The sequence below is a fragment of the Camellia sinensis genome, chromosome 5 (assembly GCF_055761805.1).
Source record: "Camellia sinensis isolate YWXY chromosome 5, ASM5576180v1, whole genome shotgun sequence".
Taxonomy (NCBI): Eukaryota; Viridiplantae; Streptophyta; class Magnoliopsida; order Ericales; family Theaceae; genus Camellia; species Camellia sinensis.
Window position 1 is genome coordinate 217,123,783 of NC_138965.1, and position 72,089 is coordinate 217,195,871.

The following is a 72,089-nucleotide window of genomic DNA, read 5'->3' on the forward strand; positions in this document are numbered from 1 at the left end:
GTGTGATTGGTTTATATGTGCATTTTTATTTTATTTTATTTTGTTTTTGTTTTTTTCTGTGGGGATCATAGGGTAGAGTTTTTATGGGGGTTTCAATGGAGGTGTTTGGTAGGGTTTTTTTTAGTCAATTTATAATTTTAGGTTTTTAAAAAATTATTTTGGACCGTTTGGTTAAATTTATTTCAAACAGTTTTTTATTCTAACAACTTATTTTAAGTCAAAAAAACTGATTCTAAGAAATTGTTCACCCCTTACTTCTGATTATCAGCTTCTGCTGTGGACATATTAATTCACGGTTATAATCTTAAATTTTTTTATTTTTTATTTTTTTAAAAATAGAAAAAGATACAAATGAACTATGAAATATTATTATTATTTTTATGAGAAATGTAGATAAATAGTGAATAATAAAAAATAAAAATTAATTGAAAAAAATAATTTCACAGCTTATTTAACAAACACTGCTTAACTTAAATCTATAATCCAACAGTTATACCAAACAAATTAACAGTTTCTGATTAAAATCATAATCTATAATCTGTTAAGCTATAATTTATAATCTGTCTTAACAGCTATACCAAACAGGACCAATCATTGTCCTTGAGTTAATAATTTAAATTGTTCATATTTAAAAATTAGATAAATTACAAATACACTCTTTAAGATTTGCTTATACGAATTGTTCCCTGTGATTTGAAAAATTACAAACATTTCCCTATCAAAAAAATTTATTTAATAGAATTAATTGAAAAAGTGAAATTTTTAACTGTTCACCTATACTATAATAAAATTATTTGAATTATTAATTGAAATAAAATTTTAACATTATTAAAAATTGTTAATTAACTTGATAATTTATTAATAAAATGACCTATTTGTTATGAAATTAAAAACCTTAGGGGGCATAATGTAATTTCTAAAATCACAAGAAATAATTTATAATTTAAATAAATTACAGAGAGTATGTGATTTACACTTAAAAATTCATTGATTATATTATTCTTGTAAAAGATTAAATCGGTTGGATAACGACAATTATGGCTTATATTAATTTTGTACTCATATACTCATATTAATTTTGTATGGACCATTTATTTTCTTATCAGTCTTGTTTTTTTATACAAAACTAATCTTAACATGTAATTTTAGTTATCAATCGATTTGATTTTTTACAAAAGTAATATACTTGATGAATTATACAATATGAATAAATCAAATTATTAAGGGAAACTTACCAATAAGTCTCATACACAAAGTTCAAAGCCCATCTAATCCCAAAATAAAATACTTGTACCAATTAGTTCTATATATATTTTAATTGTTACTAAAAAATCTTTTTAAAAAAAAAAAAAATTTACAGACGCTATTACATCCCACCACTCTCGAACTTCCGTCAGACGATCATCGAAGACTCGCCGGAATGTTCAACATCACTGGGAATTCATCGGAGTATCGCTGGAAAGTCGTTGGAGTATCGCCGGGAAGCCGTCGGAAGTTCACCGGACTATTATGAAGGCCAATAGAAGTCACCGAAATGTCCAGAACGTTCATTGGATGTTAAGAACATCATTGAAGACTCACCGGAATGTCCAAAATATTGTCTGAAAAAAAATAAATGGAGAAATTAGAGCAAAAAAATATAGCAAAATGTGCTAAATATTGATAAACTAAAAGAAAAAAAAATGTAACGATAAAAAAAGCAACAATGGGAAAAATATATGTTATTTTTCAATTTTTGTAGGGTTTAAGCAAATAATCTCCAATATTGATCAAACTGAAAAATAAGTTTTGAAACTGTAAAATATTACAATTTCAAAGCAAAAATCTATTAAGTATTTATCCTTATTAATCAAACTGAAAAACATGTTATTAAACTGTAAAATTTTACAGTTCTAAAGAATGTTATGAAACTGTAAAATTTTACAATTTTAAACCATGATTCATTTTAACACCAAAAAAAATTGAAACTGTAAAATTTTACAGTTTTCACCGTCCATAATTAATACTCGAAAACAATTTATTCAGAATTTGAAAATTTTCTCCATTAAAACAGAAAAATAGACTTGTGCAACAGAAAAAATGTAGAAAATTTGAGAAATCGAAGAAAAGAATAGATATAGAAAGAATATTGTACTCTGACAACTATTTTTAGTTTAGATCTAGTCAGATCTCACGTAGATCTATTCATCTTCTTCACCGTCGGTAAGGATGAAGTCACGAGTTGATGTCGATGGTTGGTGGTTGTTAATGAATCCCAATCAATGGTGGTCTTCGGCCATCGATGACTATATATTAGAAAGAGAAAGAGAAAGAGAATGAGAATATGAAAGGTGTGATAACCAATTGTCGTCTATGACAAAGAAAATGAGAGGAAAACGTAAAAAAAAAATAATAATAATAATAATAAAAAAAAAACCATAAAGAATGAAGCAAAAAGCAGAGAGAGAGAAAGGAAAAGTAAGACTTTTGGATCTATTCAAAAAATTGTTAGATTAAATACTATACACATATTTCAAACAGGACTTATAAGTAATTTTTTCAATTATTAAACTAAGACCAAAAAAACCAAACGAAGCCCAGTCCGCTAAGGACTATCTTCAGTGAGATTTGGTTCGGATGTCTATGCTCCTTTCTGATCCACTGTAATGAATTTTATTTTATTTTTAATTCAGGAAAAAAAATTATAATTATTGAATAGATAATGAAAATATTTCATTATAATTACATGATAGAAAAAAAATTATTATGTTAGAATTTACCATAAACCTACCACCACTACCACCTCACCTACTCCACTAAACCTAACCCACTACACCACTACCACCTCCACTTCACCTACTCCACCTCTCCACTAAACCTAACCCACTACACCACTACCACCTCCACTTCACCTACTCCACCTCTCCACCTACTCCCAAACACACTCCTATATAATAGGAATCCTTGTAATTGTAATATACACAATTCAATACAATCTATCAATAATACAATTCTCTCTATATTTTTATACATTAAATCTTGCATGGTATCAGAGCAAGGTTAAACAACTTAGTAATTCCGCTTCACCGGCGGGCGGCAATCTCGCCTTGGCCGCCCGCCGGACAAACCCAAATTTCCTTCATTTCTTCTTCACTAGTAGTTCTGTATTTGGTTCTTCGACAACTCCTAATGTGTTTGGCTCAAGCACTGTTTTTGGTCTCAGTTCTTCAGCTTCCTCTTCGGAGACGAACTCCATTAGCACCAGTGGTGCCACTTCAAGCTTATTTAATTCCACTTGGCAGCCCACCAAGCCTTCATTTAACTCAACATTTAGTTCTGCGTCTCTGTCAACTGGGTTCTCCTTTGGAGCATCCTCGATTTCTGTTGCTGCTACCAACAGTGCCCCTATGATGTTTGGTTCAACCGCTCCATCGCCAGGGCTCGCCTTTCAATTTGGTAGCCAACAACCAAATCAGAGCGCTCCGCAAAATCCATCTCTATTTCAGTCATCGGGTAGTCTAGAATTTGGTGCTGGAGACAGCTTTTCATTGGGTTCTGGTGCGACCACTGACTAGTCTGGTCGAAAAATTGTCAAAGTAAAACACAAGAACCGGAAGAAGTAAGACATTAATGTTGCAGGTAATTGGTTTCTTGGCCATCACCCACGGTTATATGGGTTAATGTGAAGATTATTGTTATTCTCAGTCTCAGGGTTCTCTTTTTGGCACCAGTGGTGGAACTGGGGTTGCAACTGTTACGCAGAGCATGCCAATTCACTTTGGGTCATCCACCACCCACTTTTGCCCCACCAGTGCATGATTCTCGGACAGGGTGCCAGGCACCAATACATGCCACTCTGCACCATATCATCCACCCACTTTTATTTTATTATATAATCCACATACCCATCATTCTTTTTCCCACTCAAATATATTATACTAGCCTTCATTGATTCCACTGGCTTCCAACACTTCATTTTATTTTTATTTTTATTTTTATTTTTTTATTATTATTATTTTCAAAAAAAAAAAAAAAAAAAGCGCAGAGGAAGATCTGCACACCAAACTCATTTTATTCATGTCGGGACTCATCCCAATCACCATGTTTCAACATACAAAAAAAAAAAAAAAAAAAAAAAAAAAAAAAAAAAAAAAAAATACAAAGAAACAACCACATTCACAGGTGGGATTTTTCTTCTCTACTCTGCCGCCGGTCTTTTCTTCTTGCCTCCGTCCTGGGCGGCCCTTGCCGGTGCTGCCTCCGTGTTTCCCACTCCACTGGGCACGATCACTACTCCCTGCTCCTCCACTGCAGTATATGGCGGCCCTCCAAATCGGAACATCACGGTGGCCTTCCGCTTCAGCTCCTTGTTTTCTGCCCTTAGCACGCTTATCTCTGCTCGCGCATCCTTATACATGCGTTGGAGCAGAGCCAGCTGGGAGTTTAAATGCTGCACCTCATTTGTCCTACTCTGCAGCCGGTTCGACAAATTTGTGACCGCCGTCATGCTTTCCACACATGCCTTCAGAGTATACTGATTTGCTTCCACATCCGACTGCACTGCCATTCTTTGCTCCACAGACCGCATCGGAAAGTTCAGCGGAGTAAACTCCGGGGCACTCGGTTGAGGTTCCAGTGCTACCGCTCCAGTTCTCTCTCTTGTTGACTCGTTGAGGTCGGGAAAGAGGGTGAGCAGACTCCGGGAAGACGAGGCCATTTTCTGGGCAACAAAGTGTTACAGACTATTTTCTGGGCAACAGAGTATTACAGACTATCTCTCTCCGCAAACGGAACTATCTTTCTCAGCAACACGAAGGATTTTTCAGAGGTTTCTCTCAGTTTTTTCTCAGCCTCAGCCTCTGCCTTCGTCTTGATTAAATAGCCGAGGCTGCCACGCGCATCGCGCGCCTCTTGACGCCCGACAAACTGGCACGCCTTTTCATGGCACATCTTTTGATAAAGTGGACATGCCTTTTGATGGCACGTCTTTTGATGGCACGCCTTTTGATGGCACGCCTTTTTATGAATTGGGCGCACCTTTTGAGGATGCGATTTTTTAAGGGGTCCGACAAGACTCTGTAAACTGTCCCGACATTGATTCCGGTTAGCTCCTTTATGGGTCCGACAAGACTCTGTAAACTGTCCCGACATTGATTCCGGTTAGCTCCTTTATGGGTCCGACAAGACTCTGTAAACTGTCCCGACATTGATTCCGGTTAGCTCCTTTGTGGGTCCGACAAGACTCTGTAAACTGTCCCGACATTGATTCCGGTTAGTTTCTACAAGGGTCCGACAAGACTCTGTAAACTGTCCCGACATAGATTCCGGTTAGTTTCTACAAGGGTCCGACAAGACTCTGTAAACTGTCCCGACATAGATTCCGGTTAGTTTCTACAAGGGTCCGACAAGACTCGGTAAACTGTCCCGACATTGATTCCGGTTAGTTTCTACAAGGGTCCAGCAAGACTCCGTAAACTGTCACAACAAATGTCACAACATTGTCTGCTACAACGGTCCGACATGACCCCATAAACTGTCTTCTACACCGGTCCGACATAACCCCATAAACTGTCTTCTACATCGGTCTGCCATAACCATACAGTCTTCACCAATGGTCTGACACGACCATACAGTGTCTCCTATTCTTTTTTTATTTTTATTTTTATGTATTTTCTTGTTTTGTTCCTCTCTTCAAACTCAAGTTGGTTAGTTTCTATCCTCCTTGAGTTTGCGGGGGGCTGTTAGAATTTACCATAAACCTACCACCACTACCACCTCACCTACTCCACTAAACCTAACCCACTACACCACTACCACCTCCACTTCACCTACTCCACCTCTCCACTAAACCTAACCCACTACACCACTACCACCTCCACTTCACCTACTCCACCTCTCCACCTACTCCCAAACACACTCCTATATAATAGGAATCCTTGTAATTGTAATATACACAATTCAATACAATCTATCAATAATACAATTCTCTCTATATTTTTATACATTAAATCTTGCAATTATTTTTTTGAATCTTCATATATCATTATAAATTTTATCAATATTTTAAAAAAAATAAATTTATGCAATGAAAAATTATTGGATAGTTGTAAAATATTAAATGGTAATAAAAAGTTGTTCTACGAACCAGATGATTTTCACCAAACGAAACATAAATGTCAATGAATGATGGGTCGTATACGTGCAGCTTGTCGTATACTAATGTTATAAAATTATAAAAAAAATATTATATGAATCAGATATGCTATTGATAAGGGTGCATAATATATTGAGTTCCATCTCTATCATATATCTGTTGGAAATAATAATTTTATGATGATTTTAATGTAAAATTAAAGTAATTCTCAACTATTAGTTGAGGTGAGATAAAATGAGTTTAGATTCTTTGAAAAATGCTATATATACTAATTAGTATACTAACTAATGTATCAATTGATGATGTGGCATAATTTAAGATATTTGGATATTTGTAATTTGTATAATGAGTGAGGTCAATAATAATGTCATAACTAATATTGATATACTAGTTAGTACACTAATTGGTATATGTAGCACTATCGAGATTCTTTATAAGAAGATATTTACACCATAAAAAGAAGAACAAAAAATCATTAAGAATTGAATGAGAAATTGTCTCATAAAATTAGCCTCGTGAATGAGATATTGAAAATTGTGTATAATTACTAATCCCACATTGATTATAGACGAAAGCATTGATGAGTATTTAAACCTCAAGATTTTAATAAGGGCATGAACCCTTTAGGGCATCCAAATTTTTTCAAAGAATGGAGTTATAGATACTTCAAGAATGGGCTTAGATCAAAACTATGGTCCAAGTTAATTATGCAAAACTTGCCACACACTCGTCGGCTTAGATCAAAACTATGGTCCAAGTTAATTATGCAAAACTTGCCACACACTCGTCGCCTGCCCACCCATACCGGGTACCCATACCGGGTCCGTATATCTTGAGACTTAAGGTTTGCTGGAATGGGTTAAGTTTGGGCTGGACCGAATTGGTGGTTCATCAACCTAATCTTTTTGGGCCAAGTTTATTTAGTGGCTGCAGATATACACACATGTCTATATTGTGTGTAACATCTATAATTAAGATGGTAATTTACACCATCAGTTTTTTTTGCATTACTGCTTCACACATGTCTATATTGTGTGTAACCTCTATACTTAAGATGGTGATTTACATCATCAATTTTCCTGCATTACTTCTTCAGTTTTGCATAAATTAAATTCTACATTTGTGGCAGAAAAGCTCCTCTCTCTCCCATTGTATATAAAAGGAGACATCCTCTTTGGTTTTAGACATAGAATTTTTTGCCTCTATATTATATAGTCAGTCTGCCTATATATTTTCCTCCTATGTGAGAGAGTAATTCCGTTATCAGTTTGCCGAAGCTAATAGAAGGTGCTCCTGCGTTAGCGAGTTCCATATCGTCGTATTTTGAGAGACAGATGCCGACAGACTTTCAGTACCCACGATGAGGTGGCGAATCTGTTTTAAAGAGACTATGGCACTACACAGGTTTCGATTGGCTATATTTTCTATGCTTTATCTTGTTATGTATTTCTGTTGAGTCTAGTTGTAATTTCCAACATATTTTCTTGTTCTGTATTGTAATTTATTAAATATAAATTTATTTATTTGTTTATTTTATTTAATTACACAATTTAGGCAAGAATATATACTTTAATAAATTTATGAATACCTAAGTGTATATCCTTTTATCTTTCATACGCGAAACGTATCTTTTGTCTCATATTATGTGAAAATTAATCAGCACTATTGTATTGATGCTGTGTAGCATGATGGACCAGTGCGGAATTCAATGATACAGCCAGCCCATTTGAGTTTTTGGCAGGCCAAGGATTGAGCCCTTATTCATGAAGAGACTAGTGTTGTTATAAAATATTTTAAAATTATTGCTAAAAATATTTACCAAACTTTCTTTCTTCGTTGTCAATTGTTAAAATTTTTGAACAAAAATGTTGCCATTATTAGTTGGAAAATGATGATAAAACCAAAAGAAAAGAAAAATAAATTAGGTTTCAGGACTAAAATAAACTCTAATAATAGGACTTAAACTCGACTTATATTTTTCTTATTTTTTTATTCTGATTTTATTTCTCTTTTTTTATTACTACCTTAAATATGAGAGAAACTTTTGGGTCAAATTCTAGTAGGCTAATGCTAACGACGTTCTAAGGGGGCAAACAGGTAAGTTTTTGAAAGGCTCCAAAAGATAGCAAATAAAAATTCATTGCTAGTTTCAAACCACACCAACCACCCTCCCCCTCTCTAAATTATTATTAGCAATGAATCTAAATTATTATTAATCTTAAAATTCACTATTTAACGTTGAACTGTCTGTTCGAGTTATTACTATGCTAACTTGAAAAGGGGGATTTAGTCTTAGCTAGAAAGAAAGAAAGAAGGAAAAAACGGAGGGGATTCTCGTTAGTCATGCCTTCTTCTTGGTCCCAAGAAAAATCATCAAACAGGACTCTACTCTCCCCCTCCAAGGAAAAACAAGAGGAAAACATTGTATAGAAAGCTTAAATAAACACCAAATTAGCCATTAATCTAAGGCGGGAAAATGTTTACAAACAGAAAGTTCATACAGAAAACACATCCAGAATGATGTGTTAATGGCATTTTGAAAACTATGAGAACAACAATAGATGTTTTGATTAGAAATGAAGGAACCAAAAAAATCACATCATTCTGCATGAAAATTCTGTACAAAGTTTTGTCTGTATATCATTGCTCATCTAAGGTGAAGGTGCCATGGTGTCGAATGATCTCCTCCTGACTAATAGGCAGGTAATCTTCGATGGCTGATTATGGGTGTTATCGACTGTGCACGCAACAAAGTCAGGCCGGTGGAGTGCTAGAGTCAACCGGTCCTTCTCAGCATCCAATCTGGTAGCATCCAAAAGAACGTGCCACAAGTTCCTATGCGCCTCCGATATCCAATGCATAGAGTACCGCGTACCTTTCACATCAGCTGGGTAAGAGAAAAGGCCTTTTGGGCTATGTTTACACTTCCTTCGAAAGTATTGACTCAGTTGTGACCCTTTGATCCTCAAATCAAGCCATGTTTCTGGTGCTGCCACAACTTTTGAATCCTTATTGTTAGTTTATTATTGTAGTGTTAGTTAGTTTATTATTGTATAAAGGTTAGTGTATATCAGTACTATTAGAATATGATAGTTAGTGTTAGTCATAATGAATGTTCCCATTACCTTTCTTCTTTCGGTGCAAATTGGTGGCACCCTATGTAGCTTTTTGTAGCTTTTCCTCTCTATAAAAGAGAGTGTAAATCTCCTAATAATACACACAATAACTGAATAATTCAGTGGATATTTCTCTCTCTCTCAATCCTCTATCACTCTCTCAAATTATTGTTTCATGGTATCAGAGCCCAGTATTACATTTCTGGCAATTTTCGATTTTGGTGTTTAGTCCCGTACACAGTGGCATACATCAAATCGCTCGGAATTTTCTCACGATTCCAACGGCACCTAGCCCGTTCTCAGAACACCCTCCACGCGCCCACACGCGCCGCCTTTACCTTCAGCGCGTCACCAGCTCCGCCACCACTCTCACACGCGCCCGCACGCGCCATCTGTTGCTACTCACCTCCGCCACGCGCCTCCACGCGCCCACACAACCGCGGCTGACGTCAGCCCTGCCACTCCCGTACGCCGCGCCTGCTATTGTGCGTCTTTCGTGCGCCGCTTCACTACATTGCACCCGTGTGCGCCAAAACGACTATTGTGCGCCGCGCCTGCGCCTGTTTGCTACCGTGCGCCGCCGCCTTCCTGCTAACGTGCTCCTCCCTGCACTCTGCTAACGTGCGCCGCTGACATCATCGCTGACATCATCTCTGTCCAGCAGCCTTTTCTGGCTATTTTCGACCTTCCGGACTCACTGGTACACTCTGTTTTACCAAATTTTGCTCCTACAGGTCTCTTCCTGTTGCTTTAATCCTACTTAACTAGTATTATGGATCGTCTTGACACCTCCCATCCCATTTCCGTTATTCTGAATGGTTCAAACTATGTTCTGTGGGCCCAAGCCATGTCTTCCTTTCTTAAAGGCAAAAAGCTCTGGCGAATTGTCACCGGGGATGTGACTAAACCAGTCAAAGAAAGTGCCACTACTGAAACTACTGTTCATACTGCTACTTATGAAGACCGACTTGAGGAATGGGACAGTAAGAATTACCAAATCATTACCTGGTTTCGTAATACCTCTGTTACCTCTATCAGTCTTCAATTTGGCCGCTTTCAGCTTGACTCTGTAACTACTCCTGCGAAAGACATCTGGGATTTTTTGAAAGACCGATACCAGACTACTGGTCTTGCCCATCAATATCAACTTCAGAACCAACTTCACCGCATGCGCCAAGAATCCACTCAGTCTATTAATGACTTCCTTTCTCAAATATACTCTGTTTGGGATCAGCTTGCTCTTTCAGAACCAACCTGGCATGACCCCGAAGATGCAGTTTTATTTACTAACCATCGCAACCAGCAAAGGTTGGTGCAATTTCTCATGGCTCTTACCCTCTCTTTTGAGCCCGTACGTGCCTCTCTGCTTCATCGCCATCCCTTGCCCACTCTTGAACAAGCCATTTCCGAGTTGCTATCAGAGGAGACTCGTCTAGGTACTCTTCAAACTCATCATGTGGACTCTGTTCTTGCCACTCCTCCGTCCCGGCCATCATTTACCCAGCGGACAACTGCTTGCCTCTATTGTCAGAATCGGGGCCTTCCTTCAACCCATCTCCTGGTCAATTGCCCCGTCAGATCCTGCCGCTACTGCAACAAACTTGGTCCTGGTCATCTGCAACAGGATTGTTTTCGCAATCCATCCCGCTCATCCTCCAATAGCCACTCCTCTCGCGGTGGCTCTTCCCGGGGAAGTTTTCATCGTTCCGGCAACCAGTCTCATCACACTGCTACTTCTGCTTCCGGGAATCAGTCTTATCACACTGCTGCTGCTGCTTCCGGGAATCAGTCTCATCACACTGACACTGCCCCCTCTGCAGGGTTCTCTGAGTCACCTGCTCCATCTACCCCTCACTTTTCTCCAACGGATGTAGAGGCCATGCTCAAACAACTTCTCTCCTCATCTGGTACACCTCCTCCTACTGCTTTGTCTGTAATCCCAGGTAACTCCTCTTGGTATTTTGACTCTGCCTGTTGTAATCATATGACCTCCAGTTCTACTATCTTTTCTTCCTTATCTTCATCTCCTCATATTCCCTCAATACATACTGCTGATGGTTCCCTCATGTCTGTTCGTCATGTTGGTACTGTTTCCACCTCTTCTTTATCTCTACCTCACGTTTATCATATCCCTGCTCTTACCTTAAACCTTATTTCCATTGGTCAATTATGTGAACTTGGTCTAACTGTCACCTTTTCTGCTACTGATTGTTTGGTACAGGACCCTCAGACGGGGCAGACTATTGGGATCGGCCGTAAGCGTGGACGTCTCTATGAACTCATTCACCTTCATGTTCCTGCCTCTCCTCAGATTGCTGCTCCTGCATCTACTTCCTTATTATCTCCCTTTCATCTTTGGCATTGTCGCTTAGGGCATATTTCTGTTACTCGTTTAAGGTATTTGGTTTCTAGTGGACAGTTGGGTCATGTAATTCCCGATAATTTCGATTGTATACCCTGTCAACTTGCTAAACAACCTGCTTTATCATTTAATAAGAGTACTTCTGTTTCTCTTGCCCCTTTTGATCTTATACATTCGGATATTTGGGGGCCCTCCTCTACTACTACTATGGGGGGATCCCGCTATTTTGTTGTTTTTATTGATGATTTTTCCCGGTTTACTTGGCTTTTTCTCATGAAAAATAGGTCTGAACTAAAACACATTTATTATCGATTTGCACAAATGGTTCACACCCAATTCTCCAAAACCATCAAAATTTTTCGCTCTGACAATGCTATGGAATATCGGGATTCAGATTTCCTTTCTTTTCTTCAGCATCATGGTACACTGCCTCATCGTTCCTGTGCTGGCACGTCCCAGCAAAATGGCCGCGCTGAACGGAAACATAGACATATTCTTGACACTACTCGCGCTCTCCTTCTCTCTTCTTCCTGTCCTGAAAACTTTTGGGGAGAAGCTGCCCTCACTGCTGTTTACACTATCAACTGTGCTCCTACCCCTGTCATCCATAATCAAACTCCCTTTGAACGTCTGCATGGCACTCCCCCTCCTTACGCCAATCTCCGGGTTTTTGGCTCTGCTTGTTTTGTTCTACTTCAATCCCATGAACACACCAAGCTTGAACCTCGCTCTCGTCTTTGTTGCTTTCTTGGGTATGGCATTGAACATAAAGGCTTTCGCTGTTGGGATCCTCTCTCTAAACGTCTTCGTATCTCCCGCCATGTCGTTTTCTGGGAACACCAAATGTTTTCCTCGCTATCCTCCTTTCACTTACCCGGACTTTCCACTACTGCATTGTTTACTAATCCTTCCATCGATCTTTTCTCTGCTGATTTTGATACAGGTTCCTCCTCCATCGAGACGCCCTTGCTCACCCCTGATCCTGTCCAGCCTGCTCTATCTGAAGGTCTACCTCTTGTTGCCACACCTCCTTCTCCACTGGCTCTTCCTCCCACCGATCCTCCTACGGGTCGACCACGCCGGGTAACTCAACCTCCTATCCATCTCCGTGATTATATTGTTGGATCTGCTGCCTTCTCTACTTATGAACCTACCTCCTATCGTGAGGCTTGTACTAATCCTCTTTGGCAGCAAGCTATGACTGATGAACTCCATGCCTTGGACAAAGCTCATACTTGGGATCTTGTTGATCTTCCTCCTGGCAAGACTGCGATTGGCTGCAAATGGGTTTACAAAATCAAAACACATTCTGATGGCTCTATTGAACGCTACAAAGCTCGTCTTGTTGCCAAGGGTTTCAACCAAGAATATGGCATTGATTATGAGGAGACATTCTCTCCTGTTGCTCGGCTTACCTCTGTTCGCAGTTTACTTGCTGTTGCTACTGCTCGCCACTGGGGGCTCTTTCAGATGGATGTCAAAAATGCTTTCCTCAATGGTCATCTTCTTGAAGAGGTCTACATGCAACCTCCACCTGGGTCTACTTTTCAACCTCATCAGGTTTGCAAACTACAGCGTGCTCTTTATGGTCTCAAGCAAGCGCCTCGTGCTTGGTTTGCTAAGTTCAGTTCTACCATTCATGACTTTGGATTCACCTCTAGCTCCTATGACTCTGCTCTTTTTATACGGACTACTTCTCATGGTACTACTCTTCTTCTTCTGTATGTGGATGATATGATTATCACTGGTGATGATCAAGCTGGTATTCTCCACCTCAAACAATTTCTCCACCAACAGTTTGAGATGAAGGACCTTGGTACTCTTAACTACTTCTTAGGCCTTGAAGTCTCTCATGATTCTACTGGTTCCTATTTGTCCCAGGCCAAATATGTATCCGATCTTCTGGCTCGAGCTGGTCTTACTGATTGCAAAACTGCCTCTACTCCGGTTGATCCTCAGATTCGTCTCACTCCTCTCGATGGGACTCTTCTCTCTGATGCTACTCTTTATCGCCAGCTCGTCGGCAGTCTTGTCTATCTCACAGTCACTCGTCCTGACATTGCCTATGCTGTTCACATTGTCAGTCAGTACATGTCGGCTCCTCGCACTCCCCACTATACTGCTCTACTCCGTATCCTTCGCTACCTCAAAGGCACTATGTTCCATGGTCTTCACTTCTCGGCTTCTTCCTCTCTTGACCTACGTGCCTTTTCCGATGCTGATTGGGCTGGGGATCCTACGGATCGACGCTCCACCACGGGATTCTGTTTCTTCTTAGGGGATTCTCTTCTTGCTTGGCGTAGCAAAAAACAATCCCTCACTGCCCGCTCTAGCACCGAAGCTGAATACCGAGCTCTTGCTGATACTACTCAGGAACTTCTCTGGCTTCGCTGGCTCCTTGCTGATATGGGTGTTTCTTCATCTGCTCCTACCCCTCTCTACTGTGACAATCAGAGTGCCATTCAGATTGCTCACAATGATGTTTTTCATGATCGCACCAAACATATTGAGATTGATTGTCATTTTATTCGCCAGCATGTCACCTGTGGAACTGTTCATCTTCTTTCTATTGCCTCAGTCGATCAACCCGCTGATATCTTCACTAAAGCTCATCCTCCTGGCCGCTTTCATGATCTTGTTTCCAAACTCAACTTGGTTGATGCTTTCCCTCCTTGAGTTTGCGGGGGGATGTTAGTTTATTATTGTAGTGTTAGTTAGTTTATTATTGTATAAAGGTTAGTGTATATCAGTACTATTAGAATATGATAGTTAGTGTTAGTCATAATGAATGTTCCCATTACCTTTCTTCTTTCGGTGCAAATTGGTGGCACCCTATGTAGCTTTTTGTAGCTTTTCCTCTCTATAAAAGAGAGTGTAAATCTCCTAATAATACACACAATAACTGAATAATTCAGTGGATATTTCTCTCTCTCTCAATCCTCTATCACTCTCTCAAATTATTGTTTCACTTATAACCTACAAACTCCCTTATGAAATCGTGTTCTTCGCCTATAACGGTCATATAGTAGTTTCCCCTGAAAAAAGGGTATGATTCACCAATCATCATCATGGCCTCTTTCAAAGTTGGTGTGAAAATGACCAAGTACTCATCTTCATTCAGCCCACATTGCTGCAAAGCTCTGTTCCTGACTTGTATCTCTGGGATTGACATAAAATTGCCTTGAAACGACGATTTCTTCGTGAGGATGTCGAGCAATCTTGAAGGCTCCAATGGGGTTCTGTCAAGGTCGGAGAGGCTGGCGTTGAAGGACGGTGAAGATGAGTCTCTTGGACCTGTGTTTTTGGGCTTTTCGTCGGGCTGAGTAGTCTCGGAGGACTCTTCATTGACACACAGAGTGTAGAGATCAATGTTATCAGCTTCTTCAACTAGGCCATTGCTGTATTCTGGGTACTTGGCAAAGACATATTGTTGTACATATTGCATCTCACTTAGGGTGATTGGGCCAGACCATCTTAGGTCTAGGCCATGGAGGGTTGAGATTGCTTCAGCTATCAAGTGGGCTGGAATTACTGTATGTGCTTTCTGTTTTTAGAAATCAATTTTAGTACAACAAATGGTTGATCAACGCAAATGCAACATTAGAGATGAAAAATCAAGGGGGAAACTGCAAATTAGTGGAAAAGTGAAAATAATTACAGAAGTGCTGGTGGTGTCATGCCCTGTTGCAAGCAAAAATTGTACTCCTACTTCTACCCAGGGACAGAATTAAGAGAAGACATAGCTCTCTGTTATGTGAAAAATACTGTTTATTATAGAATTTTAAAAATATATATATTATTTTATACATAAAATGACCTCCAATATAAAAAATATATAGCTCATTCTTCTCTCATCTTGCATTTCTTTCTATTTTGCACAAAAAACTTCTTCACCGTATTAGAAAATACTTTTATGGTATTTAACTTGTTTTCTATGTACATATAATTATATATCATATTGTATATACAGGTATATTTGCGTATATGGTGAAAAAAAATAAATTTTCTTTTGGCTCCTTAGATAATGAAATCCTAGTTTGGCTTGTACCGGAGTACAAATTTCAAGCATGAGATCATTTATCTTATTCTTTGTCCCATCGTTGATAAGGTACATGGGAGAGAGTGAGACAAATGATCAGGTGCTCCAAATTTCATTTGCACTTTCATATTTTTGTGATTGTTTTCACCTCTCTTTTCATTGTGTTGAAATTCTTTAAAAAATCAAAGCAAAAAAAATGTAAGCATAAAGCTATGTTTGGATTTTGAGTTTATTAAAGAAAAATAGAATTAATTTCCTCTCATTTACACAAATTATATACAAACGCAAACTGAAGTAAATTACTGGAGAATATACCTTGAAAACCATGCTACTTGGTCTGCTAGTTTGAGCTGGTGATTTGGGTGCAGAAGCCAATAGCTGTTCTCCCATTTCACCTTCTTCAACATCCTGATCATATTATAAAAAAGTTAAAACTATTATAAATCTTGTATCCAAAAAAATAGATTAACCATTAACAGAAGGTATAAGGAAGTTGAAAACAAAAACATGTTTGCTTATTATTTTCGCTTTCAAAAATTTCTATAAACAGAAAATATATATATATATATATATATAAATTCACTACCTCTAAAGGGAGTGATGGATGCTTCAAAACAAAATTAAAAACTTATTTTTGGAAGAAAAGGGAAAAAAAAAAAAAAAAAAAAAAAAAAATTCAGAAGAGGGAAAAGCAGACCTTAGATTCTTCATTGAGAGCAATCTGTTCTTCAAAGTTTCTTCCCATGATTATGAATCTACTTACAGTGAAACTGATGTTATGGGTCTTTGAACTAAAAGCAGAGTTTGAGATAATTGAACTTGACATTTATAAGTACTTTTTATTGATTGAAGCACAAATGGATGTCAAGATTGTAATATATAAAAAGCTCAAGACAAAGAGAGAAACGACGACGCATTGACGACAGCAATGACTTGCAACATACAGCTATATGTATGAAATAGCGGTTCAATTTATTTATTTATTCTCATGCCTTACCAACTATCAACAGTGAATGCATGAGACTACAGAAATTTTTGGTCCAACTTTTAGAATTATTTATTGCTTCTTTTTTTTAAAAAAAAAAAATTTGTTAAATGTTTGTTGTAACTTGTGATTAAAGTTTTTTAAGGTAAAAATAGTTAAATAAGTTTAAAAAATAAAAAGCTAAAAAATTAGAAGATGAGTTTCTTTTAAAATCATGGATCATTTGTCCTCAAAATTCATGTTCTGAATTGTATGATGTCGGAAAAATCTTGAAACTCCAAAAAAACTCAAGGCACCATTGTGTGCCTAAAAACACATTGAAAGTACAAGAGAAATTTTGAAGAATTGATAATATACACATTGAATTATATGCACGGTAAAATTAAGAGTTCCTCGCCTTTATTGGATCGTGTTTAAATTCTTTAATTATACATTAAAAAAATTATACAAATGCCTCTTTTTAAAAAGGTGAAAGTGATATAAATTTATAACTGAAGTATTCTTAACATACAATTCTAAAATTAAGAAAGATAGAATGAGAAAATTAGTAATAAATTCAATTTAGAGCGTGTCTAAGGAATTAGGTTTAATGTATTTTTTTTATTAATGAGAGATCTACCATTTGTGAAATAGTTTGGTGAGAGATGCTTTTACTTGTTTTGAATAACATTTTATTTCTAATTTTATCCCTTAATTTATTTGTTGATTTTTTTATTGGTAACAGATCTGTCGTCGACAGAGGATGACGATCTAACGACGGAGACGAGATAGAGATAGAGAGAGAGAGAGAGAGCTGAGCTATGGAGCTTCTTCATTCTGTTGATCGCTGAGTGGAATCGCCGATTTGAGGCAAAATCTAGAGAGAGAGACAGTGAGGGGGGAGGAGAGAGAGGGGAAGCCTTTTTTGTGTTTACATAGTGCAAACCATGTATATACATATATCGAGGATATTTTGGTTATTTAGCATAAACTTGTTCTTATGAACAAGTTAATTAAGCGATTGGACTTCTTACTAAACAAAATTTAAAATTGGACTTTTGGCCCAACACTCCGATAGAATAACATTTGATACTAATTGAAGAAGTTCATGTGTAATTAATCCAATAATAATCTAACTGAATAAGACACCCATATGACAATTAGCTAGGTTGGACATATATGCTCTAAGCCACCCAACAAATTTAAAATTTTGAAGAGATGGTGACCTTTTGAGCATTTTAGAACCGTTGGCTTCAGACACGAGGATGTGTGGGCCTCACTTGGGTGATATCAGATTTTCAAGAAAAGGGATTAATTTCGGTGATGAGGACTTGTCTTGTTTAATAGTTGGGGATTTGAAGATGGAGTTTTTACTGTCTAATTTGTTTTTTAAAATGACAAGAATTATATAGATTTTTTCAAATTTTTTTAATATTTTAAAATTTACTTTTTTTTACTATACTACCATCATATATATATATATATATATATATATCAATTCTCCTGTAAAGTCATCCTCACAGTATATTTCAGAGTAAAATTTATTATACTTCAAAATAAAATTTTACATCGATAAACACATATATTGCCTTAGAGGTAAAATTTTCCTTTCATTTTATCAAACAAAAACAGAGCACATACCAGAGTAAAAATTTACTCTCATTCTATCAAACAAAAACAGAGCACATACCAGAGTAAAATTTTACTCTCATTCTGTCAAACAAAAACAAATAACATACTAGAGAAAAACATAGAGAGATAGAGAGAGCATATATTGCCTTAGATCTGGTTCAAACCAGACACTGTCTGAAAAACAGAGCATGATGAGGAGACAAAAAAAAAAAAGATGGAGATAATATAGATCTGAGATGATAGATCTCAAATTTAAGTTCATCAATCTTAGATCTGAAGTCTTGAATGCTAAGGATGACGATGGTGGCATCGAATTGCGTTGATGGTTGAGATGCTAGTGGTGAAACGGTAGTGGCGGTGGCGGTGGCAGTGGCGGTAGCGAACATCATCAATGGTTGAGACGGTGTTGGTGGAGACAACGGAGGTAGTAGAAACGATGGTAGTCATGGTAGTCGTAGTAGTAGAGATGGTGATGGTGGTGGTGGTGGTGTAGATGGTGGTGGTGGTAGAGGTAGAGAGCTCTTAGAAAGAGATAGAGAAAGAAAAAGAAAAAGCTGAGAAAGAGATGACAAACTGATGGAGAGAAAGAGAAGAAAGATAGAGAGTGTGTAAAGGGGTAAATTTGTCACACAAAATATAAATTTGAAATTTTTTGTCCTTTATACAAGACTTTATAATTATGAGGGGGTTTTGAAAATATGATTTTTTTTTTTTTGGTGAATTACACTAATAGTCCCTATAGTTTAGGCCTTGTGTTACTTTGGTCCCTGATTTTTCAATTGTAACACATTTGACCCTGAATTTTGAATCTTGTTCCAAATAAGGACAATTGAAAATATTATTAAATTTTTCAAGGGTAAAATCGTCAATTTGATAAAATATAAATTAATTTGACAAAAATAAATGTCAAACAAATATTTTTGAATTTTTAAAAATTATTCTACACACTAAAAATAAAATTATGCAAAATTGATAAATCTTTTAGACATTTATTTATTTTTTTTACCAAATTAATTTTTATTATGTGTTTGAATGATGATCATGTAAAATTAATTTTTTAAAATTAATCATGTAATTTTTATTAATTTTTATTAATTTTATATAATTTTATCATTTGTGGATAAAAATAATTTTTTAAAAAAAAAAAAAAAAATTGACATTTATTTTTGTCAAATTAGCTTATATTTTATTAAATTGACAATTTTGCCATTGAAATTAAACAATGGTATCTTCAATTGTCCTTATTTTGAACAAGATTCAAAATTCAGGGTCAAATGTGTCACAATTGAAAAGTCAGGTACCAAAATAACACGAGTCCCAAACTATAAGGACTGTTAGTATAATTTGCCTTTTTTTTTTTTGGGTCCTTTTAACAAAAAAATGAACGTAAGATTGATTTATGGTCAAATTTCCCATAATAATAATTTTAGGTCATGTTTGTTTGGCCGGATTAGATTAGGTTGGATTAATATTCCCATGACTAATAGTCCTAGTACTACAAATTCCTTTAGATTGTATATCATATCCTATGTTTGGATTGAGTTAAGATTATAAGGATGGATTAACAAAATATCATCCAATCCGATGTTTGTTTAAAAGAATTGGAATAGATAGAACATAGGACATCCACTACATCGACCATATTATGGTCATTTGATAAGTTAGTCCAGAGTTTGACTTAGTCTCCCAATTTATATCACGCACCCCCTATATGAGATTGAATAGTTCATCATATGTGGGATATCATATTTGAATGGATTGTTAGTCCATACTTTAATTTTTTAACCAAATATCAGATTAATAATTTTGTTAGACTTTTAGTCCAATTCCAAACACATATCCACCCAAACAAATATGACCTTAATATACTCAACCTTATAAGAAATTTAATAATAATAATTTTAGGGTTTAGTAAAAGAAATTGCACTGTAAAGCATTGGAACACTAGAAGCCAATTGGCTCTATCATAGTGTTAGGTGGGACAGATTTGTGCGAGTAATTCAAAAATAGGTTTATTAAGTGAATAAAGTAGAAGAGAAAATAAAAATATTATGAAAATAGAGTCAAATTGGAGAGTCATTCTTCATTAGAGATGCAATAGGACTCTTTGATTAAGGAGTTGGCTTCAGAGATTAATTAATGTTAATTTTTTTTTTCACCTTAATTGGAAGGAGAAGATCTTATATCCTGTTTTAGATATACTTTGTTAAGATGGCTATGGAATAATCATTTCATTTCATATTCTTCTTCTTTTTTTTTGGGCATATATTAGTAAGTTAATAGAATTAAATTACCACAGTAGACGATCGCTAGTCTCATTAACTCAAATACAAAATCACACCTCATTAGTACCTAAATACTCCTCATGGTGTCAAGTCATTTCATCATATTGATTCTAGTAAATCAAACGCTACTTCAAATACTCTTGGTTATTACTTATTTGTTACTTCAAAATTTTTATTAACTTTAAAAAGAAGTTATAATTATAATAAGTAATTAGTTGTGCTTGTTATGCTCCACTAATCACCAAATGTCAAGTCTCTACTGTTTTCTTATAACCCAATACAAAATTGTAAATCTACCTTCCCGTTTCAACTAAACACAATATTCTTAAAACACCATCTATCCCTACTTGAGAACGACCAAATAACTTCTCCTCATAACACATACCTTGACAGTTACTCCCAACCAAATTGGTATAAAAATGTAGAGGCCACACATTGAGTCCAAGCAAGAAACTACTATTACTAGCACAAATCGCGTACTTATGCATCCAAATAATTTAAGTAATCTTTAAACTTCAGGCAAATGGAATCAAAATCAGTCAAAGAAGAAGGGGAGTGGAATGACTGACCATTGACTTGATAGTGATTGGGGTGTGGGGTTAGGTTGAAGAATGCCGACCACCACCACCAACGGTTGTGCGGCCTCATGTTTTTGGAGTTTTGTTCTAAAACAGCATCTCGAACACAAAACACACCTTTCAACTGTCATTCCCACCGTTACTACGTTGTTCTCCATCTTTGACTAATAATTATCAACAATGTTAGGTATCATGAAAAATCTTTCATGAAAATAATCATGAAAACTTTGTGACTCTTGGATTGCACTTAAAATAAAGCACCACACACTAATCAAGGTAATCAAAAGATCATAAATTTTTCATGATCATTTTCATGAATTTTTTTTCATGATTCCTAACTTTTCCCAATAATTATTCAGTTGGGTTTATCAATTTGTTTTTGGGATAATAACCAAACTGTGGGAATTGGGGCAATAATTTGCACATCAACGGGGTATTTTGAAAATTACGGCTGAAATGGAAAGAATAAAAAAAATTTACGAACAGGTGGAAACCACTCATTGAATTTATTAAACTACCTCAGTCTTGCTCTGTTACTTTGGTCAATAGCCTCGCCCATCGACTACCACTCACTATATCCTGTGTTAGCTCCAACTGTATTATGCTAGTTTTTTTTTTTTTTTTTTTTTGGTCTTTGGCTTGGTCTTTTATCGATTTATTCCCATGATTTGAATGAGAAAACTGTGTCGACTAAGCAAATAATCCATGCAAAGCTAGCTTGCAAAGATCTGAAGTATAATTGAATGAAATTTGTTAAAAGATCAAACTACCAACACAACTATATAGCCGAATGAAATTTTAATCTCATCGGAAAGTCTAAACTTAAAAAAAGAAAGAAAGAAAGAAAGCTGGAAAAATTCCTTAAGAGCAATTTTCAAGATCTTATTCTTGTTCTGCATGCAACATTTAACCTTGTCATTGGACTATTTTATTTTAATTTATCTTTTTATAATTGGATGTCTAAATCAACTTTGACTAATATTGAAACTTTAAAATTAATGACGGGACAAGTTTTTCTTGACTTTTTAGAATGATTCGAATTCGAGATTTTTAATTTTATACTCAAATGGTTGGACTATCTTTAATTAAAATCAAAATGGCTTATTTCACGAATTTTAAGTGGGAAATACTATGGTATGCACCCCTCAAAATATACATGTCGTATATACTTTATAATTAAAGAAAAAATTAGTATAATTTTATATTTTTTTGAATCATTACTAAAAAAAATGTCATAATCAAACACAACATAAAATATGATTAAATCACTCATAGGTAATAATTAAAATAATGTCATAATTAAAAAATAAAATTAATTAGATGTGCATGTGATGTATTCTTTTAAGGGGGTATATGTTAGAATTTTCCATTTGAAGTATCCTATAGTGATTGAAAACAATTCAAACATTCTAAAATGTATTGAATCGAGAATTAAATAATTTAAAATATTTATGTAATGAGTGAAATACAAGTTGACATTGAATAATTTATTTATTTTAGCAGTCTAGATGGGTGGATGGTACACGAATATAAAATAATTGGATTAGAGCATCTTCAGTAAAGATAGTTAAAATAGTTATTCAAAATTTTATTTTACTATTTTAGTTAGTCATTTTTTCAATATACATTCTAACAAGGTTATCTACTTTAACTATCTTTCTTCTTTCAAATATTATTTTTTATTCTTTCTTCTTTCAAATATAATATTTATTAAAAAAAAAATTGAAGAGCACACATGTCCAGAGATCAAAGCGAGGAACGAAGAAAATAAAAAAAAATTATGAGGCTAGAGCACAGTGCCTCATCTTCTTTAACGAGTTACTGTAGCTCAAAGTCATTTTAACAAAATTCTGGTAAAGCTGTTGAAGACTCATTTTCGAGCTTGAAACTTAGCTAAAATAACAAAATTAGTAATGTAACGATTCTGCTGAAGATGCTCTTAGATACTGCGTATTTGGACAGGCTAGTGTCCAATAATTCATAGAAATTGGCCAATCCTTGGCTGTGCTAATGAATTGAAATAACTGTCCAAGTTTAACTCAAAAATTCCTACTTTACTCAAGTTGTTTAAATTTAAACAAAATATATATATATATTTGGTTATCATAAACTCAAGAATTGCATTTTTTGAAAATAAAAAGAAAATGAAAAAATATGAACCATAATAATAATAATAAATTAGTTTAAATTATGTATACCAAATAATAAAATATACTACATTACAATATAATTTAATTCAAAGTGTGATAAAAAATATGTAATTATATAATATTTCAGACTTATTGCATGCTATAATTTATATATATATTAACTAAATAATGCTTAAATTTAATTTAAATTAATGAATTTTAGGGGTGAGTAGATGATATACCGATCCGCCAAAACTGACCGAACCAAACCGATCCGCCGCATTTTAGACGGATGCGTGATGACGAGCGGACGGTTGCGGATTGATTTTCTCCAATCCGCCAATTTGATGGACGGATGGCGGATTTGAAGTTCCTTTGACTGCAACCGAACCGCCAAACCACGAGCACTCTTAGTAATTTATAAAACTTTGTGTTTTTAATTTGTTTAAATATTTTGTTTGTGTTTTCAATTGAAAAAAAGTTTAAATATTCTGTTGAAAAAAAGTTTCAACTTGAATATATTTTTTGAATTGAAAAAAAAATAAGGAAAAAGCTTCGGACTCCCAGTGGGGGTACTGGGGTCACGTGTGATTGGTTCAAAAAAAAAAAAAAACTATTTTTTTTTTAATGTTTTCCACCAACCCCATGCTGCCACGTCACTGGGGGTGCGACCCCCACTGGGAGTCCGAAACACGGCTCAAAAAATAAACGTATTATTTATCTATATTTTTTTATTTTTAAATCTAATTCTAAAAGTAATAAATAGAAAATATGAAATATGCTGGTTGATTTTTGTTTTCAAAAACATATATAAATGTCACGCCTTAAAATTTGGATAATTAAATATTAAATTAGGACTAACCCCAATCAATATTCCATCATCCAAATCCTAGGGGTGAAACAAAAAAACTAAACACCAACCAAACCATCCACCACAATTTCATAACTATCAAATACCTCCAATATTAAAGTAGCAACAACTAGCCCAAACAACTTAAATAAAGTATGGTTACAAACCATGCCAAATTATTCCAATACTAAAGCCATATAAAAAAATACATAAATTAGTATCTACCCTAAGCTCAAGAAAATAAAAGAAATCCATACGACATGTCCTACGATCACAGTTATTTCTTGTCACCACCATAGCCTCAACTAATCCTGCAAATGAAGCTCGGCTGCGCTCAAACAGAACGCACCCGAGTTGCCAAAAGACAAAACGGGTCAATATATAGGTATACTGGTATGAGTACAAGATTTAACACCCACGTGTCCACCAGACACAGACAAAAATACATTTAATTCTTATCACGGGACGAGACAAGTAGTTCCAGTCGTACCGAGACGAATGGGTAGTTTTCCGAGATACGGTGGCATTTAGTTTCTTGTCCGTACACAACGAAATATAAATTGATTATAAAATAGACAAAATAGAAATAAAAATATAGTTGGTCAGCCCTGCATAAAAAGTTAGTAAGACCCACCATCCTGAAAAACAAATAAAGTTAGTATAATTTAATCATAAATAACTTGTTGAAAAAAAATATAAAATTACACCGTTTCATACTTAAATAATTCGAATTGATCAAAACTCAAAGAACAAAAGTTGTGCAGAATCAAATTTCCTAAAACATAGCGCTAGCGAATTTAACAGAAACCGAACAAGTTAATAGAAAAACTTGATATAAAAATCTAAACAGAATTCAATCGAAAAATTTGAAGCCGAAAACGAACCAAAACTGCCCTAAGATGATTTTTTTCAAACAATTTCAAAACACGAAAAGTGTGCAGAATAATGTTTTACTTCAGTTTACGCGAAACCAATAAAAATGAGCTCGTTTCGTGGGTTAAAACAACCTCTAAAATCTGCCTTGCTAAAATGAATCAAACCGACAATAATCAAGATCATCCGATTATAAGTTCTAATCGATTTTTTTATTAAAAAGCTAAAACACAAAAGTTGTCCAAAATCATGTATACATGCCCTCAAATTTCATAATTTATCGAGATCGTTTACTATTTTTTTATATCATACTATACTAATAAATTTATAATTAAATTATTTGTTCCTTAACTCCATTACTTCGGCCCTCCCCTTCCGGCCTACACATATATCTCATGTGCCTCCCATATACCTAACACTGCTCCGAAGCCAAACTTGCACGGGAATATCATCCCGAGTTTGACTCACACTACCCGGATGGTTAGCATATATGTACGCGCGCAAATCAAAGCACTCGTCTACTCATGAGAACGAGGCAACAACATATATATACACAACATCTCACACATGAGAATAAACATAACAATGCCGAGCCTAAGGCATTCAAATAAATCTCATAATCCTCACTTTTTTTTATACACTCTTTCTCACCATCACTCAAATAAAACAACAATCCATGGAGTCATGGTGGAGTATAAGGAATTTATCTATATGTTCTTCATTAATTTTAATTTCATATAACCATGAGTGTAATTACAATCATAAAATAAATTCATATAAAAATCTTAAACATGGCATACACAACTAATCAAACTAATTAAAATCAATTCATCATCTACATGCAAATACAAAATCAATCCAACATCAAATAAAAATAAATAAGTAAATAAAAACAATGAATCAATCCATCATCTAACCAATATCTATGGATTCTAAATTTATTTTAATTTTATATAATCATGAGTGCGATTACAATTATAAAATCAATCCATATAAAAACCATAAATCTTGCATATACAACTAATCAAAATAATTAAAATCAATCAATCATCTAAAAATCTTAATCCTTACATACAAACTAAACAAAAAAAATTAAATTTAATCAATCATCTAAAAATCCTAAACTTTACCTACACAACCAATCAAAGTAATTAAAATCAATACTTATCTAAGAACCCTAAACTTTACATATACTACTAGTCAAAATAATTAAAATCAATCTATCATCTATAAATCCTAAATCTTATATCCACAACTAATCAAAATAAATAAAATTAATTTATCATCTTTATATAAAACAAAATCAAACTAACATCAAATAAATAAAAATAAATAAATAAATAAAACAACGAATTAAACATAAATCAAGAAAGTGAGTTTTGTACTCACAATATTTTTTTAAAGATCCAAAAAATATTTAGAAAACTAATGAAACCATCAAAATAAAACCCTAATTTTTTTTTTCTCCTCTCCACTTCTTCCATGCCGTCTCTCTCTTCTCTCTCTCTCTTTCTTTCTTTCTTTTTTTTTTTCTCTCTCTCTCTCTCAGTTTCCGCTGCGCCTCCGATTCACTTTTCTTTGATTGACTAATCTATTTTCTAACCTAATATACCTTTATATACTATTATATTATATAATACATTATAATATATATAAATATAAATATAAGATTAAATATATATAAATATCTATATATAACACCTCTTTTTTTTTATATAACAAATATAAATATATAAATATTTAGATTAATTATATATAATTAAATAACACATTAAATTAATTAATAACCACATTAAATTCATTAAATAACACATTAAATTTTCATGTGACCACACAATTAATAAAGCTAAAAAAAAAATAAGATAATAATAACCATAATAATAAAAAAATAATGACTTAAAAAAATTAGGGTCGCTACAATAAATGTAACAATACAGAGATATACAATCTGTACTACTGCTCTGTTCATGGTTTTGGTGGTTTGAACTATTTTTATATTTTAAGAACCACATATTGTAATACTTTATGTGTGTAAGATATGCTGTGATTGTAATATGTAAATGAGGTATGCAGTAATTGTAATACTTTTTAAATTATTGACCGTAATACTTTTTTTTTTTTTGAGGAAGTGTACAAGTTGAACTATCTTAAAAATTTATAAAATTTCAAACCGCCAAAACCAATTCACATCCATCTGCCAAACCGTCAATCCGCTCAATCCACATCCGCCGAATTGACAGATGGATGCGAATTGATTTTCTCCAATCCACTAATCTGGCGAACGAATGACGGATTGGAAGTTTCATGGCCGCAACCAACCCGCATCCACCCCTAATGAATTCTACTTTAAATCCTTATTAAATCTAAAATTATACAATTCAAACTTAAGAAATTTCACGTTAAACTCAGCTCATTAATATTAGAGAGGTTGAAAAAATAAGAAAAAATCTAATACACACTATTTTAAAAATGATATATCATACGCGTATGTTATTTTTTTTTTTGAGTTATATTATTTTTATTATGATTCATAAAATTTGTAATCATATATTATATTATTTTTAATCATAATAATTTGTTTTATATAATTATGACTTAAAAAATTAAAATTATATTATTTTTTATTTTAGTTGTATAAGGTGCATGTAAAGTGTGCCACAGCGTTTCCAAATGACAGATAGGGTTGTCTACACTCGGGACGTTCGAAGAGGCGTGTAAACCCACCCCACCAGTTTTTCTACCAAATCTTTGTATCTGCTCTCAGCGCTGTCTCAACCCAGGCGTAAAAAGCTCTCCGATCTCTCTCTAGAGCTTCATCGCCATGTCTCAGGTAAATCAATCATCTTCTTCACCTCTCAATTCTCTCTCTCTCTCTCTCTCTCTCTCTCTCTCTATATCTTTGTATTTTGGAAATTAGGTTTATATATATATAAATATGTTATGGAAATTAGATTTTATTGAATGTGTAAGTTGTGGATTTTCTGATTTTTTGATTGATGTGAACAAATTAGGTTTCAACGTATGCGAACGGTGCGATCAAATTTATATATGCTTATATTTGTATATGCGCGAGTAACATGATTCGATTCATCGATTTTTAGGTGGATAACAGGAATTCTTCAGCGGCAAAGCGAGCTCGAACTGACGGTATGCTTATTTCTCTATCCTGTCTTGTATATGTGTGTATATGCATGCATATATTTGCATCTGTGTATTTACATTTACTCTTCAGTTGCAGATTCGTTAGGGTTAAAGAAATTGCTTTAGTTGCCTTTATTGCTTCATTGTAATTCTATGAGAATAATGAGATACAAATAGAAAATGTTATACATAAATTTTATATAGAATGATGTATCAAATTTTTATTCATTAATTACAAATCAAAAGACTCTGAAAAGGCTTTGTATTTCGAACTGCAATTGACACATCATTCTAGTGAATTTTTTATTTTGTTTTTGGGTGCAAAAATTGCTGTTTTCAAATCATGGACAATTGCCTCATGGCTTATTCATTCATTTTGGTTTCAAATGAATTAATATAATTTTGATTTGACATGTCATTTTGTATGAAATTTGTGTATTACTTTTATGTTTGTATATTATTACTCATTCTATAATTATATGAGAATACGTTATTCACGGATGTGTGTGAATCAATTATTGGATAGTCAATTATATAATGACACCTCACCAAAAATGGTATCCAACTAATCGTCACTCATGTTTATACACCTTAACTCATCAGATCATTATGCTTTTCTTTTTCTCTCCTTCTTCTTCCCTCCCAAGCGATCATTGACAACCGCCACCACACGAACCAGTCATCAGAGCAACCCAACACTATCTTGGCCATGACAATTTTCTTCACCAGTGGAACATAGAAGTCGTTCATTACCGTATGTAATTTCAAGTGAAGCTTGGGAAGTTTGAGATTCATCTCCACTGAAGAACCAAGAACTAACTGTCCCTTTTAAGCCTACTGGCAAGACTCAAATCTTGGATTGAAATCGATTTGCAAACCAAAAACCTATTTCTATTGCAGTCTACACACAGGGAGGGTGTGGTGGGAATTGGGGGTGGGAGGGGCAGTGATGGTGAGGGCTAGGGAAAGAGGGAAGGGGGAGGGAGATAGCAGTGCAGTCGGTGGTGGGGAGAGAGGAAGTGGGAGGGAGGGTGGTGGTCAATTGTGACATAGGCGGGGTGGTCAGTGGGAACAGAGCAAAAGAGAAGGAGAGAAAATTTGTTTTCCTACAACACAATAATGTATTTGGGTGTAAAATATTAGTGAGATTTGTTTGAGTAGTCAAATTTTAGTTGATTGTACATAAGCATACTGCTTTACGAGACAACCTTAAGGAATTTAATCTCTAATTATATAGATACTATCATTTAGACAATAGTCGGACACGTAAGCTGTGTTAGAATACTTATTTTTGTTCTTTTGTTCTTTTATTCTCTTTTTAATATTTACTTAAGTTGAGGGTACGATGGTCATATTGTTATGTTAGGGATTGTATATATATTTGACTGATGTAAAGTTGAGGCACAATGATTATTCAATATATATAAAATTTATCTTTCTTCTACTTCTTCTTCCTCCTCCTAAATCCCAACACTAAATTCCTTCATTTTTCATTTTAACTTGGTATCAAAGCAATCTATTCTTCATCAAAAAAGTTTCTACAGACTCTGAAGATCGATCTGAGGTGACCGAGATGTGCTGATGTCATCAGTCATACGATGACGTTAGCATTGTACGGACAGGTCCTTCACCCCTAGACTCAAAATTTCCTCCTGAGATTTATGGTGATTTTTGTAGAATTTTTTGATCATCACTGATGTGGTTCTTCAATTTTTGAAAGTATTTCATATTTTTTGGGACTGTTTTTCAAATTTGCTATTGGGATTGCTTTTTGCTGTTTTTTCTTGTTGGAATCTCTACCCTAGGAGCCGAAAATACCAACCCTAGGGGTCCTTGATCTTAATTTGTGGTTTTGCTACTATGGGGTTGATGTTTTGTTCGATTATTGCTTATTTCTGGTCCAGCAACACTGTTTTCTTAATGTTGCATACACATCTCTCTATTCTTTGATATATCCCACATCTCCTTTTCCCTTGCCTCCTCACATTTTTGGTTGTGTGACTATTGTCCATGTTAAGTTATCTCCTCGAGCACGCAAGTGTGTGTTCTTATGTTATCTTCGCACTCAAAAAGGGTATCGGTGTTATCATCTTGAGTCACATTGCTACTTTGTCAGTGCTGATGTTACTTTTTTTTAGTCTACTCTGTTTTTTCTTCCTCTGGGCAACAGTTATCTATTGATCTTCTCTCTTCTCGTGAGGGGGAGCCAGTCTCTCTCAGTCCTATTCTTCCCTCTTATGCTCCTTCCACATCCATTCCTATATCCTTTCCATCTCCTCTCGTTTCTACCCCTCCTTTGCAAGTTTATCAACGGTTTCAAGCTCGTCGCATTGTCTTATGGCCCGACAAGTTCATCTCCTTCATCTGAGGCCTCTATTCCACTTGCTGATATGCCATCTTATGACCTTCTTTTTGCACTCCGCAAAGGTAAACGAACTTGCACTCAACATCCTATTGCTCATTTCGTTTCTTATGATCATCTCTCTCCTGGTCTTCGCTCTTTTGCTTGTAGCTTGTTTAGTATTTTCATTCCCCGCACCTATCAGCAAGCTATGTCCATCTCTGGTTGGAAGCATGCCATGGATGAGGAAATGCATGCTCTTCATTAGAATCAGACGTGGGTACTTACCCATTTGCCGTCTGGCAAATCTATTGTGGGTTGTCGTTGGATTTATACTATTAAGTATCTTCCTGATGGAACTGTTGAGCGACTTAAGGCTCGCTCGCCTGGTAGCTAAAGGCTACACCCAGACCTATAGTATTGATTACTTGGAAACCTTCTCTCCTGTGGCTCATCTTAACTCTATTCGGATTCTTCTCTCTGTTGCCGTTAATCAGTCTTGGCCTTTATATCAACTTGATATTAAGAATGTCTTTCTTCATGGTGATCTCCAAGAGGAGGTCTATATAGACCAGCCCCCTGACTATGTTGCTCCTAGTCAAGAGCATCTTGTTTGTTGATTGCGGAATGCCTTGTATGATCTTAAGCAGTCCCCTCATACCTGGTTTGATCACTTCAGTGCTATTGTGCTTGCCTATGAATTTCACTGTTCCACCTTTGATCATTCTGTTTTTGTTCGCCATTCGTCTATTGGGGGTATTGTTCTTATTGTCTATGTTGATGACATCATCATTTCAGGGAGTAACTCCAGTGGTATTGCTGATTTGAAGCAGTATTTGGAACAACAATTTCACACCAAACACTTGGGTCATCTTTGGTATTTTCTTGGGATTGAAGTTGTCCGCTCTTCTCAGGGCTTGTTTCTTTCTTAACGGAGGTATGTTCTTGATCTTCTTATTGAGACTGGCCTCTTAAGCACTCGCCCCAGTGATACTCCTATGGTTTCTGGTGTCAAGCTTAATGGTGACACTGGATACTTATTTCCCGATATTGATCGTTATCGTCGGTTGGTTGGGAAGTTAATATATCTCACTGTCACTCGTCCAGATATTACCTATGCCGTGGGTGTGGTCAGTCAATTTATGCATGCTCTCCGCCAACCTCATTTTGTGGCTGTGTTGTATCTTACAATACTTGAAGCGTGCTCCAAGTTGGGGTTTGCTCTATCACGCATCTTCTTATTTGTCTGTCACTGGCTTTAGTGATGCTGATTGGGCTGGTAATAAAACTGACCGCCATTCCACCTCGGGGTATTGTACTTTTGTTGATGGTAATCTTGTTACTTGGCGTAGCAAGAAACAGACTGTAGTTGCTCGTTCTAGTGTCGAGGTTGAATATCGTGCCATGGACCATGCTGCTTCTGAGATGCTCTGGGTTCAGTCTCTTCTCAAAGATTTTGACTTTTCTATTTCCACTCCTATGAGCATGTCTTGTGACAATCAGGTTGCTATTTTCATTACCAATAATCCTGCGTTTCATGAACGCACCAAACATATCGAAGTTGATTGTCATTTTATTCGTGCTATCTTACTCCACAAGCAACTTGTGACTCCTTATGTTCGTTCTACCGATCAATTGGCTGATATTCTAACCAAGCCTTTGGCTCGGCCTTCGTTTCATCGTTTATCCGTCAAGCTGGGCATGTTCGATCTCTATGCTCCAGCTTGAGGGGGAATGTTAAAATACTTATTTTTTGTTCTTTTGTTCCCTAGTTAATATTTACTTAAGTTGAGGGTATAATGGACATATTGCTATGTTAGGATTTGTATATATATTTGATTGATGTAAAGTTGAGGCACAATGATTATATAATATATATATAAAATCTCTCTTTCTTCTTCTTCTTCCTCCTAAATCCCAACCCTAAATTCCTTCATTTTACATTCTAAGTAGCTGCATAGTAGCTTTTTCTTCTTTGCATCCTAAAATGTCTTGTCTTAATTGTTGGATAAATATATTCAAAAAAAGAAAAGAAACCTGTTTTTCCCTAATAATATTGGTAAGATTTTCCTGGAGGCACATATCCCAACTCCTGATCAAATTGTAGAAATGGGAAAGGTTCTGTTTTGATGCTGATTCATACGCAAGCAAAACCTTTGTTTGTGCACTAGATTTTTTTCATGTTTTTTGCTTAGGTCTGTGTGGTGCTTGTTATCATGCTTTGTGAAATTGACTCCTGAAAGCTGGAATAATTATCAATTTTTTTTACTCCTTATATCAATAATTGGCTCTGATATATCTCATTTCAGAAGTTATGATTGCGACCCATTTGTTAATCCCTTTATGTTTGTAGGCAGTCGCAGGGAAGATGACTGGACCTGCCCTAGCTGTGGAAATGTCAATTTTTCATTTAGGACGACTTGCAATATGCGCAACTGTACTCAATCGAGGCCAGCAGATCACAACTCAGTAAGATCTGAAATTCGATGTGATATTAACCACCCATGAATCAGTTAACTCACTTAAAGTTCCTTATAGGAGTTGTGTAGAGATTCATGTTATAATATGCACGTGTCATTTTTGATGAGTACTTTAATTTTGCATATTTATCCAGATCTGTTATTTAATAGGAAACTGTTAAAAATGATGTAATATTATTGATTGATGTCTTACAAGATGATCTATTACAATTCCTATACAATCTATATATAGAAGAAAATGTGGTAGTAGGTGTAGTGGAGCTGATAGTGGGTTAGGTGAAGTGGAGTGTGTGGTGAAGTGGAGGTAGGTGATGTAATATTATTGATTGATGTCTTACAAGATGATCTATTACAATTCCTATACAATCTATATATAGAAGAAAATGTGGTAGTAGGTGTAGTGGAGCTGATAGTGGGTTAGGTGAAGTGGAGTGTGTGGTGAAGTGGAGGTAGGTGAAGTGGAGTGTGTAGTGGAGTAGGTGAAGGTAAAGATGGGAAATTCTAACAGCCCCCCGCAAACTCAAGGAGGAGAGAAACTAACCAACTTGAGTTTGGAGAGAGGAACAAAACAAGAAAATACATAAAAATAAAAAAGGATAGGAGACACTGTATGGTCGTGTCAGACCGTTGGTGAAGACACTGTATGGGGTGTCATAACGTTGTAGAGGACACTGTATGGTGGTGTCAGACCGATGTAGAAGACAGTTTATGGGGTCATGTCGGACCGTTGTAGAAGACAGTTTATGGGGTCATGTCGGACCGTGGTAGAAAAACAGTTTATGGGGTCATGTCGGACCGATGTAGCAACTAACCGGAATCTATGTCGGGACAGTTTACAGAGTCTTGTCGGACCCGTGAAAAAGCTAACCGGTATCAAATGTCGGGACAGTTTATAGAGTCTTGTCGGACCCTTGGAAAAGTGGCACCCTCAAAAGGTGTGCCCAATTTTGTCAAAAGGCGTGCCCAATTCATCAAAAGGTGTGTCGGACATGATGGCGAGGCACGTGGGCGCCTTGGCTTGCGTGCCCGTTTGTCGGCTGGTGGTAAGAGGCGCGCGATGCGCGTGGCTGCCTCGGCTATAAGACAGAGGCTGAGGCTGAGGCAAAAAACCTGCGAGAGATATTCTGAGAGAGATTTCTGAGAGAGATACTGTGTAACACTCTGGTGCCTAGAAAATGGCTTCATCGTCTTCCCGCGGGCTGCTCACCCTCTTTCCCGACCTCAACGAGTCAACGAGAGAGAGAACTGGTGCGGTGGCACTGGAAACTCAACCAAGCGCCCCGGAGTTGGCCCCGTTGAACTTTCCGATGCGGTCTGTGGAGCAAAGAATGGCAGTGCAGTCGGATGTGGAGGCCAACCAGTATACTTTGAAGGCATGTGTGGAAAGCATGACGGCGGTCACAAACCTGTCGAACCGGCTGCAGAGTAGGACAAATGAGGTGCAGCATTTAAACTCCCAGCTGGCTCTGCTCCAACGCATGTATAAGGAAGCGCGAGCAGAGATAAGCGTGCTAAGGGCAGAAAACAAGGAGCTGAAGCGGAAGGCCACCGTGATGTTCCGATTTGGAGGTCCTCCATATGCTGCAGTGGAGGAGTATGGGGGAGTGAACGTGCACAGTGGACAAGGAAACACGGAGACCGGACTGGCACGGGACACCCAAGATAAAAGTAAGAAGAAGAGACCTGCAGTAGAATAGAGAAGGGAAAAGAAAAATCCCATTGTGGGTGTGGTTGTTTTGTTTGTATTTTTTTTTTTATTTTTTTTTTATTTTTTTTATTTTTTTTTTTTGTGTGTGTGTAAAATGATGATCGGGGTGAGGCCCGATATGAAGAAAATGAGTTTGCAGTTTGTCTTCTTCCTCCGTGTTTGTTTGTTTGGTTGTTTTTTTTTTTTGTTTTTTTTTTTTGTTTTTTTGTTTTTTTTTAATAAAATAAATAAATAAATAAATAACATAAAAGAAAAGAAAGAAAGTGGAGCAACGGGTGAGGTGCAAAAGGTAATGATAATTGTTTGTGAGTGGAGAATAAAGAAAAGAAAAGAAAGGGGTTGTGTGGCACTTTTTTTTTTTTTTTTTTTTTTTTTTTGATTCGGGAAAAGCATGCTGTGTCCCCCACCATCCAAACACTGAGCTAAACTAATGGTTTTATGAGGCATTAGTTTAATATATGGATATAGTAAAATAAAAAAAAAAATGGTGGGAGAGAGAGAAGAAGGCCCCCTGTTTGGTTTTTTTTTTGTTTTACTTTTCTTCTTTATTCTTCCGCAAGAGAGAAGCCTCGGCAGAGAGGCGGCTGTTAGAAAGAGAACTTGAGTGCGAACTGGCGGTGCGAAGGAACGCAGAGGGCGGCGCAGTATAGCGAGAAGGCGCATGTTTGGCAGGCAAAGGCGAGGAAGTTGGAGGAGACAGCGGCGTCGGAGCCGAGGTCGGCGGCGGTGGCTGCCGCGATGGGCAAGACCCGACTGGAAGAGCCGGGACTGTGAAGTTCTTGCATCTGTCTAAGAATGATTTTTATGGCGAAATACCATCCCAGCTTGCTGGGTCTCTGTGCTCGAGCTCGAATGGTCTGGTGGAGTTGGATCTTTCTTTCAACAATTTGTCTGGCTCTGCTCTGCCATGGAATCTCGACATCTCTAATAACAACTTTTCTGGTGAGTTACCGATTGGGACTCTCCTGGTATTTGTCAAGATCCTAGCAACATGTTGAAAGTTCTGTATCTTCAGAACAATAAGTTAGCAGGTCCGATACCGAAGAGTCTGAGTAAATGTACTCAGCTGGTTACTCTTGATCCGAGCTTCAATTTCCTCACTGGGGAAATCCCTGCTAGCTTGGATTCCCTCGCCAAGCTCCGGGATTTGATGATTTGGTTGAATCAACTGGTTGGGGAAATCCCACCAGAGTTGATGTATATTCAGAGTGTTCGGTAGAGTTGGATCTGGAAGCTGGGTTCTCACAGGGTAAGGTTAACAGTGGTGGTGGACTTGAATAAATTTCAAGGTATGTGTAGAGAATTTTAGCAGACTAGGTTGAGGTCCGGCGGGCGGCCAAGGCGAGGTTGCCGCCCGCCGGTGAAGCGAGAAATACTAAGGTCTTAACTTTGCTCTGATACCATGTTAAAAATGATGTAATATTATTGATTGATGTCTTACAAGATGATCTATTACAATTCCTATACAATCTATATATAGAAGGAAATGTGGTAGTAGGTGTAGTGGAGCTGATAGTGGGTTAGGTGAAGTGGAGTGTGTGGTGAAGTGGAGGTAGGTGAAGTGGAGTGTGTAGTGGAGTAGGTGAAGGTAAAGATGGGAAATTCTAACAGAAACTTAATGCTTTCACAGTGTTCTTTGTAAGTTTAAAAGTTCTCTTTTAAGTCACAATGGCAGACATGTTAATTATATGTGTGAACATTACCCTGAATGTATTTATGAGGTCTTTTAGTTATATCTGGCTTGTTGGTTGCTTTAATTCTCATTAATGTCCTGTCTGGTCGCAGTTTTCATTTTATCAGCTCTTCAGTCTGTATATATTTTCATATATTTTCATCACATCATCCTTGCTTGCCATCTTCATTTTGTTTTATCATGGTTGATCAACATGTTTCATTGTTTGGTGGTGTTTTGCAGCTAATTTATTTTTTCTTCTGTCTACTGTATTATTGAATTCTTTAAACCAATTTTTTTTTCTTATGGTTCAGAAATCTGCTGCAAAACCCATACAACCCATGCATGGCTACTCATCCTCAGCTCCCTATGTAGGCTCTGGTGCACCCTCCTCGATGTATATGGGTGTGCCACCTTATGGATCTTCTCTCTTCAATGGATCATCTATGTCTCCTTATGATATTCCATTTTCTGGGGGTTCTGCCTATCCTTACAACTACAGCAGCCGCCTTTCTGGAGGCAGCCCGTATAGACCCCTGCATATAGCTGGTCCAACACCTTATTCTAGTGGATCTATGATGGGAAATGGTACGTGTTTCTCTTGTGCTTCTTATTGGTTGCATGATTTAAAAAAAAATTTACTATAAAGCCTGTTTTCTTTGTATCAGTTTCTAATTACCTTTTATATTCCGCTTACATGGTTAACTATTCTGTCATTATGCATCCCTTTATCTACTCTACTTTTTTCCTCAGAGGTAATTTTTGTGAATCTTTATCTCTTTTTATAGGCTTATACCCATCCACCCATATATGCAAGAAAAGGGTGATTTGTAGTATTAGAATTTTTTAGGGCTTATTGAGCATATAAAGATATGATAATCGGCTTATGATTCTTGAAGGCTAGTGCATTCTACAGTCTTTCTCATTCAGTATCTTCAGCTAATGCCCATTTGGTCTCTTTTTCTATTCTTCTTTTTTTTTTCTTTTTTTTTTTTGAGATTTGCATTTGGCTTTTGTTTTGGTGTAGCATTTATGAGGTTATGTTTTTATTTATTATTATTTTTGTTTGTTTTAGGTGGGATGTACGGTATGCCACCCCTGATGGACCGCTATGGCTTGGGTATGGGTATGGCCATGGGCCATGCTGGCATGGTATGTGCAAAATGTCCATGTCTAGTGCTGTTTACTCATTAATTTATTTGCAAGGAAGCATAGTGCTACAAAATAACGTACATGATGCCTGCATAATCATGTTTAAGTTGGCAAATATTTTCAAAACCATACTCTTTCTCTATGTAATGGTTTGGGAAAATTTTCTCTGAACTCCTCCCCTTCACTACGTAGGTTCCCATTATTTGTTTTGGTACCATGGATTATTGAAAGCTCTCTCACCTCTCAGTATATTTTCTTGTATTAGATGTTTGGTGGAACAAGCTCATGACTGAATTTTTTTCTGCAGGGCCCAAGGCCTGGATTTTTTCCAGATGATAAATATCAAAAGAAAGGTGCAGATTTTGCCATATCTAGGCTGTTTTTGAACTTCTGACCAATGATTTGACTTGATGCTATCTCTTTATGTACTGACTTGTATCTGTGTGTCTTCGAACACACCTGTAGATGGAACGCGTGATAACGACTGGACATGTCCTAAATGTGGAAATGTCAACTTCTCTTTTAGAACAGTTTGCAATATGAGGAAGTGCAATACTCCAAAGCCCGGACCTCAGGTTTGAGCTACTTTCATTTCTAGATTTTACTCGACATTTACAATGTCGGGTATTATAGCTTGCTCTTTGTCATTTTGGATGCTGAATTTGGAAATTTCTTCATTACGTTGTGTCATCATCCTGTTAGTTTAGAAAAATTTCCTTTGATGTTTGTTTAAAGTTTCGTTGGTTTGAAATATTACTTTGTTGAATATGCAGGCTGCGAAATCTGATTCCAATTCTAGTAAGTCCTTTTAAACCTACCTTGTGGTTGGCTGCTATTTCTTAGCACGATACTTATAGATCTCGTCTTTCAGAACACAAGATGCCCGATGGGAGCTGGAAGTGTGAGAAATGCAATAACATAAACTACCCTTTTAGGACCAAATGTAACAGACAAAACTGTGGGGCTGATAAACCATCTGAGGGACAGAAATCCCCTTCAGAACCAGCTGATGAAAACGATCAGGTCTGTCATGAGATACATTTACTTACTATGTCCATTTGTTGCTTGAAATTTCCATTAAGATTGTTAACCATCTATGTGTATAGCACAAACAAAAAAAGTATTAAAGTTCATGATATATCTTTAGTTAATGATCTTTTGGCGGAACTACTATTTTTCCCTCTTGCTCGTCTTCGTTAGATCTTGTAGTGGTTGCATCTGTGATTTTCCTATTTTGATATTGCTGCTTCTACCTCCTTGAGCATTTATTAATTTTGTAATTGTCTAATTTTCCAGTGAGTTCTATAGGAAATGTTTGTGGGTTGAGAAAGGTCCAGAGTCGTCGTCGTCCGGCTATGCTCATTATGGGTGTCCGAAAGTCAGTCATGTCGTCGTCGTCGTCGTATTGCCGCACTTGTCAAGTTTATTCTGCCTTCTCATGATCCGTGTCGAGTTGTATTAATAAACTGGGATTTGGTATTTGTGGTCTAGTATGGATCTTCTTTATTCATATTATGCATTGTGTCTGCCAGTTTTGTCTGGTAAGAATTTTAAGGGAGGTTATCGTTACTTTTTAAGACAGGATTTTGCCTATCTGTTTTAGTGGGTTTGTTGACAAATATGCATAAGATTGAGCTATATAGGCTATATATAAACTGTATATAATTGTAGGTCTTAACTGCATTCTTCCTCTTTTAGGATTATAATTAGGGATCTGTATCTTACAAAATGTGGGGACTAGGAAAGTGTAGTCAGTCGACTAAGTTGGGGTGTGACAATTGTTTCTTTTGGTAGTTTTTTTTTTCCTCCCTTTTTTAAAATCTTAAAAGGCTTGTGTTTAATAATTGTTAAAGAAGTTTCTTTTTGTTAGGGAGAGTTTTGTAGGTATTTTCAAACTTATATTTTATAGTGAGAAATTATCATATTATCCTTGTGTTGTTGTGGAGCTCTATTTAACATAACCAGGGAGACGGTGGAATTTCTTGAAGTATGGAGGGTAAAATTTTCTTTTAATGATTTTGTTAATATTTTCAAAAAAAATGGAAGTTAATTGTTTTTTTATGAAGTTGATTTTTTGAGTCAAACCAAACAAGCTGCTTACTTGTGGGTTTTTTAGTTAAAAAATTACTTATTTAGATATTGTCAAACAGAGAAGACAAAGGCCCAGTAAACTAAACTAGTTTCGGGATTTTAAAGCCAGATAGATGTATATAAGCTGAATTGTTAGATGCTGAGTATTTTGCATTAAAACAAAAAAAAAAATTCCAGGGGTAGAAGGGTAAAAAAAAAAAAAAAAAAAAAAAAAAGGGCCTAACATCTCTGAATATGGACGTGTTTGCCAATCTCAGCTTATAAATAGGATATCAATTATCAGTTAAAATAAATAAATAAAAATGCTTTCCTTCCAATTGCTTTAATTATTTAGACTAGGCTGCCAAGTTTGTTCGGTTTGAGGTTTAAGCTCTTTATAGACTTAGTGGGGCCTCGTTATACTGGTGGTCGTCTCAGGGTTTGGTTTTGAAGCTTTAAAGATACGTTTGACTAGTTGGGCTTGGATCATTAATTTCGAATAACGAAAAGGAGCGGAAGTGATTTATGAAAGAAATATTAGTCAATTTTTTTTTTTAAAAAAAAATTTATTTAAATCTATAATTCAAACACACACAGTTTTGTATAGCCGATCAGTTAGAACCACAATTGCCAAATGCTGGACGGAAGAAGCATGGAAGAGGTCCCGGCAGGAAAACTGAATCTCGAAGGTCCCGTCAAATTTGCATCTGTTGTTGGAGTGCTGACATTTTCTGTCTTTTTCTTCCTTTTTTCTTTACAAAGATGGGTGAAAATGTTATCTTTTGGTGTTTGGTATGATAATAAATTAATTTGGGAGTAAAAAATGTTTTCATAGTAAAATTTACCTTGCTGCTTCCTCCACCACTAAATGTACAAAACCAATTTTATGAAAAATATTTTACTAGAAAATGATTTTTGCCAAAACAGGGGAGGGAAGGGGAGGGGACTATTGGCTTGATTGGTATATTCTATTTATTTATTTACTAAATATAATAACCCAATTTTAAAATAAAAAGTAATAACAAAACAAGACTGGTTAATTGAAAATGCTGCTTAATTCAATGATGGAACATACTTCAGATAGATATTTCACCATATTTTCTACTTTGTACGTGCCAGATTGGGCTGGCAATAATAAAATTAATTATCTAGCATTTCGGAAACACTATGGCCATTTCCACCAAATTTTGAAGAAGATTAACAACAATTATGAACACATGAGTACTAAAAACTGAATTGGCACACAGCCAGGCTGCAACTTAAACAACAAATGATATGCTACTATAAAATTAATTAAATAAAATTTTTTTTTAAAAAAATTATGTTCTCCGGTATTAGAAAGGAAAAGGGACAACCAAAGCGAGAAAGATTTGCCTTAATTTTGTTTGATTTGGTTAGGAAAATGCAAAGAAAATAAATAGATATTTCCAAAAGAATAATTCTCTATGCACTAACTAGCGTACCATAATTCAAGATTCTTTTGGTATTTGCTATGAAGCACGGACACCTCTCCGAGGGCTCCGTACTAGTGTCGGACACGTGTCAGACACGGACACGCGTCGGACACGCGGTGGACACGTGTCGGACACGCACTAGAGAGTGTCCAATTTTTTTTTATTTTTTCTGAAGCCGGACACGTTATGGACACTTTCGGACACGCACGGGGCCAATTTCAGAATTTACAAAACATTTTTAGGGTCAATTTCAGAATTTACAAAATATTTTTGGGGTCAATCTGTAAAAAAGCAAAAAAAATTCTGTTTGCCCTAAATCGATCAAAAGCCCTAATCGATCTAAGAGGTCAGTAGAGAACAAAAAGAGAGAGAGAAGGCGAAGAAACAGAGGAGAAAGAGAACCTGGGCTCGTCCGTCGCTCGTCATCGCTCATCGCTCCTCGGCCGTCGCTCGTCGCTCGTAAGGCACATCTTCTTCTTCCTTCCTCAGCTTCGGTCTTCTTCCTTCTTCTTCTGGTCTTCGCCAGTCGATGTCTCTCTCTCTCTGTGTCTGTCGAGGTCTCCTCTCTCTCTCTCTCTCTATCTGGTCTTCGTCCGTCTTCTTCGACTTCGGTCTCTCTTTTTTTTTTTTTTCTATTTTCTCTTTATATTTTTTTCCCTCTATTATTTCAGAATATATATATATATATATAAATTAGTTTTTGTTAATAAATCTTTTTTCAGTATTTATTTTAGAATATATATATATATATATTTATTAATTAGTTTTGTTAATATGTAATATATATATATATATATTAATTAGTTTTTGTTAATAAATCTTTTTTCAGTATTTATTTCAGAATATATATATATATATATATATTTATTAATTAGTTTTGTTAATATGTAATATATATATATTTTTTATTAGTTTTTTTAATTTTAATAATAATGTGTGTTTATTAATTTTATTATAGGAACAAATTTGTAATTCTGAAACAATGGCTACTGCGGGTGGTAGTTCTAATGATGTACCTGATGATTATTTTGATGAGAACAAACCATTGTGGAAGTATGTAACTAAATTAGCAAAACCTGGGAAAGGAGGAGGAAATTGCCAATTACAATGTAATTTTTGTAATAATACTTTCAAATGTTCATATACAAGAGCAAGGGCACATCTATTAAAACTTCCAGGAAAGGGAATTGGTGGTTGTAAGAAAATTACAAGTCAAAAACTTTCACAATTGCAAAATGAACTTTCACAATTGCAAAATGAGAATGATGCTGCTGAATTGAGAATTAAAAATGCTCATCCCAAAAATGTACCACTACCCCCTTCTAGTGTATCAATTGGTAGTAGTTATGCTTATGAATCAAAGAAAAGGACATGTGCAAGTGGGAGTGGGAGTGAGAGTGGGAGTGGAAGTGGAAGTGGAAGTGCGCCTGGGAGTGGGAGTGCTATTGAGAAAGCATTCAACATGAAGGATAGAGAGCAATTACATTTTGAAATTGCTAGGATGTTCTACTCAGGGGGGGTACCATTTAATCTTGCAAGAAATCTTTACTATGTTAGCTCTTACACATTTGCTGCAAACCATAATATTCCTGGATATTTGCCTCCCGATTATAATTTGTTACGAACCACATTACTTCAAAAGGAGAGGGCAAATATTGATAGATTGTTGCAACCAATTAGGGGTACATGGAAGGAAAAAGAGGTGAGCATTGTTAGTGATGGTTGGAGTGATTCTCAAAAGAAGCCTTTAATTAATTTTATGGCGGTGAGTGAAAGTGGGCCTATGTTTATTAAGGCAGTTGATTGTTCTGGAGAAACTAAAGACAAATATTTTATTACAAATTTGATGAAAGAAGTGATTAATGAGGTTGGGGCTAGTAATGTTGTTCAAGTCATCACGGATAATGCTCCTAATTGTAAGGCAGCTGGACAACTCATTGAAGCTCAATTCTCTCATATTCTATGGACTCCTTGTGTAGTGCACACATTAAATCTAGCTTTGAAAAATATTTGTGCGGCAAAGAATATTGAGAGGAATGAGGTCACATATGAAGAGTGTAGTTGGATTAGTGATATTGCTGGAGACGGTTTGATGATTAAAAATTTTATCTCTAATCACTCAATGCGATTGGCTATGTACAATGAATTTGTGTCATTGAAGTTGCTATCGGTTGTCGAAACACGATTTGCCTCCACAATTGTGATGCTCAAGAGGTTGAAGCTTATAAAACATGGGCTTCAAGCAATGGTAATTAGTGACAAGTGGAATTGCTATAGAGAGGATGATTTGGGAAGGCCAAATTTGTAAAAGAAAAGATTTTGGATGATGTGTGGTGGAACTACATTGATTATATTCTTTCCTTCACGGGTCCTATATATGACATGCTTAGGGCTTGTGATACGGACAAACCTTGCCTTCACTTAGTGTATGATATGTTGGACACAATGATAGAGAAAGTGAAGATGACAATATATAGGCATGAAGAGAAAAGAATAGATGAGGAATCTACATTTTACAATGTGGTACATCAAATTCTCGTGAATCGTTGGAATAAAAACAATACTCCTCTCCATTGTATGGCACATTCATTGAATCCAAAGTAAGTATCACATTTAAATTTGTTTTAGATATTTCATTTTAATGGACTTATCTAGTCTTTCTTGAAATAATTATTTTTTCCTATTTTGTACTGTAGATATTATAGTGATGAGTGGCTCCATAAGGATCAAAATAGAGTTCCTCCACATAGGGATGAAGAGGTGACCCGTGAGAGGAACAAGTGTTTTAAGAGGTATTTTGAAGATATCACAGAGCGAACCAAGGTGATAACTGAGTTTGGAAAATTTTCGGGTTCTATTGAAGCATTCTCGGAGTATGATTCTATTCATAATAGGTGGCACATGGACCCTTATACTTGGTGGTGTGCATATGGTGCACATGCACCATCTCTTCAAAAACTAGCTTTGAGATTACTTGTGCAACCCGCCTCTTCATCTTGTTGTGAGAGAAATTGGAGTACTTACTCCTTTATTCACTCAGTGAGAAGGAACAAAATGGTCCCTCAAAGAGCGGAGAACTTGGTGTTCATTCATAACAATCTTCGTCTTTTATCAAGGAGGAGCTCCCAATACTTGCAAGGAGAGACAAAAATGTGGGACATTACTGGAGATAATTTTGACTCACTTGATGATATTGGAATGCTTGGGATAGCTAACCTCTCACTTGATGAACCGGCTATGGAGGCGGTCCTATTTACAGATGAAGGAGAAGATGGAGGTAGTGGTGAAGATGTTGTAATAGTTTCCTCTACTTAAATTCACATTTTCTGATATTTATGGATTTTGTAATAGATGATAGTTATTGGTACATTGGATAATTTTATATTTTGTGGATTGATATTCATGCACTTTGTAACAAATGATGGTTGGTAGCTTCAAATGACATGTTATGTATTTGATGGAATGCAATTTTATGTTATTTCAATGTTTTTTTAATTATTTTTTAATAATTTTATGACATATAATAAATAAAATTAATTATATATATTGAACGTGTCCCCAGCGTGTCGTGTCCCCTATTTTTTGAAAATTTGCGTGTCGGCGTGTCCGTGTCGTGTCGCGTGTCCGTGTCCGTGCTTCATAGGGTATTTGTAATTTGTATATAATGAGTAGAATCAATAATAATGTTATAACTAATATTGGTACACTAGTTAATATACTAACTGGTGCATGCAAAACCACAATTTCTAAAAATATAATCACTCTTACATTAAAGAACAAACAAGCAATTTCATTTCCTTTTAGTCTTCCTTTTCCTCAACAAACCCAACATCCAAAAACAGAATACAACACAGTAGGTATGTCACCACAAAATAATGCCTGCCAGTTTTCAATGTGTCCATAGGCATTAAATTAGATAATATGATAAAAAATGAAAGACCGGCGGGTACCATCAGGAACAGTTGGTAAACCTAACCTCCATAACTTCAACATTGCTTCAAGTTGTACAAAACCAACAGCTCAAAATTCAAAAAGTTTTTAATTCTTGTATTTAAACGACAAGAACTCAGTTAGGCTGTCTTGAAAGCATTAAGGGGCCATTCTGTGGCTAAATCTTTACCATGAACCCCCAGGGATCAATAACACTACATTTCTTGAAGCAAATATTACTAGTTGACAGTTAAAATGGTTTCGACCAAATGGTTCATTTCCATTTTCAAAATATCTTAAAACATTAAAAATATACGGATCTCAGAGAGCCTAACCTTGTTAGGAAGGAAGTGACTGAATGGATTCCAGTTCAGTTCATCAGATTTGGATAAAGGGCACTTTCATACGGTGATTTAAGGAGTTGGATTTCATGGAACTGGCTGCCATCGTCTGTGGTCAATGGGTGAATGTGTCGGGGATCGGTAGAGTGTTGCTCAGTCTGCCAATAGTCTGATGAAGATAGTGGCAAACCTTGGGGGACTCCATGGATCATGGGCTGAGGCATGGTCGTAAGATTTACATGAATGGGGTGGTCGAGTGCAATGTTTGCTGGCTCTGAGCCCCAAGAATTGGTTGACAGAAGAGAGAGAGCACGATGATCTGGCGCTGCATCCAAATTGGAAGAGAGACCTGCCAAAGTGAAAGTCAGACAGACAGTGAAAGGAAAAGAATTCCCCAAACTCGTACTTGCTCAAGGACCTCACTCAGGTCTCATGAGAATGCAAAATGATGTTTGGAGAGGATTTTCGGACACTATATAATGAATGATAAGTTTTAAATATTCATGAAATGTTTTGGCTGAAAACAGCTTTTCTTCTTTTTTAGATACTACAACCTTATTTCATAAAATAAAGGTTCTCTTTCACAACAAAAACTTCATCAATAGCATGGGGCTATTCAGTCATTTGGAAATGTCATATTAAAATTGAGAGTTGATCTGAAGTGGGATGAAAACTTTCCAGAGGTATAAGAGCACCAAAAACATTTCCTATGGCTGCCTTTTGAAATTCTCCATAGTCACAGAAGAAATTATTGAGAACCTTGAGTCAAGTTATGCAAAAATATATATATACACCCATTGCACTCACATTTGTTCATTATCATCCTCGAACCACAATAATATTAAATCGGTCAAGGTTACCGAGTGGTTTTCATTAAAAAGTTCTTCAACATACTATCACTATATATGAGTCTTATGTTGTAATTTCAACATTTCTTCAATACCATTCAATCCCAATTTCTGGCAGTACAGCAAATAAGAAGAGCAACTTTACTCATTTTTCAATCATTTGCTATCAAGATTATTTGTCACTATAAATAGGGCTGAGCAAGGAATTTGTAAAATCGGCAAACCGAGACAGTCCAGTCCAGTCCAATCCGGTAGGTTTGGATTGGATTTTTGAATCCGTGGTTCGATTTTAATTTGGAAAATTGAGAAACCATTCCCCTCGGATCAGTTCCGGATTTCACTTCACAATTCCGGATTGGAATTGATCTGAACCGTACGCAACTTAGACTATATTCATACCATACACCCTTGTTTTTTATTGCTATTGTTGTGTTATTTTTTAATTTTAGCTTTGTAATGGTATAATGGTGGAACCCGTTTTAGTTTTTGTTTTTAAATTTGGCAATGGTGGTTGTTATTGTTGTTGTGGAACTAGATATTATGTTTGTTTGAATTAATAGTGGAACTATATGCATGTTTATGTTGTGAAAAATTATGGGCAGATTAATGTTGAAATAAAAATATTATAAGATTTTTCTTTGTTTATAGATTATATGAATCCACGGTTCCAAACCGAGCCGAACCATGTTTAAATGGTTTGATTTGAATTGGTCCCACGATTTAAATGAATTGGATTGGTTCCAATTTTTACAAAACCATATACAACGGATTAATCCTGATTTTACCCCAAACTGAACCATGCTCACCTCTAACTCTAAATGCTTTCAAATTCTATCATACTTGGCTTTCCTTTTGCTAATTCTTAAAAACAATTATATGATCCCTCACCCTTTTCTTGTTCAAAGCTTTATAAAAGGCCATCCGTCTTATAGTTCCTATTTCACCTCAGCTATTCTCTTTTGCAGTACCAAAATTTCAGTAAACACTCTCTCAAGTTTACACCCTCCATCAGAGGTCACCAAGAGTTGTCCAATTGTATTAATTATCGTTAACTGTGGATCACTAAAGTTTAGGCCACTTCTATGGCTCACCACGTGTCATAATATAATTCAAAATGCTCAATGGTAGTCCTATTGAAATCAATATCACTTCTCACTCAGGCTGGTTTGGTGCGTCAAAAGGTAATTTACTTAGGTTTAGACTCAAATTCAAAATGGCTATTCAACTCAATCCAACTTTCATCTATTTGCCACAAATTTCAATAAAACCTTAATCTTTGCCTTGGCTAAATACTTTTTAATTTTAACATGTTTCCCTACTCTAGTTTTATCAACCAAAAAATTATTAAACTAAAAATATACAAATAATGTATTTTTACAAATACACACGTAAATGCATCCATAGTCAATCAGAAAGATGAAACTTGAATGCCAATTCAAGAAAACAACGTCAAGATTTTCTGGCAATAATGATAATTGTGGCAGTACCAGTAGTTACCGCCATAGTAGGGGTGGTAACAGTCAGCCATGTTGGACACAAGCACCCAATGGGGGTGATCAATTGTGAATACAAAGCAATGGTAGACATTATTATTGATACAACAGCAATTAAAGCCCAAAGATAGATATATTTAATGCCATTGCACATTCAATCCCTTAAGCATGTAGTGTTGTGAGTTTGAAACTAAATACCATAGGCCAATCATGCCCAAAATCAATTACACCATATCTGTAGACCCAAGTATAGTTCCATAAGTTTCCTATTATCTTAAGCTTGTCTTTTATGTTTACTTTATATTAGAATGCCAGCTTTGGTTCTTCAACCTAGTCACTTGCAGTATCTAAATTCTAAAATCCCTTGAAAATCCAAGATAAATGAAGTCCATAGTTTCCAAATAAAATAAAATAACAAAAAGGTCAATATTTTCCCTCTAGTTTACTAAAAACTCTTTTGAGGTTGGGTTTGTGGATATTTTTATTGACTTTGACATATCATAGACCTTGTTACCAGTAATCAAAGCATCCAGCAACTTAGTGCATGATTACTGGTAACAAGGTCTATGATATGTCAAAGTCAATAAAAATATCCACAAACCCAACCTCAAAAGAGTTTTCATAAAATCTTGTTTTCCAGAGATGAACGAGGTAAAGACATTAGATTAATGGGATGGAAATATGACTGTCATATATCTTTCAGGCTGAAGGTCGGTATGTGATATCGAATCACGTAAAAAGGCCAAGTAAAAAAAAAAATGGGGTTAGCCAAATCATCAGTTGCATGTTAAATTAGTGCCCTCCAGGAATCTGTTAAGTTCATACATTTTCGCCAACAGAAAGATTTCAGACATTCTGACACTGAATAATGTTCCATCATTTTAGTTCACCATATTAAGTTTGGTTTGTGCAGCAGTGGATAATTCCTATGGGAAATTTAACACTATTATCAAAAAACTCAACTCTGCCAGAAGTATCACGTTAAACAATTTATTAAAGGACTCAATTTCCTGTGGAGAGAGCAAGACGAACCTTGAGTGAAAATCTCAGCTTTGGAGCCCTTGGATGGAAAGAGCCGATTGGAATTCTGGCCATGCATACTGATGGCATGTGGCAGCTCAGTGCCTCGCAATTGCAGCTGCCCATCAATGCCTCCATTTTTCTCAGATTTCAGCAGATACCCTTCAGTTAGTGTGAACTTGGGGTTGCATGTGCTTTCCCATGTAGGATTTGCAGAAGATCTTGTGTGAACAAGCGGCGCATTGTTCAATACAAAACTCATCTGTTGCCTCCCATCTGTACATGTAAAAGCATATCGTCTCAAACTAAATGCATAGGTACAGTGCAGAACATACTAATGATTATTTAATTTTGATACTTCAATCCATCTTCAAATATCCTCCCATAAAACAGAATTCAAAAACTTCATAATATATGGGTTTAATGGAACAACTGGAAAATATCACTATCCAAGTAAGCACAATCAAATAAATTAATATAAGGATATAATACTTGCAATCATCTAATCATATGCTTATTCAATACATTGAGTATTGACCATCTCCAAGTTTTTTTTTTTTTTTTCCGAGTCAGAGTTATGACTTTTGTTTTTGCATATACATAATAATCAATATGTCACACATGATAGATATGTAAGCTATGTAATATATTAGGAGAAAACAAAAGATGTCGGAGAAATCTACTTTACTTTCTCAACTTCAACATGTTCATTTTTATAAAATGAACATGCATCAGTGCATGTTCATTACTATAAGCAAATGAGTGCATCAGTGCATGCATCCCTTGTGATAGAATAAAATTTCATGAACAGAATGGAAATTGAGACATCACACATCACAATTTCTAAAGAAAATCATGGCATAAATGTTTCATCTTCTAAATTATTAGGTAGAGAACAAGATCTCAAAACTAAAAAATAGCTACATGTTTAAATGCAGCTACTCAAAGTCAACACTAACAGGAAGCAACTGGCTCAAAGTCTAAGTAAAAATCAATACCCAAAAATGATGAAGGTAGCCTTGTCGAATTAAACTGGTTCACATCTTGTTGTGGCTTACGGCGCCGTGCATTATGATCTGAAAGCCGCCTACGACAGCTTCGCTTCTTTTCGTCAAATTCTGACAAACTGTGGAACCTTCAAAACCGCAAACAAGCCATTGTTGTGTCAAAATCGTTCATCATAAGCTAGGAGGAGGACTTTAGGCACAGTAGAATGAATCTACAATAATTATTCAATACAACCGACAAAGATTTCAGGAAGATTTAAATTACTGAATACCCAATAGACGACAACATCAAGACATGAATGCAACGTAACTATCAGTCTAAATGATGTAGGCGAGGAAAACCATAAGCAGTCAACAATTCTAAATTAAGAAACAAAGCATAATTGTATTCCTGTTTTCCTTGAGTCCCATTCAGAGTTTACCTGCTACATTGTTGGCAAAACCGACGTTCTAGACCACCTACAACCACCTTTGGGCATTTGGAATGACTTTCACAAACTCTATGCTTGCGATGATAGTCTTTAGCTGATGAGAGATCAAGGCTGCAACCTTCAACTTGGCAGCGTGGGGGAGGCGTACTTTGACAAGATGATTTGATTTTCTTTGCTGTAGTGGCAGCAGATGATGCAGGAATCGCGGAGAACGATGAAGTCTTAGTGTTGCCTCCAGTACAATTGTTTTCAAAATACGTCCGCTTACCTAGTTTCAGACCAATCAACGGTTCACCAGAGCCAACTGAAGACTCCAGTGGTGGAGAAGTTCCAGCTAGCTCAGCTCTAGCCAATTCATTCTTCTTGCTAAAATCTCCAGTAAAACCATGAAATACCTCAAAAGCATTCCTGGATGCTTTCATTACCTCCTTTGATGAAGAATCAGTAGAAGCTGATATTGAGCTCCTTGCAGAAGAACCATGTGCCAATTCAGAACCAGAACCACCACCTCCACCTCCAGATAGATTAAAAGACACCATGTCAATTTCTCCCTCTTCAATTCCCCAGTCAGTTGGTTGCTTCTTAGGACTTTCAATGGATTTTGAATTGAACATGACTAGGTTTTCCCAGTCCCACTTAGAATTCCAATCCATTGCAGGGAGAGAATTCATGAATCAATTTCACTCAATCTTCTTCTCCATAGAATCCACAAGCAACTGGGTAATCAGATCTGCGTTAATTGGCAAAAGTTCACTCAAAATTAGTTTAGGTGGAATGACATCTGGCATAAAAAATCTACAAAAAAAAACAAAAATACACAAAATTGATCACCCAAGAGGTACAAATAAAAAACAAACAAGAACAAAATTAAATTGTTCAGATTCTAGAAAGATTGGATTACAAGATATGCAAGGGGATGTGTAAGCCATCATTCATCAAGAACAAAGCCAAACCTTTAAGACTTGGTCCATGAATCGGCAGATCTGTATCAGAAGATTAATGTGTTGCAGAATGCAACCAAAATATTTCCTTTCAAAAAAATAGTACCACTTGTTCTATTCTCCACACACAGACATACAGAGAGAGAGAGAGAGAGAGAGAGAGAGAGAGAGAGTCTAAGGCAGAGAAATCATGTATCAAGCAGTTTGGTTTAGCTCTGAATATGAGCATACAAGTGGGTATTCTAAGCCAACATCCAATTGAAATCCAAACAATATGCATAAAACTCACTACTCTGCTATTTCTCCATTTTTCATATTGCAGGGTTTGACTCGGAAGTATAGCATGTTACCATTCAGACTACCCACAGATCTTAAAAATCTAAAATTACAATTGGGTCATAGTAAAAACAATAAACTTTCCCCAAGTTCCTACAGCAACTGTGGTAAATTTTACTCTCCACTTATGTCCTCGGCCCCCACCAATTTCTACCAAAAAGACTGTAACAATCACCCACCTGAATTTAACCACTCTCTATTCCACAAAGTCTCTCTCTCTCTCTCTCTTCAATTATTTCAGGGGAGACTAGAAATGTCTCACTTTTTACTGCCACATGCATATAAACTGTAATTCTATGGTTTTAGTTGCAAGAATAAGAAAACAACACGAGTGTGATTGAATTAGAGCCAGCAGTTGGGGTCAAAGAATGTTCAAACAAATTACACGAAGCACATATATCCTCAATCTAAGCCACATGTTTCTAACCCATTAAACCTCTAATAAATCAAACTATCAACAGTGTATGAAAAAGGAATTCTGAGCCTTTGCTCTCATAGTCATCAAACATCACTGTCAACGACCTTCCCACCTAATCAAGACACTAAATCAATCGCCAAATTGCCTTAACTTAAGCACAAAATAAATGTTCCATTGATGATTGATCAAACAATACACAAAAAATGAATAAATAAATTGCTTTTCTCGTGTCTAAGCATTTACCACGAACTTTCATAGGGAGAAAATCATGAGAAACTCGTTTTTTCCGTCAGAAATAACCGACATAAAACACCATTATTGGCAAAGCTGTGGTCTCCTTTCTAGGGTTTCATTAGATTTAACCACCAGAGAAGAGAAAATCCTTTCCGTTTTCACGAGAAAACGACATCGTTTGCCTCGATTAAACTTCTCCTCGCCATTTTCCCGAGAAAATAGTAAAGAAAAATAAGTTGAAGGAGAAAGAGAAAAGAATAATTTCCATTTACGAAAGTAGAAATTAACATTTTTGGAGGGATTCAGAAATTGATGTATCAAGTGCCATCCTAATTAGGAAAATGAGCAGATGTCTCTCCGAAATCAGGAAAAAAAACAACAACAACAACAAAGACCACCAACAACAACTTTTTTAATGCAACCAAGTTGATTCCTCTACACTATGCTCTCAATAATTATTTTTCTTTTAGGGTTCATAGTAACAGTAAAGTTGAGCAAAAGTAAACAAAATCGTAACCAGAAATAACCTCGAAACAGCTTCGCTCTCCTTTTTCCATCTTCTTTTCTCTCCAAATTCCGAGAAAATATCAAGGAAAATAAATAAAATTAAAATAAAAAAAAAAACGAAGGCTTTAACTTGGTTTGGTATGCGTATAGCTTACCGATTCACAAACACTCGAACATTTTCCAAGAAAAGCTGGGAAAATCGGATGGTTTACACTTTACCAAATCGAGAAAGTTGAGTGTGAGAGAGAGAAAAGGAGGTTAGAGAGAGAGAGAGAGAGAGAGAGCTGTGTGAGCTGTGTTTTTCACAGAGTGGTGTGAAAAGCGTGGGAAGTGGGGCTGAGGGTGGGCCAGGGCAATGGAGAGAGAAAGGGTGGGGGCTGTGATCATGGGCTGAGTCTGCACAATAATGCCTATCTTAAGAAATGGGTTATAATTCACTTCTCAATTATAACTCATTTTTTTTTAATAAAAAAATTATTTATAAGTTATTTATAAATAATTTTTTACTAAAAAATTAATTATAACTATCTTCTCAAAATAATTCTAAGAGCTGGTTTGGAGTTTTTTCGTTTTATTTTTGATTAAAATAGTCATAAAATAATAAAATAAGTTAAAAAATTAATAAAATAAAATATTACCAAATTATAATTATTTTATTTTTTTCACAAAAGTTAAACAAGTCAAAAAAATCTATTCCAAATTAGACTTTTTAATTCCTAACTAAAATAATTTAAAAAATTAAAAAATTAACCCACATCTCAAACGAAACCTAAATAATAAATACAAGAATTTATTGGTTGGTTTGGAGTATCGTCACGTAGTAGTTATTTGAAATGTGTTATATAAGTGCAATTTTTGACTTTTTGGTTAAAAAAATATAAAAAATATATATATTTGGGATAATTTTTTAACTTTTTACGAAAATATATTTAATAAAATATTGTAGTAAAATCAAAATGATCATTTTACCCTTTTGACTTTTTGACTTTTTGAATAATTGAATTCAAACGAAAAAATAATAATTTTGCCCTAGTGACTTCCCCACAAGCTACCCTTAAATAGTATAGACTTTTTAATTTTTTAAAATAATTTTTTAATTTTTTTAGTTTATTCCAAACAAGACTTTAATATCTCAATGACCATGGAATTGCTGGAGGAAATGGGACTCCCAAATTTGTGTTGAGTGACTAAAAAAAATGAAAAGACGTGAAAAATTGTGATTGGTGAAGGAATATAACTACACGACGTTTTAAGATCAACCAATAATTTTTTGATAAATAAACTTTCAAAATTTGATAGTCTCCTTGTGAAATAATTATTAAATATTTCCAAATATTAAGACAGTGTTTATATTTTTAAAATTATTAATTTAAAATAGTTATAAATAAATTATAAATTTATTTGGTATAATTTTTCATAATCTGTAACAAAAATTATAAAAATATAAAAAATTAAAAAACTGAATCACCTTGGTGAATAAGCTGCGGTGTAACTTTTTTATTATACAAATATCTACAATGTCTTTAAACTATTCTAAAAAGTTTTAAACAATTATAATTAAAACAAAAGAAATACTCAGATTATTTTGTCCATATATATTTAGGTGTTATGAGAAAATATAGCCCAGTGGGGATCAGATATTACAAATACATGGAAAACTTTAGAATTATAATTATTAATGTTTGGAAAACTTTAGAATTATAATTATTAATGTTTACAAAGTTTTTAACTAATGTGCAATTTTTATTTTATTTTTTACTTTTACACTGAATTGTTATTTACTCTTATAAATAAGCTATAAGAATTAATATATATATATATATATAGCTTAAGAAAATGTTATATATTTTTTTATCAGATAAGTTGAAAAAATAAAGTAAATTATAATATGAAATATCAAACACCGGTAATTAATTTTCTTTTGAGCAAATAAATTAAATAAATTGAAGGACAGTTTTTGAGTATGCAAGGCATACAGTATGCCATTTAGGCCAAGTTTGGCATGATTGAAAAAATACAAAAAGTCAAAAAGTCACTATCCTATTTAAGTCACATTATCTTATTTAAGTCACATCACCTCTCTAACACATCACTTCAAACCCAACCCAAACTCAACTCATATTTTATAAAAAGTCAAAAAGTACACTTATTTAGTCTTCCCAAACTAGGCCTTACACACTTTTTTGAGAATTTACAACGCGTTTTATGGGTTAACCTACTGAAATTTGTATTAAATTACGTGATTCTGCAAAATGATTTACATATGCTTGTAAGAACATACGTTAATATGTGATTTTTCAATTTTTTATGAATTAACTTAGCCTCTGTTTGGGAAATGGGTTGGTTTTTCGGCTTTTTTGGCTATTTTAGCCTGGGCTTAAAAGCTTGGTTTGGGAAGGGCTTTTTGGCTTTTTTGAGTTTTTTTGTGAGAGAATAATGTAATGATTATGGGTTGGATGTGATATTTTGTTTGTTATGGCCAAAATAGCCTATTTTGTTTTTTGTAGCTAAAATAGCCAAAAAAGCCCAAACCATGACTTCCCAAACGAAGCCTTATATACATTTGTGTTTAAGCTATATAGCATGTTTGTGAGAATTTACGCTAAATTACATATGGAATGCAACCACTTGCATATGGTTGTACACTCAAACACTTCCCCTTGTCACTTAAGAATGCTACATTTGTCTTCTAAGCCTCCTTTTGGGAAGTAGGTTGGCTTTTTAACTTTTTAACTTTTTTAATTATTTGAACCTGGACTCAAAAGCTTGGTTTGCGAAGAGCTTTTTGACTTTTTGACTTTTTTGACTTTTTTTGTGAGAGAAGGGTGTAATGATTATGGGTTTGATGTGATATTTTGTCTGTTGTGGCTCAAATAGCCTATTCTGTCTTTTGTCGCTCAAAGAGCCAAATAAGCCCAAATGAGTCCTTCCCAAATGAACCTAACTACTCATCAAAAGTAAATTAACATGTCTTAGGAACAAATTTTTTAGTTACATGATTCGTTTGCACACCACAAATAATACAGCATGATATTCTAAAATTGTTAAATAATTACTTGTGTTCGTGTTTCTTATTGAAACAATGGCTCTATGTACACAAAATATAATTATAAAACTTTCATGGAGGATGTGAGTTGATTTTTTTATTTTTTTACTATTTTAGTTTGAGATTAAAAAATCTTGTTTAAAATGGATCTTTTAATTTTTTTGACTTTTATAAGAGAAAAAATAAAATGATTATGGCTTTGATGTGGCATTTTGGGATAGTTTGAGATGATCTAAATAAGTGCATTTTTTTACTTTTTATGAAATATGGGCTGGGTATGGGTTGAGTTTGAAGTTGTTAGAAATTGGGCGCCCTTATGGCATGACCCTTTGAACCTTTTGAACTTGAACCTTTTAAACCTTATCCATGTAAGTTTAAATTTGAATTCAAAACTTATTTATATAACCATTCAAGATATCTATATCTATCATATCAATAGATATGGATAAATGGATAGATAGATATTGATTATATATCTGATTATATATTTATAATAATATATTGACATATCAGATACGTATTTCAGATACATTATGGGGTTTTTACCCAAAACTTTTTTTCCCAAACTCTCTCTCTCATTAAACAACGATCAAGCTTTTTGCACTGTGACTTGTGTAGGTGATATTCATTCTGTAATATCACTCCATTGCTGGGTTGATTGATCAAATTCATGAAACACGTGATTTACTCACGAGATCCTTCAATTCAGACTCTACTGAATAAATATGAAAACTTTTCATCTGCTGCGTTATAATACTTTATGATTTACATTGGTAAATATGGGTATTTTCGTACTTATTTTTATGCATTAAAATATGTGTATATTTTTATATAAATATATATGCATGATATATGCATGAATATTAATAAGGATAATGCTAGGGACACCAAATTTTCTACCAAACAAATGACCAAATGTCTCACATGGGTGTGGGGTCCGCAATTTTGTGGACCCCACACCCATGTGAGACATTTGGTCATTTATTTGGTAGAAAATTTGGGACCTCTAACATTTTCCTATTAATAAAGGAGGAAGATGTCTTCATTTTTATATTCATTAAATGTTATTTTTAATGCCATAAATGTTTTTATTGTGAAAATGGAGTCTGGCAGTATAAAAATCGATCCAGAAAATACCCTGGAAGACGGAGCTTGGGCCTCACGCGCCACCTGACGCCGTGGAAGGCTTCCACGCGCCTCCACGCGCCGTCACGCGCGCGTCAGCGGTGCTTTCCACGCGCCGCAACACTCACGCGTGCCGTGCGTTGAGCCGCGTGTGAGCCGCTCGCTGAGCCGCGTGTGAGCCGCGTACTGAGCCGCGCTCTGAGCTGCGCTGTTTTCCTCCGCCGGCTTGGCTGGCTTGACTGTTGATGCATAAGGCGCTGTTTGTTCTGTTTTAAATTCAGAATCGCGTTAAATAGTCATAATTAATTCGTTATAGTTTTGTTTTAAGCGTGGTTGGTACCGCTAAACTCATAATTAAATTTCTATCTTCTGTAAAATTTTCAAAATTTTATGAAAATTAAAAATATTTTTTCTGTGTTAATAATTAATGTTTTATGCTTTAAAATGCTTCTGGTATTGCATAAATAATTTTCTGGGGTTGAAATTTTTGTTGTAGGCTACTGAAAAGTTTTACTATTTACTGGTATAAGTGTTTCAATTTATCAGATTCTGGATTTTTTTATTTCTAATTTTATGTGTGTTTATTAGTTATTTAAAATTCCAGAAAATACTTGAAAATTCCAGAAATTTTCAGAAGTGATATACTTTCTGTTATAGCATAATTTGAATATTAAATACAACATATTATTTTTTTTGAGTTTCTAATATGTTGTAATTAGAATAGCATGATTAATTGTTATTTGTTTAAATTCCATTATTAATTGTGACATAGCATGAGTTGGTTGTGAATCTACATTATGATGCTATTGTATGAAATTAGAATTTTTTATCATACTTTTAGATATGCCATAGTCAGTGGGAGGTTGTTCGGTTGAGAGAAATCTTTGTAGATTTACTCTCGAAAACCAATATTTTGCGCATAAATTAAATTAAATTTTGGATAATTGTCACCTGTAGCGCAAGAGATGATTACGAGCATAGCGGATTTTCGATCTTGTGACTTGTGTAATATTGTCACTATTTAATTCAGATTTTTGTGGCAAAATTATATTATGCTAATCAAATTAATCTTAATGCGAATTTCTCTCTAAATTGATTTAACTTATGGAAGTTAATTTGGTTGACCTAGACTTAGTAGAGATGTTCAAATGTGAACAATGTAATCCTATTCTTTAGATGAGCAAAAGTCTTTGAGACTTTAGGTCAGACCTTAATTGAGCCAAAGTAAGGAAACCTGACTCAAAGTCGCTGTGGTTTGTTGCCTTGTTTGGCACAATAAAAACTAATGTGTGCGCTATGGTTAGTGGCACGCTACGTAGTTTTGGTTGGCGAGTTTTAGAGTTGCGAAATTAGTAAGCCCTCAATAGATCTGTATATGATCTTGACTATTGAGCTGCGCGGATTAACTTGTATTTTGACTTGTAATGATGTTGCATCATTGGATGAAATAACATTCAAGAGTCGCATCATCCAAGAAATGCGAGCTTAAATAAATTAGTCATTGAGTGTAAGGCAAGTAGCCAGTATGAGCAGTGTTTTGCTCTCTGTCCAATTATTGGGAATGGATAAAGTAAAATTTCATGCACTATAATAGTGTGCGTTGAAATATCGCGTGAAGTGAAAAGATTAGTGCTTAGAAGCTGCAAAATCTATTAACACTAAGTGAAAATATTAGCACTTAGTAGCTGCAAAATCTATTAGCATTGCCAATTTGTCTAAGTCTAGACACTTACTGTTTCCACACTTGGGTGTGAAACATGAGGAAGGGCTTCTTTGTATGATTCCTTAGCTAGGCTAACATTTTGTTTTGAATAACGTTTACTACTAAGCGCAAACGTTGCAACATAGTAATGAAAAGGTCAAGGCCGACAAGGTTGTTATGACTCTAAGAATTTGACGCATGGCTCGTGAGAGCATTGTGTTGAATTAGACTCTTTAGCCTAATTCATGCTTAAGTTACTTTAGGAGCTGTCATGGTTGATAGCTTATTCGCTCCTTCTTGTGGATAGTCGAATTAATTGCAGGTAACTATGAAGCAAGAAATAGATATGGCAAAAAGAGTATCGTCATCTTTCAACTAGATGCATTAAAGTGTATGGAGAATAAAATTGAGTTGAAGGTGCAAGGAATTAGCACTTACTAGTTAAATTTGCGACTTAGGCGCACTTGATATCTCCATGACATCCTTTTATGATCTAGTGAATATGAATTAGTCGTGAGTCATTACCTAGTTGGGCCTAAATCTTAAAACTTGTCTTCGAGAACTCACACATTAAGATGATTGGGATCAGTTTATGACATTGGTCATGAACCGGTGGCTTATTATACTTAATCACATTAATGAGATGATGACACGATGGTTTGAGTAGGCCTTTTCGGGCCCACTCGCTTATGACATCCTGCTCTCATGTGGATGTGTAACTTTGTTCGCAATGAGTGCGCACAAGTAAGTAGGAAAGCCATAGAAGGTCATTTGTTTTGGCGCATTTAATCCACTATGATATTTGTGACTAGATATGTGTGAGGGTATGATAGCTAAGCCTCAATCTCGACACATTTATAGATTACAATACGCATCTGAGTCAAGACTATTTGATCTCCCATAAGTCAAAAGTTTTAAGATAATTTTTGACGTTGCACATATGAGGTCGAGATCAATTAGATAAGAGCTTTTGTGCTTTTAGTTTTGACCAAGGTGGCGAGTATCTATTTGAGCTATTTTTTAGAAAGCTCTGTGAAGAGAAATGGATGCTTAGAAAATTGATTATTCCTAGTACTCAACAACACAATGGTGTAGTAGAGATAAGGAATTAAATATTATTAATGTTAGGTGGATAATGGCGCAAAATGTTTCCCAATTGGGAATTGCACTAGTTTGTTGCCTATATCCCTAACTAAGGGTTGGTTTGGGGTGTCCTAAAAAAGTGCACTTTTTGTCTTTTTACGAAAAGATATGCAGAAAAGTAGAGAGGTGATGTGATAGAAAAAAGATAAAAAGATAAAAAAATGGATTATATAAGTTATGCCAAACCAGGCTTAAGTGCCCTCCATATCAGATTTTACACTCCATTTGAGTAATGGGTTAGCGGAGAGCCATTTATGGGCGATCTGTAACCGGTAAGCAGCTTATCTTTATTTACTTCTCATAAGATTGCGAAGTTAAGACCTAGGGTTCTATAGCGCATTATTATATGCTATCTTGTGAACACATAGGGTCGTGTGGCGTATTATTATATGCGGTCATGTAAACCCTCCGGGTCATGTGCATATAGGTAAATAGCTTTGTGGTAGTGTAACTAATTCACATAAAGTTTTCTTAGTAAAGGTGACGTGAATATAGTTTTGGAACTTTATAAGATAGAGAATTCTAAGCATAGCGCTCTATGTAGCCTAGTTGAGAATGGAAAGAAATTTCCAATATCCTAGTGACAGTGGGAGCGATGTGTTTACTAATGGATTACTCCATTAGAGAAGAATACTCTACATTCTTAGTTGCATGGTAGCGAATGTGAAAATTTTTCACGTCATCACTGGGTGATTGAGAATGAAACATTCATGATTGCTCCGCAAGATGATAAAGAGCCTAGGATAATGCCAAAGGCTCTAGTCTCCTGTTTTTAGAAAGTGAATCAATGTTGCGCAGTTTAGGACAAAGTCTTTGAGGATTAACCATTTCTATAATTTGGTTGACTTTCCATTATGACGCGAAATTGTTCTAAAGTTATGCGTAATTTGGATAGTCATTGTTGAGGCATAAGGCTCGCTGGATACTGAAAAGTTGCACCATTGAGGAAAGTGTAGGCCATAAGAAGACCTCCTTCTGGGAGTGAGGTTATTTTTTGACTTCCTTATGGGGAGTGAGGTTATTTTGACTTCCTCCTAGGGAGTGAGGTTATTTTGACTTAGGCTTGATTGACGTAAGTTCGGAATATTAATTTGTGGACATTGTGACCCAACTTTCTCGTTTGAGAATTGGATAAGTAGATCCGTAGGGATTTACCTCCTGCTTTTATGGTGAAAAGTTAGAAGCGCAAAAAGGTTGCTAGTTCCAATAAATCTTTTACAGTCTAAAGCAGTTATCCAAATAGTGGTTCTTAGATTTCGTCAAGCCATGATAGGCCAATGATGATCGATGAAGACCACTGAGGCATGATCAATGGTCCAAAAGAAGTTTTTCCTTACTTAGTCATTATAAGCCAGGAATTTATAGGGTTGTCGCCACCTAGGGTGGGCAGTCCTCTGTTTTAGATATGATGGACATGGGTGATGTAATTTATATGCTCGGATGTACGATTCTTAGGGATTGTTTTGGGAGAATTCCTGTTTTGTCTTCGATGACTTACATAAGGAATATCCTAGAACGATTCTAGATGCAAAATTGCAAACCCATTGACTTACCTAACAGTAAAAGCCAGAGCCTTAGCTATTGAGTGAATTCTCGGATTGTCTTTGGGAGAAACAGATGACCTATATTCCTTGATTTTCTTTGTTGTAGGATCCTAAAGTACGCTATGTGGGCATATTCGGCATGATAAGTGTTATCTTTGGTAAATGGTCAACCGAGTTGTTTAGACATTGACCATGCTCATTAGATTGTGGATAAAATGTTTTACTAGTAGTTTATTAATTTACTCATTGTAAGATTCAATGCACTAGTTGGGCGCATCCAGAATGAACGCAAATTGGTCACCATAATATCTTTAGAGAGGTAATTGCGCAAGAGGTAGTGATCTTGAATCACTTCATGTGAGGCGCACATGGAGGATTCCGTTGTATATGCTTATCGCAAGAGGTGCTGATAAGGCTTATGTTTGGAATCTATAATTGCGCAAGTTGTGGTCATGTTTTTTAGATCGATCACTTATTTATTGTGAGGTGATGAGATGTTGACACTATTATGGTTTGTGTCATGATGATTAGCAGATTATGATGTCAGCAGACAAGATTAGCTCACTCACACGAGCAATCGCCCTTGGCGCTTGGGAGTGAGCAAGGATGAGACTAGTGGTTTATTTTTATTTGAAGCCAAGAGTTGCTTAAATTATCCACTATGTCTGTCGCCTTGGTTACAACCAAGATGAGGTCGTGTTAAGGACCAAACATGAATGTTAGTACTCACTTTCCATATTGTGCCTGTTATGATTTGCCAAATGTGAGATCGCATTTGGTGCCTGAAAGACGAACAAATAGAGAATTCAAGTTAGGCGCTAGAAAGCGACTAGACTAAGATCTGTACGGTGTATCAAGTATGACGTCATTCTTTTGGAAGAGTTACTCCACCGTAACATGTATTCATACTATATGTGCTTGGCGATCGAGTAATGATGTGAGAGAATGGATCCCTATTTCCTCACCGTGTGAGTCTTACATGTCATTATTGATATGACTTTTATTTATGTACCCTTTTGTAACTTTTGACTATGTCATAAGGTAAGGGGTTGATGTTCTGCTACTTTGGTATGTTGCCTGCGGTCATGTATGATTCGGCCTTAAGGGACATCACTGGGAAAGCGGTCAATCATGAACTAAATGGCATGAGGGCAAAAGGAAGATCATCTAGTGTTACACCACTGTTGTATATTCACTGCCGGTAACTCACATCGCTCTGTATGAGAGACGGATTGAGTGTGAATATATTGCAAGAATTGAGAGGGTCAAACATGCTCTTTTTGAGGGATTAGAGATGTTTTTTGGACCGGTGTAATTAGATGGGTCTGGGGTATGTGAGACACTATTTTTGTTCTTTTTGGGTTGATGTCTCTATGCTGGCTCATTTTGAGTTTCTAGTATAGAACTCCACATGCAGGTGTTCTTAGCAGTCGCACGGTGCATTGACTAGTATGAGATTGTTCTTTTTTAGGGAGATTGAGATAGAGATGTGGCAGTGTTATGCCGGCTCTTGTGCGATTGGGAGATGTTAGCAATTGGGCGCCCATATGGCATGACCCTTTGAACCTTTTGAACTTGAACCTTTTGAACCTTATCCATATAAGTTTGAATTTGAATTCAAAACTTATTTGGATAACCATTCAGGACATCTATATCTATCATATCAATAGATATGGATAGATGGATAGATAGATATTGGTTATATATCTGATTATATATTTATAATAATATATTGATATATCAAATACGTATATACGTTATGGGGTTTTTACCCATAACTTTTTTTTCCAGACTCTCTCTCTGACTCTCTCCCATTAAACAACGATCAAATTTTTTGCACTGTGACTTGTGTGAGTGATATTCATTCTGTAATATCACTCTATTGCTGGGTTGATTGATCAGATTCAGGAAGCACGTGATTTACCCACGAGATCCTTCAATTCAGACTCTGCTGAAAAAGTATGAAAACTTTTCATCCGCTGCGTTATAACACTTTATGATTTACAGAAGTGATGTGGTAGAGAGGTGATATAACTTAAATAAGATGACGTGACTTAGGCTAGGTTTGGCATCCTCTAAAAAAGTTAAAAAATCAAAAAGTTACTATCCTATTTAAGTCGCATCATCTTATTTAAGTCACATCACCTCTCTACCACATCACTTCAAATCCAACTCATATTTCATAAAAAGTTAAAAAGTACACTTATTTAGAATATCTCAAACAACCCCTTAAATGGTATAATAATTTTTTAACTTTTTAAATTTTTTAAATTATGACAAATAAGGCTTTTATCTTATTAACATTTTAACCTATTTTACTTTTTTATGACTAAAAAAAAAAAAACCCACAGCCAAAATGAAACACAAACTTCAATTACAAGCATTTTGTGGATTTCATCGTGTGATTTCAACCCATGCAAGAGGATAATTTGTGCTAAATACCTGTACTTTCACTTCGTGGATTTAAAAAATAAAAAATATTTTATTGGCATAATTTTTTTCCCATAAATCTCTCAAATGACATGGTAAGAAAAAAAGTGAGTCCAGCTTATCTCAAGTTGAGATCAAGACTGGACATATATAGTTCGGTTCATAGGATTCATTTTTTGGCCCGTTTTGATAATCTGAACCGTTCAATGTGTAGAACTCGTCGAGTACTGTATATTTGTAAAAAATCACGTTGATCGGATATCAATAACTATGTGATCAAATCAGTTTTGTATAAAAAAACAGACGGTGAAAAAATTAACAGTTAATAAAAAACTATTTCGTTCACATAGCTATCGATATCCGATCAACGTGATTTTTTATAGGCATATAGTACTTGACGATTTTTACACATTCAACTGTTTGGATTATCAAAACGGGACCCGTGGTGGGTCCCCACGGGCCCAACAGCACGGTCCAGTCCGATCTTGGACTGGACCAAAGCCACTGTCAAAAAAAATAAATTAATAACCCACTCTTTTGGTTAAAATAATTAATACGCTAAAATGTTATATTTAAATTATAATTATTTTAATTTTTATTTCACAACTATCAAATCAACTATAAAAATAAAAATAAAATTATTTTGTGCTATTGGGACGTCACGTGACGATACTTCTTACCAAGTACAATACATCACGCCCCTATTATTTTTTAATTACTGAACACAAAATCACAAACTACACCTCCTCTATTAATCAAAGTACTCTTAAGGCACCATGTAACAATACCTCAAAATTAACTAAAAAAAATTATCATTACAAACATGGTTTTTTTAATCAAATTAAAATAATTAAATAACTAAAACAGCCAAGTTGAAATGGGGCTATTGTCATGATTCAAGTGTAGATTGGCATATAGACAGAAAGAGAGGATTTTATGATGGGGTTGATTGATGTTGGCATTCATTTGCTTTGTGGAGTAATGGAGATGATGCATGTGGACTTATCTGTTGCTGCTGTCACTGAGATACCAGCTTTGCTTTGTTTGGCGTTTTGGCTGTGGTGGCTTTTCAAAAGCCTCTTGTCAGTCAGACTCCCTAAAGTCCCACTGATTTTCCAATTAATTGCCCTACCTCTGGTGAGGTGAGGTGAGGTGGTTCTCACATTTCTACAATTTTTTCTTTTTCTGTTTTTTTTTTTTTAATTTTATTTTTTCAACTGTGAACATTTCTACATTTTGAATTGTGAAATGTCATTAGATGATGAATTCTTCTCAATTACAAAAAGTTAATTAATATACTTGGGTTTTTATAGTTTATTTTTTCAGATTGTGAAGACTTTTTATGTATTGGTGTAATTTTGACTTAAGTTACTATTTTAGATATGGATAAAATTTTATCAATAAAAAATTAGGATAATGATATCGGGTATTACTTTGGGTCCCATCGCATATCATTAAATTCTCATTTTTTGATAAAATTTTGACACTATAAGATTTTTACAAGACACGTGTAAGGATTTTCACAGCTTTTTTTTAATGGAGCAGGGTGAGGGTCATCTGCTTTATTAAACTAGTGAGTGAAGAAAAAGCCTTATCACTGACAGACTCAAATAATTACAAACACAAATATTTACAGAATCTTTTGTCTTTTCTTGGCGTGCATTTTTCTGATAATTGAAGAGAAGCCTTATCTTCTACGAATTTTGTCTTCTACTGCTAAAGTACCAATTATTGATGTTGACCCGTGGAGTGAATCTTCAAGGTGGATTCTTTGTGGAAAATTTACAAAATCTGAAGAGTAAAAAAAAATGAATAATGTAAAAAATTATATTCTTATGTATTTGATTTAAATTCTTATTTTATTTTTATTTATATTTCGTATTTCAGTCAGTGGAGGAGCAAAAAAATCAAATTAGAAGGGACACTTATTAATTACAATATTAAAAATTTCTACCAAAATATTTCACGCAAGTTTTTACGATTAATTTCGAGAAGCATTAAAAAAATAATGTTGTTTATAACTAGTGTATCATGGACAATATAAAAAAATATAGATATAACTTTTAAAATAAATTACATAATGATAAAATATTTTTTTATGCAAAATTTGATTAAAATTTCAATATAATAGTGATACCACGTGTCATTAGTATGTGATATTACCAACTAATAGCAAATAAATACATAGAAAGTGAACCTCACATGTTAAATGCAACTAACAATCTAATAAATTTCATATCTTTATAGTGAGATTACTTATACTTACATGTCAATAATAATGACACCACCGTTACATTCAAAATTTTTCATAGATAATACGGTTTATAATAGTTTCTTTATTTTCAATCAAAATATCTATTATTGTTCTTATAATTTTTAAAATGTTATTGATATTTCACTTTAATAATATTTTTGTAATTTTTTTTATTTAAAATATTTTCTTATATTTGCCACACAAAAAAAAAGTCCAAAATCCAGGGAGCACGTGACCCCCCCGGTTCTCACTTCCATCAGCCACTGATTTCAGTTATTCTAATAAAATGTATTAATTCTTAGCCTCCGTTTGGGAAGTAGGTTGACTTTTTGACTTTATGTCTTTTTTGGCTATTTTAGTCTGTGGTTAAAAAGTCTGGTTTAAGAAGGGTTTTGGATTTTTTTGTCTTTTTTGTGAGAGAAATAATATAATGATTATGAGTTAGATGTAATATTTTATCTTATTAAGCTAAAAAATTTATTTTAATTTTTGTGACAATTTTAGTCAAAAAAGCCTCAAAACCAATGATGTTGGCCGAAATGTACCACATTGAGGTCACTTAAGGCCTCGTTTGAGAACAGACTAATTTAGTAACTTTTTGGCTATTTGGCTAAAATATGAGCTAAAAAAAACTAGTATGTTTGGGATGACTTTTTAACTTTTTACGAAAAGATGTGCAAAAAGTAGAGAGAAAAGAGAATCTTTGACTTTTGGTATGGGTTGTTGGCTTTTTAGCTAATTTAGTAACTTTTTGATTTTTTTGCTAAAAATGAGGGTTCCCAAACGAGGCCTAAGTTACAGTTTTAGTCTTTCAATTTTATTTATTTGGTGGAGATGATGTGTTTCGTGCACTTGTACAGATTTGGTAGGAAATATGAAACTTCAATAAAAAAAGGGCGCGAAAATGAATTCTCCGTGCGAGAAGTGAAGAATCCGAGCCAGCTAGACTATCGCATATGCGGCCCACCACCACTCAAGCGGCCCACATGGGCGCACGAGCGGCCAACCTAGGGACGCGTGCACATAATTTGTGGTCTATTTTGCTGCGAATAAAAGACAGAAAAATAGCCAAACTAGGATTCGAAAAATTAATTCAAAGAAAGGAAGGCTAGGGTTCTAGAGAGGGATATTCTACCAAGGCTTGAAGAACACTTCCATGAGGGTTTCTTCTTCACCTTCTTCCTCTTCCCACTATTCCATGAGTGGCTAGTAGTCTTTTCTAGGGTTTTGATGAAACTCTAGCCATGTAATAGGATTTCTCATTAGTTTTAATTGTGAATTGGTTTGAACAGATATATGGATGGTTTAGAAGTTTTTAATATTGGTTTCTTTCATCTCTTCAAGTATTTTACTCTCTTGATTGTTTAATGCTTTCCATACATTAATTTTCTTTGTGTTTGTATTCAAAGTATGAGACGAGTCATGTTATGAGAGACGGGTCGCATTGCTACCATAGTTTAGAACAAATGACCCGTACTACTCGGGATGATTCGTGCCTGTACGTTGAATGCAACAACCCTCTTGATCAATATTTCAAACTTGTAGTTGTAAAATATTGGGTAGTTCAAACCGAATCGCAATTGTTGGCCAATGTTAAGTCTCATTCATGTGGTTAGTGGTGAATTCTCTGCCCTAGGATTTTTTTCGAAAATTAATATCTCAAACCCTAATTTCAATTGTCAGTATAATTCCTCAATTTCATTTAATTGTTGTTTAGTTATAAAATCAATCTTATCTTTTTAATCAAAATTAATTTAGGAATTTTGCAATTGAATTAATCTAATTTCACGTTTGTCCCTGTGGATCGATACATGGACTTGCCATTATTCTAATAGAATTTGGTATAGTTTAGTGATTTATATTTGGTGTGCGTAACGACCCATCAAATTTTGGCGCTGTTGTTGGGGACTTCTGGCGAAATTAGTTAATTTAAAGTTACATTCTTATTTTAATTTTTAGTTTAGGATTTTATGTTTTTGTGTTGCTAAGTGTGCAAAGCGTTTGAAATTGGAACTATCATTGAAGTGCAAGTGGAGCGCAATCGAGTTTTAAAAAAAAAAAAAAAAAAACCGCAACACTAAAGTGCGTAAACAGAAGCAAACACTCGCAAGCAAAGCACCAAAGTGCTAAAAAGAAAGACGAAGCTCAATTAGAGATTGGAGACAACGTCTACATGTCAAACACCCGCAAGACAAGTAAATCATTTTCATTAAACCGCTGTGAGTATTTCTCCCTTTGGTATTTTGCTTTCATAACTTAGTGCACAGAATCGGAACTTTTTGTGTGTGTGTGTGGGTAGTGTATGCACGGGCGTCATTCTTGTCGTTCTGAATTGTGAAGGTTGGACCTTGAACTAGAAAGGACTCTTCAGAGACTTAGGGCATATGCCCGTGTTCCTAGGCTTGAGTATTCATATTCATACATTGAGCCATTAGAGATAGTAGATCCAGATGTCCCGAATGTGCCTAACCAGACCCTTAAGGATTATTTCACACCCACTGCATATACATCACCGTCATGTATCCAATTATCCAACACCACTGCTGCTCCTTATGAGATTAAGTCCAGCACCATAAAAGTGTTTTCATCATTCCATGGACTAACTCATGATGATCCTTACAAACATTTGAATGAATTTCTGGAAATTTGCTCGACAGTGAGGATCCAGAATTTCACAAATGAGGCCTTAATGTTGATTGTTTCCATTCTCATTAAAGGATAAAGCCAAACATTGGCTGAATTCCTTACCTGCTAATTCAATCACAACTTGGGACCAATTACAACAATGGTTCTTGGAGAAGTACTTTTCCATAGGTAAAACCAACCAACTTAGGTGAGTCATCACAAACTTTGTTCAAATGGATGGCGAGCAATTCCATGAGACGTGGAAAAGACTTTGAGACCTTCTTCAACAGTGTCCCCACCACCAAGTGCCTGATTGGCAACTTGTTCAAACATTTTATTATGGCTTAACTGAGCCGCATCGCCAAATGGTGGTCTCATCCTGTGGTGGGACATTCATGTCCAAAAATGATGCCGAGGCATGGCAGTTGTTTGAGAACCTAAGTGATAATTCCCTTCACCATGCCTCCGCAGCTCGGAAAATCCGGCTACCAGTAGTTGGAGCCCTAAAAAGATGGAGCATTTATGAGGTCGGGCAAAATCTAGAGTTAGCCTAACAAGTAGAGGCACAGTCCCACAAAATGGACCAATTATTAGCTGTGGGACATGCCCCTACCCAATAAGATCAGCCTCAATTTCACAAGGCATGTGTTATATGTGCGAGCCCTGCTCATGACTTGAGTGAGTGGCCTTCGGCATCACAATTTCCGAAGTTAGTCCAAGAGCATATGAATGCGGCTCAAGGATTCTCCAACCCGAGTAATGATCCATACCTCAACACATACAATCCGGGATGAAGAAATCACTCTAATTTTTCATAGAGACCCCATTCACAAGGCACTTCTTGCAATCCTCCACCACCAAGGTAGAATTTCAATAATTTTGCGAACCAATCATCCTACCGACCACCGCAAACTTATCGACCCCCACAACCGTACCGGCAACCACAACCCCCGTCTGTTCCTCAGGGCAACTCTGTCTTTGAGACTTAGGTATTGGAAGTTCTCTCAAAACTTAAGGGGTTAGCACCAGTAGTTCACTCCCACACTCACTCTATTGTCAAACTAGAGGCCCAATTGGGTCAAATGGCTAACAACATGAATCGAAGAGATGATGGAAAATAACCAAGTCAAATTGTGGCCAACCCTAAGGGACAATACGGGGCAGAGAGTTCGGGTGGGAATGGAAAGCACCATGAGCAGGTGCAAACAGTGATTAGTTTGAGAAGTGGGAGGGAGTTAGAGCCTCAGTCAGTTGCGTCTGATGCAACTAGAACTAAGAAGGGTGACCATGGTAGGGGTGTACATGGTCCAAATTGGTTCGGTTATGAGAAAATTCAAGAACCGAACCGATCCTAACGGTTCTGTGATTTTGAGAACCAGACCAGACCGTTACACTTGTAAAATCGGACCAGAACCAAATCGAAAAAACGGTTCGGTTTCGGTTTGGTTTACGGTTCCAAAATTTTCTATTTACAAGAATAAATTGTTAATATTGGCAAAATAATTACTCAAACTAATTACATTTAACTCATGATAAAAACTAATAATATTAAGGCATTACTTAATATTACATATATATATACCATCCTAATATCATTAAAATTATAAAAAACCAATTAATAAAAATAAAACTTGATATATATATATATATATATATCTTTTAAAATTCGGTTCTGTTCGGTTCTGTTCGAACCATGGTTTTTTCATAAAATCCATTAACCGAACCGTTTTTACAGTTCTCATATTTCTTAATCCGAAACCGAATCAATTCTTAATAGAACCAAACCAAACCTTATGATTCGGTTTGTTCGGTTCAGATTACCGGTTTGAATGGATTTTTGAACAGCCCTAGACCACGATGGTACACCCAATGAGAGTAAGGGTGAAGGGGAAATACTTAAGAGAGATGATTTAGTCCCTAACACTTTACATGAGCCCAAGGCACCATATGTGCCAAAGGTACCCTTTCCCCAATGTCTTGATACACCGTCCCTTTTTAATAAGAAAGCGGCATCTATGGAAGCAATGATGGAGGTCTTTAAACAGTTAAAAATCAACCTCCCCCTGTTGGAGGCGATTAAGCAAGTACCCTCCTATGCCAAATTTCTGAAGGATCTTTGTACGCAAAAGTATAAATCTAGGACACATGTGTCCCAAAAGGTCCTACTCACGGAGCAAGTAAGCTCCATCTTGTTGAATGACACACCTCCTAAGCTTAAGGACCCGGGTGCCCAAACCATTGCATGCATTTTAGGGAACCATTTCATTGATAGGGCCTTGTTAGATTTAGGGGCTAGTGTCAATTTGTTACCGTACTCTATGTACGAGGAATTTGGGCTTGGTGAGTTGAAGCCCACTACTGTTACTCTTCAGTTGGCTAACCGGTCCCTCAAGGTGCCACGTGACATGATTGAGGATGTGCTAGTGAAGGTCGATAGGTTTTATTTTCCTGTCGACTTTTTGGTTTTAGATATGGAACCGGTAGCTAGTTCTAGGAAACAAATCCCGGTAATCTTAGGTCTACCTTTCTTGGCTACGGCCAATGCATACATTAATTTTCGGACCGGGGTTATGAAAGTTTCATTTGGTAACATGCAAGTGAAACTTAATGTTTTCCAAGCATCCCAACAACCCCATGAAAGAGAGGAGTGCTTATTTGTGAATGTTGTGGATGAGGTTGTGGAGGAAGTTTTGCCCTCCATTCTTGTAGAGGACCCTTTAGAGGCTTGTCTAGCTCATTTTGGGTTTGAAAATTTTGATATTTATGGGTCAGTTACGGAGGTGAATGTCTTGCTTAATGCTTTTTCTACACCAAATTTTCCTTCGTGGAAAGCCCGGATTGAGTCACTTCCTCCTCTGTCGAGAGAGCCTGCCATATCATCTTTGATCACACCACCTACACTTGAGTTGAAGCCACTCCCGGCCACACTCAAGTATGCATTTTTAGGGGCCCAGGATACTTTACCAGTCATCATTGCATCTGACTTAACTGTAGAGTAGGAAAGTCAGTTAATGAGTGTTCTCGTGGCACATCGGAGTGCTATAGGGTGGTCAGTGACTAATTTGAAAGGGATAGATCCCTCTGTGTACATGCATTATATACACCTAGAGGAGGACACCAAACCTTCTCGTGGAATGTAATGGAGACTAAATCCTAACATGAAAGAGGTGGTGAAAAATGAGGTATTGAAATTGTTGGTTGCGGGTATTATATACCCCATCTTGGATAGCAAGTGGGTGAGTCCCACACAAGTGGTGCCCAAGAAATCGGGCATCACTGTTGTTGAGAATGAGAGAGGAGAGTTAGTCCCTACACGAACCACTACTGGGTGGCGAGTGTGCATTGATTATAGGAGACTGAATTCCTCGACTAGAAATGATCATTTTCCTTTATCTTCCATTGACTAGATCCTAGAGCGGTTAGCAGGGCAAGGTTTCTACTGTTTTCTTGATGGCTATTTGAGGTATAATCAAGTCCCGATGTACCCCGCTGACCAGGAAGAGACCACATTCACATGCCCTTTTGGCATTTTTGCTTACAGGCGCATGCCCTTTGGGCTATGTAATGCACTGACGACTTTTCAACGGTGTATGATGGCCATTTTCTCCGATATGGTGGAGAAATTCTTAGAGGTCTTCATGGATGATTTTTCGGTGTTTGAACCGTCTTTTGAGGAATGCCTTAGGAACTTGACTAGAGTGTTGGCACGATGTACTGAGCTAAACCTGATCTTGA

The 72,089-nt window shown here is 35.6% G+C and overlaps 5 protein-coding genes and 1 long non-coding RNA gene across 14 annotated transcripts; 3 read left to right on the forward strand and 3 right to left on the reverse strand.

Annotated features, from left to right (window-relative positions):
* Positions 1 to 2,987: 2,987 nt before the first annotated feature.
* Positions 2,988 to 6,004, reverse strand: LOC145791200 (uncharacterized). Its single transcript, XR_014331075.1, has 2 exons — positions 5,873 to 6,004; positions 2,988 to 3,017 (listed from the first exon to the last, which is right to left on the reverse strand). It is a non-coding gene; the product is annotated as an uncharacterized LOC145791200 (long non-coding RNA).
* An 8,555-nt stretch (positions 6,005 to 14,559) lies between these two features.
* On the reverse strand, positions 14,560 to 16,598 carry LOC114293503 (uncharacterized). Its single transcript, XM_028237582.2, has 3 exons — positions 16,348 to 16,598; positions 15,966 to 16,058; positions 14,560 to 15,155 (listed from the first exon to the last, which is right to left on the reverse strand). The coding sequence occupies exons 1-3, from the start codon at positions 16,474 to 16,476 to the stop codon at positions 14,577 to 14,579; spliced, it is 801 nt and encodes a 266-aa protein (XP_028093383.2). The 5' UTR covers positions 16,477 to 16,598; the 3' UTR covers positions 14,560 to 14,576.
* Positions 16,599 to 27,613: 11,015 nt separating this feature from the next.
* On the forward strand, positions 27,614 to 39,046 carry LOC114293915 (ranBP2-type zinc finger protein At1g67325). 3 transcript variants are annotated; one of them, XM_028238013.2, is made up of 10 exons: positions 27,614 to 27,791; positions 28,063 to 28,108; positions 32,797 to 32,912; positions 36,618 to 36,891; positions 37,379 to 37,455; positions 37,763 to 37,808; positions 37,921 to 38,030; positions 38,229 to 38,253; positions 38,327 to 38,478; positions 38,752 to 39,046. In XM_028238013.2, the coding sequence occupies exons 1-10, from the start codon at positions 27,783 to 27,785 to the stop codon at positions 38,752 to 38,754; spliced, it is 858 nt and encodes a 285-aa protein (XP_028093814.2). In that variant the 5' UTR covers positions 27,614 to 27,782; the 3' UTR covers positions 38,755 to 39,046. The 3 variants fall into 3 exon arrangements, with proteins under 3 accessions (XP_028093814.2, XP_082727601.1, XP_082727602.1); XM_082871475.1 differs by having other exon boundaries at positions 27,621 to 27,791; positions 27,973 to 28,108; XM_082871476.1 differs by having other exon boundaries at positions 27,719 to 27,791; positions 31,242 to 32,912.
* A 2,915-nt stretch (positions 39,047 to 41,961) lies between these two features.
* On the forward strand, positions 41,962 to 43,287 carry LOC145792092 (uncharacterized). The gene has a single exon (XM_082872582.1). It carries the CDS (start codon positions 41,962 to 41,964, stop codon positions 43,285 to 43,287), a length of 1,326 nt encoding a protein of 441 aa, XP_082728708.1.
* A 174-nt stretch (positions 43,288 to 43,461) lies between these two features.
* Positions 43,462 to 44,362, forward strand: LOC145791201 (uncharacterized). The gene is made up of 2 exons (XM_082871479.1): positions 43,462 to 43,579; positions 43,676 to 44,362. The coding sequence occupies exons 1-2, from the start codon at positions 43,557 to 43,559 to the stop codon at positions 44,292 to 44,294; spliced, it is 642 nt and encodes a 213-aa protein (XP_082727605.1). The 5' UTR covers positions 43,462 to 43,556; the 3' UTR covers positions 44,295 to 44,362.
* A 386-nt stretch (positions 44,363 to 44,748) lies between these two features.
* Positions 44,749 to 52,872, reverse strand: LOC114293884 (squamosa promoter-binding-like protein 12). Of its 7 annotated transcripts, XM_082871477.1 has the most exons (6): positions 52,641 to 52,775; positions 52,506 to 52,538; positions 50,041 to 50,779; positions 49,610 to 49,746; positions 48,624 to 48,887; positions 44,749 to 45,599 (listed from the first exon to the last, which is right to left on the reverse strand). In XM_082871477.1, the coding sequence occupies exons 3-6, from the start codon at positions 50,718 to 50,720 to the stop codon at positions 45,280 to 45,282; spliced, it is 1,401 nt and encodes a 466-aa protein (XP_082727603.1). In that variant the 5' UTR covers positions 50,721 to 50,779; positions 52,506 to 52,538; positions 52,641 to 52,775; the 3' UTR covers positions 44,749 to 45,279. The 7 variants fall into 7 exon arrangements, with proteins under 7 accessions (XP_082727603.1, XP_028093786.2, XP_028093788.2 ...); XM_028237985.2 differs by lacking the exon at positions 52,506 to 52,538 and having other exon boundaries at positions 52,641 to 52,872; XM_028237987.2 differs by having other exon boundaries at positions 52,506 to 52,839.
* Between the last annotated feature and the right edge of the window lie 19,217 nt (positions 52,873 to 72,089).

Coding starts and splice junctions, on each gene's coding strand:
- LOC145791201 (XM_082871479.1), top strand. CDS start 43,557: ATGGCACATTCATTGAATCCAAA. Junction 43,580..43,675: donor GCACATTCATTGAATCCAAA/GTAAGTATCACA, acceptor TTTGTACTGTAG/ATATTATAGTGATGAGTGGC.
- LOC145792092 (XM_082872582.1), top strand. CDS start 41,962: ATGGCTACTGCGGGTGGTAGTTCTAATGATGTACCTGATGATTATTTT.
- LOC114293915 (XM_028238013.2), top strand. Junction 28,109..32,796: donor AAAGCGAGCTCGAACTGACG/GTATGCTTATTT, acceptor TTATGTTTGTAG/GCAGTCGCAGGGAAGATGAC. Junction 37,456..37,762: donor CCATGGGCCATGCTGGCATG/GTATGTGCAAAA, acceptor TTTTTTCTGCAG/GGCCCAAGGCCTGGATTTTT.
- LOC114293503 (XM_028237582.2), bottom strand. CDS start 16,476: ATGTCAAGTTCAATTATCTCAAACTCTGCTTTTAGTTCAAAGACCCAT. Junction 16,059..16,347: donor CTCTCAATGAAGAATCTAAG/GTCTGCTTTTCC, acceptor TAATATGATCAG/GATGTTGAAGAAGGTGAAAT. Junction 15,156..15,965: donor CAAGTAGCATGGTTTTCAAG/GTATATTCTCCA, acceptor TTCTAAAAACAG/AAAGCACATACAGTAATTCC.
- LOC114293884 (XM_028237985.2), bottom strand. CDS start 50,720: ATGAATTCTCTCCCTGCAATGGATTGGAATTCTAAGTGGGACTGGGAA. Junction 49,747..50,040: donor TTTTGCCAACAATGTAGCAG/GTAAACTCTGAA, acceptor GCGGTTTTGAAG/GTTCCACAGTTTGTCAGAAT. Junction 48,888..49,609: donor GCTACCTTCATCATTTTTGG/GTATTGATTTTT, acceptor TTACATGTACAG/ATGGGAGGCAACAGATGAGT.